The sequence below is a fragment of the Lytechinus pictus genome, chromosome 3 (assembly GCF_037042905.1).
Source record: "Lytechinus pictus isolate F3 Inbred chromosome 3, Lp3.0, whole genome shotgun sequence".
Classification (NCBI taxonomy): Eukaryota; Metazoa; Echinodermata; class Echinoidea; order Temnopleuroida; family Toxopneustidae; genus Lytechinus; species Lytechinus pictus.
In genome coordinates this window covers 35,340,500-35,412,588 of record NC_087247.1, presented here as the reverse complement: position 1 = coordinate 35,412,588, position 72,089 = coordinate 35,340,500, and the positions used below count along the sequence as shown (strand labels likewise).

Below are 72,089 nucleotides of genomic sequence, written 5' to 3'. Positions count from 1 at the left end.
AAACCTTATCGCAAAAGCTTCGCAGTCTTCCAAAAATTGGTAATTTCACTTATAATTAATAATTCTGATTGTTAGATTTATAAATGATAAATCTGTCGTATGAGCAAAGTTTCATTCCCATCAGTCCACTGATGATACTTGTATTATTTAATTGATTCAGATGGTAGTCAATCTTCTAAATGGGGGAAGCTATACAGAATGGGTATAAATCAAATATTGATATGAAATTCCATTTATATGGCTTATTTGTGCCTTAATAAACATTTGAAACATTGTTTGATAAATCCTAACCATGTGATTTATATCATTGGGAGAATAATTCAATTAAGCTTCATGGATATATGTATTTTCATTTGAATATTTCTTATTACTGAGGAGATTTGTGTTGGGACTTTTCAATGGCCCAATATTGTCCATTATTACCAGAAAGTAGGAAACCATGCAAACTGGCATGTTGTGGTCCACTTGTTATTGTAAATGAGTTTTATATATTGGAATTAAATTATATTTCTTTATTCAGACAGTTATTACAGCCATCTGGCTGAATTTACACATAACAAAGCCACTTTATTTTGAAAGAAAAAATAAAGTAATAGATTTTGACTCCGAATTAAAAACATGCATTTCAGGATTGTAGTATATGGTTGATATCATTATTATGATTATACTATCATTTTATTGATATTTTTATTGGGAGTAGTAGCCATAGTGACGGTGGTAGCAGTAGTAGATGTAGTAGTAGTAGTAGTAGTGGTAGTAGTAGCAGTAGTGGTAGTAGTAGTAGTGGTAGTAGTAGTAGTAGTAGTAGTAGTAGAAATAGTAGTAGTAGTAGTAGTAGTAGCAGCAGTAGTAGTAGTAGTAGTAGTAGTAGTAGTAGTAGTAGTAGTAATTTAGTGTCTAGTAGAAGCAGCAGCATTAGTAAAGTAGAAGTTTCAGTGGTAGTAGTAGTAGCAGAAATCCTAGTTAGGAGGAGAAAAATATCCAACTAGCATTCAATTAAAAAGAAACCGAAGAAACTAATTTTCCAAAATGTTTGTCTCCTCTCAGATACCCATTGAAAATATCAAATCAGTATTGCACATTGCTAGAGCTCTGTCTCCAAGTTGACCTATCTTGTCAGCATGGTTTGGGGTGGAAATCAGAGAAGGATCAAGGTTGATTCTTGGTAGACTTGAGCCATCAGTAATTCTTAATCTATTGACTTCAGCCATCATTCTATTCATAGAGCATTTAGTACTTACAATTCAAAATCATCTTTTCTTACTTATTGTAGTATCCGATGGGGTGACGTATTGAAAAAATATATGGGGGTCCTAGTCAAGTTGTTGCATTATGTTTCAAGGTTTGGTATCATGCTCCTAAACCCCCTTGATTTACATAATTTTCAATAATGGTAATTGCATTTCATTAAAATTCATCACTATGCAAATCAAAAGGAAAATCAGATGTTAGATATTCCTATTTTGAAGAATGTATTAATATTCAACATGCATTGTGATTAAAGCACTTGGAGAACAGCAATAATTTGGACATAGAGCCATCTCAAATTCCATCATTTTTTACAAAAGCTATCAAGTGACCTTTTTTAGTACCAATCCAATTTATTTACATTTTTTTTCTTCACAAAATGTATTGAGAAACTACGTAGCAGAAAAACTGTGAAATTGAAGCTCACATCTAACCTTGTATCAGTAAGTTTAAAATTAGATTATGCTGATACCTGCCCATGTTTACTTTTCACATTATGGAAAGTAATGCTGATGCCTTTTGAATATAAGCTTACATCCATAATATGAAAAAAAGTACACTATGTGGTATGCAATTTTGCAAAAAGTTACAATCACATAAATTGTATTTAATACTTTCTGCGACAAGAGGCCCTTTTGTTTTAATGAAGTACGTGGTATAGATTCTAGTAAGTCATATTTTCATTTGTTACCGTATTTTTAAACCTTGAAATGTGATTACATGATAATTTACTACTTTTTCTAATGGAGAAGGGGGTAAAAGTACTTAGACTATGTTCCCTGATATGAGGATAATATTTTTAGAAAGTTGAAATTGTGGATTGAAACCACAAAAAGTGATGTCATTAGTATAGCATTTGTGCTTTATTATATTAAGATAGAAGATTATGGTTTTATCTTCTATTAGTACAGTAAAGCAGTGCCTCATTAAAGGAATCTATAATGTTCACTACATCCAGCACCTAGAATTCCTTCATCAGCATCATGATATCAAAGGAGTGATTCAAAGGGTTTCAGGGTCCTATATGTCTTGAATTCTCTTGATCACTGCATACATGCATACCCCAGTGCTAGCTGCTGAGATTCAATCTACATTATTCTTTTATTCATAAATGCATTTCTTGAACAGAGGGAATTCTCCTTGCATTTGGGCTGGGTATTTGGTTGCAAGAGTTTCTTCCCTATGTAATATACGAGCATGTAGATTATCAGTGAACATGTATGTGCTGTGAATGCAGAGATGTATAAAACCAAATGGTCTGCCATAGCTGTGATTTCCTTTTTTTTTGCCGGACGGACAGAGCAAAGATTTTCCAGAGTATGGCAAGGTAACCTAGTAGTGATCGTGTAACAAAAACGCTTGAGGATATCTTGCATGCAGGGGAGCATTTCATGAAAAGTTTAGTCTGTGGTTTCAGTGACTAATTTGTTCCTGGCCAATCATAGACAATGATTTTCAGTAGCTCATAACGATATAACCAGTAAAAATAATTCATAAAATGCTCTCCAGGCGTTAAGGCTAATTCTCAACCATCGTTGGTGTCTATTAACATCTATTCAGTTTGAATGTTTTCTCTTTTTTTTTGGGGGGGGAGGTAGTTTCTTTCCTGAGACTCCAAGTATTCTGAATAAAGAAAAAAAATCTGATCTGACATAGCAACACACCTGATTCATTGATTAATCTTTTATATATAATTTTCTTATTTTGGAAGCCCCCAAGTTATGGCCTTCACACGTTACAGTATTTTGAAATAAAACATGTAGGCCTATACTTGATACTCTACAAGTATTATAAAGATTGCTTTTATCAAAAACATAGAAGAGAGAGAGTGTGTGTGTGAATGTACTGGGTTTTAGTCATGAGAGCACATTCTGAATGGTGGCAGACAAGTGTCATGTTTGCTGCATTTGGCAGGTTCATCAATATAATTATTCTCCCCTGATATTCAGTATTCCTCCTTGGCGCTACACTGCGCTTCCTTTCTGTCACTTCATATTTGTCACACATGCTGCATTTTATTACGAGATCCTCACTACTCTCCAAATTCATATTTCTGACATTCTTACTCCTTTCACATGATAGAAATAACAATCTCAAGCAAAACTATATATGCCTAGAAATAAAGCTATGACAGGATATATTTTCTCCATGTATAGTTACAATATATTCTCTTCAGCAAATTGAGTTTGCATACATCAGAAAATATCTAAAAGGAATGTGGTGGCTCATAGGAAAAAGTGTCGTTTTCACTTTATTCATATATTGCACAATTCAAAGGAGGAATCTTTCCTGACCTTCAGTTTGTTTTTATAAAATCTGAAAAAAATAAGAGAATCGTCAAAGGAGATTAGCCAAAAACCTATCAAAAATAATTAAAAAGTTTTATAATATCACAACAAAAATGCAAATTTATTAAATTGATATTGCATGTCATTGGAGGGAGAGCATGTTTGTGATGTAACAAAGTAAAAAAAAAAAAACCTTGAATCTATTATTCAGAGAATCAGATCAGAAAGTATCAAATCTTTATTAATTTTTCTTTATTTTCCATGTTTAAAAGTAATCATCAGGATGAACTTCCCTATTAACAGATAAAATGACATCTTAAAATAAAATGGTACGATTTGTTTCTTAATTTGTAATCCCACATACTTTGTATTTAAAATATATATTATTTATTACTACATCATGTTAATGTAGAATTTTGGTATACCCTTAGTATTTGATACAAATGTTATCATAAAAAAATGAAAGGAGTCAAGCACATTTTCATGCTCAGTAAGAGGTTAAATGGTTATTTAATCATAATGACATGTTCAAATGGGAAAATGATTTATGATATCTGAAATTGTATGTTATCTTTTTCAGTTTATGATGTAGATGAGGGCTTTTTTTTTGTCAAAGCATGATTATTATAGGATTTTCTTGTCATGATATTTTCTTTTTCAAATTCATATTGTCCAGTTTCAGCCTGCAAATTTATATCGTGCGAATGTCACTTTGTCATTCAGGTTAGCCAACGGTCGGTCAATTTCAGTATATATACTTCACGTTCACCAGATTACATTTGAATTCCTCTCACCTGGCCATCACCTGCAGAATGGCCTTTGTGCATTCAAATCGAGTGCAGCATTGGCAAGATAGTGAAAGTAATTGAACCGACAGGCAAGGCACTTTATTTTCATCCTTTTTGTATCTAGTAAGTATTTAAGTATTACTTCCCGTTTATGTAAAAAAAAAAAGTGTGAATCGATGGCATTGTGTATGCTTTTTTTTCATAAATCAAAGAAGTGAGAAGAAAAGCTATGTTCACACATATAGAAAGTTGTATTAAAAAATCAATCACAAAATTTAATTGCATATTTTCTTAATACTTTTTTCTTTTTGAAATAATAGTGTCAAAATGTCTATTTTCATTATCTTTTAAAGGTGGTTATACAAATATAAGGAAGAATACAAACAAAATGTAATCTGCAAGATATCTAAAGAAAGTGCAAATCAAGCTGCCTATTTCAGTAAATGATGGAAAGGAAATTTTAACAGAATGAGAAATCGATTTAAATATAAAGAGGATTTTGAAAAGGGGATGTTAAAAATACATTAACATCAGCTGTGCAACCTATACCACAAAATCTTGAAGATAAGAAGCAAATTTAAGCAAAAGACAAATCTGTTACAGATAAAAAGTGATTATAATGTGTGAAATATTCAGTGATGCAGCCTCGTGCTATCACCCTTCCCCTTCTCTTTCACTTTCTCTCTTGTTGGCATTTAAACGGGTAATGGGAATGGTTGAGTCCCCTGGCCTCTGTGGCTTGCCAATGAGGAATAACGAGGCTTCAATAAGATTCATTAGATGGATCAGGTGAAGCAAGGATACATAATGAACGGATTGACTAACAAGGAAGGTGGATGAGCGGGTATTATGGAAGTGCGGCTCGAGCTGTCACAGGGTATCAAGTTAGAAAGAGATTGTGCTGGGAATAGCGATAGATAGTTGGGGTGATTGTTTGTAGCTTAAAAAGGGATTTGAAAGCAAAAAGGACAAAAAAATCGGATGATAAAAGGGAAGAGATGAGTGAGGCTTTAAAAAGGAAAAAGGAAAGATCAGTTAGAGTGTTTATGAGTATATCGTATCAGGGAGAGTGAGATTGATAGAAACTTGATTGAGAGTGGGCAGCTATCAGGAGGACTGGTTAACTATAAAGAAAGGAGATAAGTACAGGGATGACATCATCAACTGTTATGACCTTGTCAGAGCCATGTCTTTCTGTGAGAATCTGGCTTAGGGTCTTCCTTCTCATGAGTTTCTCTTTTCAGTGTAAACAAAACAATTTGAGGATGCAGGAAAGGAGATGCTGAGTTGCTTAAAGGTGCAACACAGCTCTCAGCAGCACTCATCTGAACTGTCATATCAGTCAATATGGGGTCAGGATTTCAATTTTAGATATTCCTATTCTGTATGTGCCAAAAGTTCTATATTATAAAAATTTGTTTGTTGCTGAAATAAGGAAAAACTCTCAAAGCAAGAATACATTATAAATATGGTACAAAATTGTGTGTTTTTCAATTAAAAACTTTAGCAAAGGTATACAATGTTTCGGTGCACTTGATATACAAATATGCATTCAGCAAACTGTTGTATCTGCCTGCATTAACATGCCATGAAAAAGAATGATTACGATTGTTGAATCATCAGATAAATAGAATGTGCACTCAGCAACGTTGCTTCATCTATGGCACTTTTGTAAACGGGGAAGCTTCCTTGCTAAAACCAAAAGTGCCAGCAAAGTTCTTTTGCAGTTTTTCCTCCATTTTTTTTTTATGATGAAAAAATAAAGATAAAACATTTAAGGAGAGATCATTAATAGGCATTCCTGTCGTATACTTTTTTTTATAAAGGCTTACATTTCTCTGAAGGCTTTTTACCAACGTTGGCAAAATATGGTGAGACCTAGACTCAATGATCTTGTTTCACACTGTTGTATATTCCTATACCATGGTTGAGATGAATGCCGACAATACATGTTTTTTCTGATTAAAAGCGCGAGACAGGTGTCAACTTTTATTTAGGATACAGGTTGCAGTCCGAGCTTCTCAGATCATGTTTCTCATTTGAATGTGGGAGTTTTTTTAATCGCATGACTGAGTCATCAGAATTAAATGATGAGTCAACAAACGACATGACAAACTTCACCTTGGAAAGACATGCTAAAGCTTTTTAAATGAAAAATACATCCCCTTGCATCTTGCCACCCCCCCCAAAAAAAAAAATAGTGGCAGATTATGATTTTTCTTTTCATTCATATTCCTCAACTTCAACCTGTAGGCTTTATTGGGGGTCTTTGAATTAAGAAAACCAGATTGAAGCTTTCTGAATGTGCCTGTTGACTGAATGCATGCCATGAGTATAAACACTGTTCTGTCACTCAAACAACAACAAAAAAATCACAATGTATTTTGAAACATCATTAAGAATTTAGATTCTGAAGAATAAATAATTGAAGAAGGCCCCTTAACACAAAACTTAGCGAATGATCATAGGACAAATTTTGATGATAGTTTGACCACAATGTGCAGTCACTAAACATTGTGTTACATACAGGACCCTTATCGGCTTGAGAGTCTTGATATCCTTGGCCCTGAGTAAACTAATCAATTCTGTCTTACCTTATTATATTTCAGTTCAAGAGACTGAGATGAGTCGTACAGGGTATGGTCAGCTGAGGGCCAGTCTTTCATCATTTCATCATGTCAGGACAGTAGACTATCTCTGGTATATCCAGGCACCAACTGACTCACTCATTCATCTTAATATCTTAGGTAAGTGAAAGGTAGCACCGGTGACAGCTAACATTGGTGAGAGGTAGAAATAAAGAAAAGAAGATCATGGAACCAAAGAAAAATGGTAACGTTACATAATTATGAAAAAGGCAAATAAGACATCAAATCCAAATGTTTACAGATTATTATCACCCCAGTCATCAGATTTACTCTGTCCTGCCTGCAAACGATGTATGCCCAGCCATTTGTTTCATGTTTGTGTTCTAATGAGAACAACCAGAGAAACATAACAAAAATAAGAACAAAATATGCAGATTTATATATACATCAAATTTACATATTTGCTAGACAAATATTGTGATAGGTGACTCAGTATAATATCCAAGTACTGCTAAAAAAATACAATTAATAGGATACTTGTGATTTTATCCAGATGATTACTCTAAGTGTGCAAGGCATTCACTGAACAAAAAGTTAAATTTGATTGCATACTTGCCCCAAGATTTAGAAAATAGTGTAGCTAAGAGATCTTTTGCTGTTACCCTATAGAGATTTATACTATGTTGACTGTATATAAAGTTACATACTGGCACAGCTAAATAAAAAAAGTAGTGAATTTAAAATAAATGTATAAAGAAAAGATTTGTATTCATGGATATTAAATTTAGTAAGTAAACAACTTGGACGATGTAAAAGGGGAAAAAGTTAAATGAAATATTGATACAAATGCTCCTTTGATTCTCTACATTGCAATCAGATCTGCAAATTGGCAACTGGACCGCACTTGCAATACTTGATGGCATTTCTTCAGTGGCTGATCCTCTAGCTGTACTCAATGGTTACGTCAACTTGGGAGAGTCAAGGAGTATTACAAGCACACAGAATTTCTTGTACGTTCGATGGACTGGGTCAGTAGAAGGGTCAAGTAGACTTCATGCGGTATTCACAGAAGCAACTTTACCAGGTAAGGGCTATTTGCAGTATTTGCTGTATTTCATACATGGGAAGGAGGATATGTTGGAAAGAAAATTTATTCTATCAAGTTCATCTTTACCTTAATTGATGTTTCCGTATAAAGTATAACATATTAGCCCCTCTGAATCTTCTTCAAAAGTTCATTGATGTATTTACTGAGCAGAACATATTGCAAGTTCTTTCACATTGATCACATGATGGATAGAAGGAAAAAATTGCAAAAAGTCATGGGCAGGAATTATGGAGGTGTCTGAAGGCTCCCATGCAGGCATGCACACACAATACCTTCTATGAACATTAATGAACATTAATTCTATGAACATTAATGACATTAGTACATAACACTTATTACTTAATGTATGGTTCCTGGTGCATACATAAAACCTTCATCCACATGAGAGCTTCCAGACATTCATTCAACATACATTCTTATGATTACATAAAACATTGCTTGTCATCTTAGTAATCATAAAACCTCTTAGTTTAAGTATCCAGGCATTGTACCTTTTAATGTGTTTAGGGATACATACAATTCCTGACAGTTTCTCTATGCGTTCATACACTTTATACGCATATGTCTTCTATGTACAGTATGTCTTCATTGAATTAAATGCATATCTTATACATATTGTATACATTAAAATTTCCAATGTAGTAATGGAAGTTTTTAGGCATTATACTAAATAGGCTCTATAAGATACAAGCGAAGTCTTGTGCATACAAAATGATTAATATATTCATAATGCCTTATGCGTGTAAAATATGTCTTTATCCATTTATGATGTCTTATGCATTCATGGTACCTTATGCATACGGATACCCATAGATGGACATATTAACTTGTTTAGTGCATTGAGAGTTTCATGCATCTGGATGTTTTTAATGATTTATACAATTAAATATTTTAATAATGGTTATTTTAGTGTTGATTTGAAGGAAAAAGTAATGATTCCAGTGCAATTTTATTGGTCGAATTTACAAGGTGTCTATGCATCTACTATACTTTATAGGCAGAAATCAAGATTTGATCATCTGTGAAAAAAGGGGCCTAACTTTCATAACAATTCATTTCCCTGTATGAAGGGGTATTTTTTCGATAATCTGTCACCGCATATATTTCCAGATCATTGGAGCTCTAGCCCTGACAAATTTGCATTGATTTATTTAAAGGTCAAGTAAACTACAATGTCGAATTGATTTGATTAATCAGAGAAAATCAGACGAGCATTACACTGAAAATGTCATTGAAATTAGATGTAGGCCTAAATTTAAAAAAAAGGTTATAACATGTTTATATTTCACTTATTTAGCTTATCATTACAGATGTGGAGGGAGTGTATGGGGATGGGGTATATAGGTTTGTTCTGTATATAAAGGGTGCCAAATAAACTTAAAAGATGAGATGTATGCACAGGTTGTGATTAATTGGTTAATTTCCTGTGATTTATTCAGAATTAATTTATTGCATGAAAATCAAATGCCTCTTTCCTTTTAAAGATTCATCACTTTCTCATTATTATCAAAGCTTAATAATTTCTTAATTATAAACTGAATATTTGATTATAGAAAAAAATATTCATAGAAACTAGATGTGTTGTAAAGGTATATTATATTTAAAGTGGATAGAATCATTCTTCATGGAATAAGTAGTGCGAGTACTTGGGGTTGTACTCATTTTCTTCCTAACCTACACAAATCAGTTGCATAAATTGGTAAATGGACAGAAACAAAAGAAAAGAGGTAAAGGTTAAGTTCCAGTAAAGTTCGTAATTCAGGGTCCATTAGTGATTGATGAAGCAAGCATGAAATTCATACAGTACATCAGAGTGCTAATAGGTGCAGCACAAGATATTGAGATGAAGCAAACTTGAGGGGGAGGATTGACTTTTTAAAGGAAAGGAATGGAAAGACCATATCAAGGTATACCTGGGATTAAACACAAGACCAAGGGAGGGATGTTTCGCAAAGATTTAAGTATGACTTAGAGTCGCACTTAAATGTCTAGTTGCATGCTATATAAATGGCATTGCCGCATTGGTCAGATCATGCAAAGAGGACTTGCACTACTGCCTATTGATCAATAAGATTGCGCATTTAAGTGCGACTCATACTTAAATCTTTGTGAAAAAACCCTCAGAAGCAAAAGAGAAAATGTGTTTGAACCCCTAAGCTTAGTGTTACTTGAAATTAATTCAAATGGATCATGATACATATTTTTTTTAAATGTAGGGCATCCCAACTTCTTCCACATTATATTTATAATACTCCAATTATCTCATCATTTTTTTCAGTATCCATTTCATCTGTGTATAGTCTTTAACTACAACTTTAACCTAAGAGTGATAATTTGCTGAAGTGCCTCCCATGATAGATGAAAAGCATAAGAGAAATGTTAAATTAATGGGTATAGACACAGTGAGAGAATGATGCCATAGAATATGACTTAAAAGAAGATTATACAGTGCAAAAGAATTAGTAATGAAAGTGGAGAAGAAAAAAAAACACTTAATAGGCTAAAGAATGAGAGATTAAGAAAATAAGATACATATGTGCACCTTCTTCACTTGATATACATGATTGTATCCACACAAGATTTATATAGCCAGGAAATTCTAGAGGTGTTTTTCTTAAGTTTTATCTACTTGAGTGGGTGTGCATGTGCAGTGACCATGAGTAGAAAATCGAGAATCAACCAAATTAGGCTTGACGTGTGTGCCGTTACACAATGCTCTCAGGGCATGGAGAGTTTGGGGAATTCGGCTGGGGACGATTTGTAGTGATTTATTCCATGTTAAATGAAGCTAAAACTTTTTTGAGCAGAAATGCCATCATGTCAACTGAGATGTAGCGTGAAAAAATGTTCAGCATCAAAGAACATTATGTAAATTTATATTGACTTGTTTGTGAGTTTTGTTTTCCTGCTTGCATTGGTGTTCAGTAGGTGACATATGCTGTGTATGAATTTTATAATATCTTGACAATTCATTACCTCCAGTTTTATGATTGAAAATGAATACAATACTATTGTTATTAAGAACATTTTATAAAAACAAATATACTAATCTTGAGTTTGGAGTCTTTTTTATATATGAAATAAGCATTCCTAGGGGGAACCTTGTCTATGTCTGGTTGGTTTTATCTAGACATTTCTGAGCACATGTTTATTCGCAAACTGTTGCATCATTCTTGCATATGTGATGCAATTGGACAATATTCCGATTCGTCAAACAGGTACCCATGGAAATGTTTGCAGTTTACCTAGAGCTGTAAACCAAGCAATTTGCCATTTTCAAGCCAATATTTTTTTCTGCTCAGTATCTTGTCATCCATTTGTTAATTTCCCAGGAGACATATGGAGAATATCAGATTAATAACTCCCAAGATTAACCCATCTGCTGCTTGGATAGAGTGCTTCCTATAAACCTTTGGGATCAGAGAATTCAAACAGGTTTACCTTTTTTCTTTCATGCTTGATAAAAAACACTTCCATTCTTGCAGATTTAGTTGAAGATAAGTCATTACACTCTGAATGGAAACCAGGCTGTGAAATGTGGTTTGGTACTCAAATAAATAAAAACTCTCTTTGACTGTGTACATGTAGGGTATTCATAATCCTTATGTTGAGAATTAATAAAAAAAGAATTTCAATGTTGTTTTGCAAAGATTGATGAAGTTCATACAAAATGAGTACAGGAAATATCACTTCATTCTAGAGTTTAGAGCTCAGTTGAAATAAATGCAAGCATACCCAATTTTGTTGTGAAGTGATCAGTATGCTTGAAATAATTAAGTGAATGTGTAGCCTTTTAAATCAGATCTTAAGTTTTCACAAATGTCTCTGAAAAACTTACTTGGAATGATTTATGTTTATTTCCTTTTAGGAACATTTTGCATACTTTGTTTTCAATTTTGCAAAAGAGTAATTGCCGATTACATTCTGGTTGCAGGTCTTATCCCAGTTCATCTATCAATAACTTGATCTGATTCCCATTAATTCCATCCACCGATTTGTCTAATTTCTAGTAGGCTTTACCCATTTCGGTTATTATCAACTTGGTCTGACACTATTAAGTCATTAATGGTTAGATGAACTGTTTATTAATCAAAGTTCCATTGGACAAAGTAAAACAATTAGTAGACACAGTGGAAATTAAACCATCTGTGCATTAAAATAAATCAGAATTAGAATAAGTGGGTATTAATCTAAGTGTACTGGAGACCAAACCACAACAATTAGACCAAACTGATAGACCAAATGGGTTTAGCACATGTCCTCACAGTGCCAGTAGTAGGTCCAAGTGGATTTTTAAAAAGGTGTCTGATTTTTAAACAAAAAAAAAGAACTGTAAGGAACTTACACATGCCAGCAGACTGTTTGTCTACCCATGTTCATATAATTTTTTTTTCAGAGAAGTCATGAATTTTGCTTCCAATCTCACACAAATACCCCTACCCCATGAGTATTTGTTTCGTGATCCTGGTCTTAGTTGACTGCCTTTGCCAGTCTCTCGCCATGCGAGGCAGCTCTGTTCTGTCGTTGCCTCAAGCTACTACCAAAGAAAGAAACCTAAGAAGGGTATATTCCCCTGGGTGACACTGAGGATGAGGTTGGAAGCTAGTTACTTCATGTATATTTACAATTATTTCCAAGGCAGAAGAGTTTGACTCGTATCATTTTCAGGCTTGTTACCTTAAATGCTTCAACAAAATGCAAAGAATAAATTACACTCTACTTGAGTCTAAAGTGAACTTGTAATTCAGTAATTATATACCAGATGGCATCAGGATTGCTTTGTCAAACTCTTCATGGTATTGTGCATTTAGGAGGAACCATGAAAACAACAGTATAAAATTGTCTTTCAGTTTCATAGTCCTAATTTACTTAATCCCATCTAAAGCTTTGATAAGCAGTTTTATAATATGAATAATACTTATATGATTTGATATTTTCATCTTACAAAGATGAAGTGGCTGTTAATTTTTTTTTTCTTGAATTTGATTTTTTTTCTCAGTTTGTATTTAAAAAAAAGTAACTTCAGAGCACTGACATGTTTAGTGATTATATAAGCTTCAAACAAAGATTATATCTTCAATTCTTTTTTTCAATTCAATTTGTGAAAAGTGTTCTGATTTTCAAAGGATATGCAGATATTTTTATTTTGATTGAGCATTGTACCAGCAAATACATTTTCATGTATAAAACTGTAGTGAAAAATTCATCCAATGAAATAAATTTTTATTTTATATCATATTTATTTCAAGGATTACCCGTTCATATAATCTAGCAATGAATTCAAATAACAACAGGCACTTTTGGGGATTTACCAATAATTAAAATAGCTAGAACTTGCTAAATATAAGGTGCGTTTATGCACCACTTTGTTCCCTAGAATCATGATCTGAATCATGATTCTGCAGAATCACGATTGCATTTAGCCAATAGTGAAAAACGTCTTTCCAATCACAAACATGAAACACGTAAAAAGGGGCGTTTTGAAAGGCGTTCCTGTAGAATCACGAACAAAAAAAGTCGTATAAACGTAATTGTGATTTTAATCATGATTCTATGATGACACTGTGTCGGGCTACTTACGGCTTGACCCTTACCAAGCTCAAGGCGCACGCTATACTCACGGTGTATATACATAATTATGTGCTATGCATGCATTTCTTGTCACGTGCATTAATTTAAGTTCTGTGTTGATCATTGCTTTGTCCACTGCTTTGTTATTTTTTTGTCATGGCTTCAACTTCAAGTTCTAGTAAATGAACTAACTGGACAGACGATGAGCTCATTCGTTGCTGAGGGAACAGTGCCAATATTACATTGGATTGGGTCTATGCTGAAATTCACTTCCGAATACCATTTTTGATATAGGATGAATAGAAGTAAACAAAATGAGGTATCATATACTGAATTCTGAAAGCAAAAGATTGATTTTTCGAGATCCGAAACAAGAGCGAAAGGATACTTCCTGGGTCAAACTGTGCACTGGATCAGCCCGAATCTGAGGAGAAAAAGCATTGGAATGAAAGTCGTCTAAACCCTGAATCGATGGTATTATGATTCATGTTTTTATTTTGAATCATGATTTATATCATTATTCTGGCTTGAGGTTGCATAAGCACAGCCATATATATGATGATATGGTAAAAAAAGCTGTGGTCTTAAGACACACTATCATTAGGGGCCTATTGCTTGCTGCGACTACTCTAATACAGTTTGGCTTAAAATGAAACAATATTTGGGACTTCAAAATAGTCTTATTATCCCTAAGAATTAAGGAAGGTGGGTGCGGCTAGTTTAAGAATGTCCAAGGTCGGAGTATCCTGCACTTCAATTTACATTCTCTTGCATTGGAAGATGAAAGAGAGAGAAAACTTGGCATGTGCCTTTGTTATGATGAAACGGCAGATCATGGGGAAAAAACTCTTTAGCTCCTCAGTTATCTTCCCAGCACTGAAATTTATCGCCCAAGCTGACAGAATGGCAATGCTTAATTCATGACCGATTCATCAGGAGTTCCTTAGTGTCTTTTTGTAGCTGTGGTAGAAGAATTCATTATCCTGATAAACTAAATGCAAATTTAATGACTTGAGCCGACAAGGGGATAGTGTGGAAAGAGGTGATCTATCTTGTGGCCATGCCGGCAAATATTTTTGTCATGCCTGAACTTCTGAATAACATATTTGTGGTTCATCACAAGGAAGTGAGTGAATATTTTATGCATGCCTTTATACTTCAGGGCAAGTGATAGCTTTTCATGTTAGGAAATTGACAGTTTTAACTAAGGCAGTTAAATTCATATGAATTAGAAATTGGGAAATAATGAATTTTCACAATGTTCATCAGTCAACTGTTGATAGGCAGTGTTGCAACTTTACAAACCCCACCTATTCCTGATGAAATTATATTGTGTTTTTCCTTTACAGGCTAAAAAGTGATTTTTTTTTGACAGATCAGCTTCTTTTGAAGCAAATGCCCTGGCAATCTATTCTATGCCCATATACAATATAGAAAAATACATTTTTTTCACAAAAGATGGCTCATTATTATGGGTGATCTTCTGAAGGTCAGCTCATTCTAGGTGCCATCACTGTATGGGCTGTATGTAAGCAGATTAATGAAAAATATATTCCATTACCTTTGAAACATAATTCTTCATGATGTATTTCACTGTGACTGTATTATAACACATGCACACCCAGAAAAGTGTGCAATCAATCACAAAGACTTTCAGTTACTTCAGCACTATTGTAAGAAAAACAAAAATTGGAATGTTATCACATAGACTCGTGCCCAATTTCACTTATGGTAGAACATTCTCGTTAGATGTTAGAACATAGATGGATGTGTTGCGGCTGATTTCATTAGTCATTTGAAGCACTTCCTCATTTGAAATATGATCATGGCAGTGATGGAGTATTTAATGTCTTTGATACAGCTAAAGGTTGGTAGTGGATCTTTATTGTATACTGTTAACCCTTTGACAACTGAATCCTCCCATTCCCGTGGGCTTTGAGTAGGGATCATATGTGTGTAATTTACAATTCAACCATTTTACACTTTTTTTTTCTGCTCATACTAATTTTGGACTATGTGCCACCATATGCTTCAGAAACATTTAATCATTTTCAAATTATTTGAGAAAATATAATAAATACCCTGGACACTTCCAGTCTGCAACATTGCAGATGCTGGGCTTTGGACAATGGCTCACCCCCCTCTAAGAAAGTAAATAAGTAAACAAAATAAAAAATAAAGTTCCATTGACAAAAAATAAGGAAAAGAGAGAAATATTGTGTTGTTTTTAAATATATAAAAATCCTACCACCTCCAAAAAAAGGTTGATTTTCATTTTGAAAAGGGAAAACTAAGCTGAAAATGCAGTTTACTAGACATAAAAAGATATGCTGCAGATCAGAGTTTGGAAAAATTCAAAATTCCATGTTTATGTTCCTAATTACTTTTTCTATCATATAACCTCACACATAATTTGTATGAAGATGCACATGTGAACAATCTGATGGTCATTTTGTTAGAGTTTTTGAAAATTAATTTTGGGCTCAAAAGCCAAAAGGAAATGTGGGTTAACAGGATGGTGCAACCTGATCTGCTTGAGAACATCTCTTTTGTAGAGCTTTCTGACTCCTCTCAGGAGACAAGAGGTTTTCCAGACAAGTGTTTAGAGCATAGGTCTTGTACCAATTATATTATTTCACTGACTGTATGAAATGAAATTAGAATTTAACTGGGCTATAAACTTGAATCATCCTTTTTAATGACTATAGGCGGTGCTGCACCATCCCGAGTTTGCTCAATCTCGAGATTTTAGCCCGATTGGCCCTCTTCGCGATTAATCTCGAGATTCAAGAAACCCCGTCTCCACCATCGCAAGAAGAGCGATTCTTGCTCGAGCGAAGCATCGATGCATTATGGTCTGATGCCGTGAATAAATAATCCCGAGTGCGTCTGCACCTATGAATTAGCGCGATAGTTTGTAAAATAGCGCGCTATTTTGCAAATAATCCCAAGTTGACATGGGATTGCGATCTCGAGATTAATCCTACGAACTAGCGCGATAATTGCGTCTCCATTGCAAATAATCTCAAGATTGTTCAGATCGGGATAATTTGCCGGATCAGAAATAGCGCGCTTATTTGAATACTCGGGATGGTGGAGACGGCCCTTATGATGATCATCTTATGCAACCTTAAACTTATGCTAAAAGAACATGGCTGCACATTCTAATTCTGGGGCCAAATTGAATTACCTGCATGACCTTGTTATGAGTGTAAAGTTTGGCTAAATATCAAGTTTTTGGTCAGCTTACATGGTTTTGGATATCTGCATGTTTGATCATTAATAGGCTACTGTAACAGAAGAGTGATTTATCTCAATGACTGAAACAAAAAACACTTAAACTTTTTTAACATGTCAATGTTTTAACATGAACCCGATATTGGAAAATTTACATTTTTATTCATCTACCAATCATACTTGCAATCTTATCATTACAATGACGGCTTCCGCTTTTGTATGTAAAATAATTATGCTCTCAAGGATTTATAAAAAAATCCAGGTTGTTTGCTAGCATCCAACTTCTGGATGTGATTTGAATCCCAAATAGTTTTATTTTCAAATCTTATATTATTAATTCAAATCTTTTAAGGTTTTAGATTTAAACACAGTATCTGTTTGGTTACTAACCACAGCCTCAGGGGACTTGTTTTAAATCCAGGAGTGACATCTACAGTGTAGTTGGTGCAGGATTCAATAATAATTATAATTTCAGCTTCTGTTGTAGTCATAATTGCAAAATCTTTGATGAGCTTTACAGACAAAAGCATATGTCAAGATAATATTGAGAGAAATCTATGTGCAATAGCATACTTAAGAATTCTTCTGACAGGTATCTGCCTACCAGGTGCTGTCCAGCACAATAGATTCAGAACACTTACAAATTTTTCAAAGATAGTTATAGCTTCCATTTCATCTAAACTTTGATCATGTTGTGATTATACAAAAGGAAAAGATATACCTGTCATATCTTCCAAAGCATTTTTTTTTTTTACTCTCGTCAAAGTTTATCCAAAAAGCTCTCGGATGGTAAATAACAACTTCTACTGTACTGTCTATCTTCTCATAGACCGCTTCATGTCCAGATGATGTCTTCTATTCACTTTATTCAGTTATGACGTACCTCTTGCTGTCTGAGCCAGACAACCACATTAGCAGATCAATAAGCTACTTGTAGATCCGACCAGCTCTCTATCAGAGCATCATTTCCTATATGATTTCTAACGGCATGAACGTCGTCACGCAAAAGTCGATCAAGAGATCCTTATATTTAATCAAACTCGAACGTGCGGTTTAAGATGTCATGTACATGGCCTCGAATAAAGAAGTGTATTAAAGGGAACAGGGATCCAGTTTCATCTGTTTTGTCTCTATTACCCCTTATCATAGGATCCATAAAGAGAATGGTGTCCAGGAAATGCTCTCTTCTCTCTTACAAAATCCTGTATGATGTGGAATTACAATTAGAAGGAAGATGCCTCGTAAGGGCTTCTTGAATTTCATCAGTGATAACTTGCTCTCATTTTTGTCAATATTTACTGATTTTAAGTCATTTCTTGCTTAATTGAAATATAATCTTGCACATGAAATATGGATGTCTTCAAATTGTATTTAAGGGTATTTTTTTTTCATAGAAACTACATATTCCTGTTCAGATGTTATCCGGAATATGAAGTGCCAAAATGTAGGACTCAGTTTTTTCATGACATCTGATCAAATTGTGACTGTATATCAAATAAATCCATTTATAAGACATGAAGATGACAAAAAATATATATTTTTTTGCCATGAAAATTAATTTCAATTGATGGAGACACACCATTGGCTTGACATAGTTTAATTGTATGTAATGTTGTGCATAACTTTACAAACAGCTTTATGAAACAGTCCCCTGATATAGAATATAAAAAAGCAAAAAATATCTGTGGTCTTTGTCATCTGTTAACTTTCTAATAACATGAAATATTGGTTTGTTGATTTAGGAGTTTTATAGAGAAAAAGTTCTATGGTTTATTGAATTTGGTACATGCAGCCATGACAAATGAAGTAAAAAGTACATCCACATGATTCTGATAGAAAAAAAAATCATCAACCAGACAAATAAAAAAAATGAAGCTTGAACGATTGATTGGAATGAAATTAAATTGGACTTTGAGAGGGGGAGAAAAGTAGGATACATGCAGGAGTTTGGGGGATGGGGTCTGAATCTGCAAATTGCTCTCTATGACCTATCAGATGTGGCCGAGATGAAATTATAGAATAAGTGAAAACCAATATTTAGGACCCAACATACTCATGACAAGTGGAATCCTCCCACTCGTATTGATTTGCCCATGAGGATAGCTCTGTGTGAGAGCTCTCCTTCAGGTTAGCATCTTCCTCCACTGTTTTATATTCATCCCATTGCACTCCCTTCTCCCTCTTCACCCCTCCCTTCTTTTTTCTAACTCTTTTCTTTCTATTTCTCTTTCTCAACTGATTCTTACCCCCTCTCTATATGTGTCAGTACAATTCTTTTTATTTATCCATCTGTCAGTCTAGTCTCTCTGTCTCTCCATCCATCTATTTATCTCTGTTTTAATCTTTACTGGACGTATCCCAGCATGCCTCCTATCATTTTCTCCCCGCTCTGTAGATTTTTTTTTCTTTCTTTTTCTTCCACTATCCTTTATTCATCTTTTACTTCCTGTCATCTGATATTTTCTCCTTTTGTTGGAACTATGTTTCCATTCAGAGTTTAGTGTATGATAATGAAGATAAAACACACATTTGCTTGTCATGAAAGTAATATAGAGTTCTAGTTGGGTGGAACAAGTGGGCAGCTGGAGCTGAATACTCATCTTCAGCAATGAATTTCAAACCTGATCATATCTGTCATTCTCCATCAAGGGTTTAAAGATCTGTTTCAATCCATGACCCCATTAATACCACCAGAGTCCTCTTGCATAAAACTGTTCCTAGAGTTTATGCAACGGGACCCAGAACCTCTTTTTCTGAAGTGAATTAAATGCAGCAGGTGTATTCACACCTTCCTGAGTAGGAAACTACCAGTAAATCACAGGAATTTGTCATGCCCCAATTCTGTTCAAGGCGAAGTTCTGATAGTTATTAGCCTAACACGCAAGTCTTGTATTTCTACATGCAAATGGTGAGCATTCTTTCTGCCTCACATCAAAAGATGTAATTTTCTTTCACACTGAAAATATTCTTGCGGTCTTTTAGAAATCCCTACCAAGGTAAATTTCAAGGTACTTTGGAAAAGAACCTACCACTTCATCAATATTTTCTCCAGAAATATTACAAACTCCTTAATTTCACAATAATAAATGCTTGGTTTTTTTCTTGGGTAGATGTGAAAGGGTTCGTGACACTATTTAGGATTGCCAAGCAGGTTCCTTGATGTTCCTCCAGTTGTGAAAACTATTGGGTTGTGCTGGAGGAGATCTGGCTTGATCTAGCACACGCTCATGAAAATAACATTACCTTGAAATGTGCACATAACAATTGCAAGCACGCAAGGACAATGTGACCTTTAGAATATTCGGCATTTTGATCTTATGAGAGCAGAGGGGACTATCAAGTGCCAGCAGAGTTAAAGTAGGTAGTCATGACTAGATTCTATCTCCAAGAACACCTACGACTGGATCCAGTGTATCAAATGCTACTCTGAGATTAACATAAATAACCTTTTCCTGAAATTAATATTTATTACTTTTTCCTTAAATTTACTTAATTTGTGTATGTGACAACTCTACTCCAAAAGGTAATTACATCCATTTCACTGCTACTGTCATTACTAGTGGCTTTTTTAGCAATGCAGCAAGGATTGCTATATGAGACTTGCAATAATACAAATGGGACCATAACTTCTCTATCTGTCTCTCTCTATCTTCAATTGTCATTCATATTAATAACACCTAACTCTCTATGTATCCTCTTCCATGTCCGATAAAATTTTAAATTTAATCTCTGCTGATACCCCTTGAGACTAGATGTAGTGATGACAGACTTTTCCTGTCTGTCTCTATCATTTTACTATTACTCACCTCCTGTTTCCTGGATTTTTTTCTTTTCTCTGTATCATCGTAGCTCATACATGTACATAAAGAGGAGCAGAGCCTAAAATTCACACAAGTGGTATTGAACCAATAGTTTATGCTAATTACATACATTCAGAAATGGGCAAGTAACAAATGCACCCTTCGGTCACATCAATGAATTCACATTTGCGACTTCTATTTGAGACCACTGTTTATTCAAATTATTCTAAGTCATCGCCTCATTTAAGGAAGTGCCTGAGATCATAGCAACAATGAATTCAACTCCCAGCTGAGAAAAAAATTGTGAAATCCTCACCAATTATGGTTTTGAAACCGCTTTTGTAAATTCAGGCAAATATAATTGCTAATGATCAGCTTGTTTGAATTCTTGGATATTTTTTCTAATATTTAGTTAATTATTTTCATTTTGCATCAGATATTCTGGGTATTCCTCACTCCACTCCCAAACAAAAATCCTTATTTTTGTGTGTTTTTTATACTTTATTTTTTTATTTTTCTGCAATTAATATTATACACCACCGCATTTTTCTTGTGAACCCAGGTATTTTTGTCATCATTAGATTTGACCAGCTACATTCTTGCAATTTATCATAATATTCCATTTTAAAAATCGAGTCTATTTAGATAGCACATGGTCAGGTTGCTTCTGTTTATTGTGTTGTAAATGAGGATAATAGCATCCATTGCTAAGGCAAGGTACAACATGGATACATCTAAACAACATTTCTTTTTCCAACAACTTGTCAGATATCAAAATTTCTTGATTACAATTGGCTGGGAAGAACAGGCGTCTGACTTTTGCTGTGGTAACTGTTAGATAATGACAGCTCATCTGTGCTAGCAACTTCCATGAAATGGTGCCCCAGATTAAAATGCATCTTTTGAAAGTAGGATGTATTGAATTTCAAGCCCTGCCGCAGTGAACCATAATTTCCATTTCATTCAATATCTTAAGGTAATACATGGTTGTGATTCTGCTGTTTCTGAGAAATTAAATACAATTCCATTGTTGTGAAAAGTAAAATTCATGCAACTGACTTGCATCTTTTCTGCCAATGGAGACAGATTTGTTATTCACCATGACTCCATCAATGATTTGTTTCAATGTGTTATTTTGCTGTCACTGACCTCAACGAAAGAAATACTTCCCATAGAAAAGGAGCCAAGACTATCGCAAAATGGACTGATGATATTTCAGATGTCCTGGGGCTATTATTGTGGTCTGTCAGCAGGTTCGTGTGAATAGCACGCAGGAGTGTATTTTAGACAACGGTATTGGATTCATTGGCCACAGGGAGGAGAATAAATTTGCTATTACCTATTTCTTTATTTTCATAATGGCTTAGGTGACAGTCTTGAAATTGGAAGAAAAGAAATGGCGAAGCATATAAAGAGAAATTGCATTTTAGAGAAGGAGAAATGAGATCGGGTGTGTGTGTGTGTGGGTGTGTGTTGAGAAGTTGTGTGTGTGTGTGTGTGAAAGGGAGAGAAGGTTTCAAAATATTTATATATTTCATTTGTCCCTTTTTTTGCATTCAATCAAGATTTTCAAATACATTGGTTTTTTAGGGGAAAGAGATGCAAAGTATCTGTGAGATGCATTATGAGGGTGTCATATTATTCTTATTCAATTTTATTCAATTTCCAAGCAAAATTGTTGTAATGTGAAAAACAAACCCTGAGCATTTTTGCTTTCTTTTCAGGATTCCCTTATAAAGAATTCATTATTTAGAAATATCAACATCCATTATAGCACATTTATGAATAATAATTATGATCTAAATAAATTATTCAGAATTAAAATTCAAACACTTTATCATTTGCAAAGACCATGTTAAATAAATTTTTGTGGTTAATGTAGCTGACTATAGTGCAGAATTTATTTCACTTTACTAACAGCAATATGGAGCACCCACCAGACATCATTTGGTGAGGCTCAGAAGGGATGTTTAGCTCACATGTACTTCAAAATAGTCTTCTGTCTTTGGACGGTCAGATGTAATGATAAGAAATAAATGCTTTCCTGTCCAACTGCTGACAATAGATAATAATAAAATCAATAGGAAAACCTGTTAGCATGTTGATCATGTTCTCCATATCCATTTCAGATTACAAAGAGTGATTGGACCACTAGATTGGTTTTACTCATGCACTGGTGTGCTCATGATTCCTCATCTGTTATCTTATCATAACAACTAATGATCTACTTTATCTTTGTCAGACATCATCATATTATGTTTCCTCACTCCAACCAAGTTTAAGTACTCACTTCTGTAACATGGGCATAAAACAAAGTTACTTGTGTTTATCATGAATTCAGAAAATATTCAGTTTCTTTTACTGAAATTCAAGTCTGGTCTTTGTCCTGGCCACTGAAGAATATGTAATGAATGTTTAATGTGATGGAATGGAAAAAAATGATTTTTTTTTTATTCATTCTTTTTACATGAGTGGCCCTATATCCTTATATATATATATATATATATATATATATATATAAACCCCTCAAAAAAGTTTTGAAATCTGAGTTTGGCCATTAATTTCTCCCAAATCCCAATTGTATACAATGCATATTTGATATGTATAAACATTGTAAAGTTTGTTAGCTTTGACAGGGCATAATGGTGACTAAGGTGAGAAAAAAATACACTAATTTCAAGATTACTCTTAATCAAATAATTAAAGAACTCCGCTCCAAGTTGATAGAAGATACATTAAACCTCTTTTCTATTTGTGTGTTGTTGATGGTTGCTATAAGCAATTAGATTAACAGAATGTAACAATTTGTTTGAAGATTTGCAAATGCAGATACTTTATGTGGAAGTTTGAATACTGGTTACAGCTATTTTTGTGGTTCCAATATTGGGTCTTTATTCACATCAATTATGACCATGGTGAGAAAGACGTAATGAAGGCATTGCAATTTTCAATGTAATTCATCTCTCAGAATGTACTGATTGATTCAAAATACAAGAAATATTATGCAAAACAATATGAATTGGATTATAATTTATGTAAAAGAATGTCCAAGATCATAGTAGAGATAAAAAAATTATGTCAAGGAATTTACATTTTTACAGTTACGGTTTCTACTATTTTTGTGCGGTTTCAGTGGTTAAGATTGAGTGATTGATATGAACAGTCATTCAATTATGTATGATTAATGACGTCTGGCTCCAATACGAGATGTGCTCTCAGATGCAGTCTTGATAAAACCGTAAAGTTGGTTATTCACCTCAAATCATTCGCTTACAGCCCTGCTCATTGTATTCATTGAATTTAACACTAGATAGTTCATCCACATACATGTACTGTATTTTACTGCAGTGGTAATATAGGACTATGAAAGTATTAATTCTTTAAGATTCTTGGTACAATTGCAGGTTTCTGACTTGGTAGAACATGGAAGGAAAATTCAAAATCCTCAGAAGACTATATAATTATGCAAGTACATTTTTAACATTGCATTCATGAAGTCTTCTTTCCACATTAAAACAAATCTGATGGAGAATTGTATACAATACATTGTGGAAAAATGCATTCTTGCATGGATAATATAATTTTATCTTTTTGAAAGCCAGCTTAAGAGTCCCTTTCTGGATATATCAGTCAATTCACTGAGACTAAAGTTGAATATCCACCTTACATAACAATATTTGATCAAGAAACCTTTTCTATTTCCTTCTGCTTTGTCATTGTTCATTAAAATTAAGACTTCAATTCAATTAAATTTTTCCTTAATTGTGTTGATGTAAAGTGTTAGCTGCATTCTCCATTGATGCATTCATGAGTGCTTTGTATTTGAGATGTCTGAATTTTTAATAGCTCTAATTAGTGCCAGGTTGATGGGGTCAGAAAATGAATCCTACATTGTCAAGGGTTATAGTCTTATGTTACAGACCCATTTTTTTCAAATCACTGCATAGTTGAAGTGATATGACTCATAACTCTGTTGAAAGATACAATTTGGTTGGAAAGTTATGATTTCCAATGATCAGGACAAGTCTTTAGAAAATAAAAATTGCATGACAAATAAGTTCATATCTTTATTAGATAGCACAACTCCCGGAGCATTTAAAATCCATGTTAGGTCTGGAAGGCCGTATGTAGTGCAGCTGGTTATTTCAGAAAAAATGTTTTCAAATCAGAGAAGAAGAGAGACCTTCCCTCTTCATAGACCTACCATACCTCTGTCTCAACTATGATATTGGAAGATTCAATTCTTTCACATCTACAGTAGATTTGATGTGGTAAGATATAAAGAAAAGTTCACTTTGTGAGATTGAATTGTGAAAGATATTGTCTTAAGATTGTTGAAAATTCTAATGATAATTCTTTAAGAATGATGTACGACTAAGATGTAAGATTTTGAAATTGCAAGTATGATAAGAAATGAACTCTATTTTGCCAATAGTCACATGCACTGTACACAAATATGCATATGGGACGTGTTAAAAATCAGACTTTTCCTTTCTTTTTAAACATGTTTTGAATGTGAGGGCGTTTGGGGCGCAATTTTCTACTCTGTACTTTTATATTATTCTTAAATAAACTGAAAATAATTTGAAAAATTAAAGTGATTTTTGTGAGATTCCCTCAACTTCAGTTTCCCTTTAAAGATATTGATTTCGAATGCGTGAATTCTCAAATTTTCTTATGTTATTTTTCAATTGAATTACACTTAGGAGAAGTAAAATCAGCAGCTGAATTTGGGGGCTTAGTAGTGAAACCTACAATTGATGGCATCATTTCTATATTGATTTTAATCTGAAATACACCTGTCATGCTGAGCACGTTTATTGTATTAAAACTGATGGGTATCTTTGTATGCATATTTTTATTCCATTTGAGAGTACTCACACAATTGAATTACTTGTGAGAATGTATTTCAATCTCACCACACAACAGCAATTTGGTGCAGAGGCACAATTCATATATTTTCTTTGAGGATATTGGACAAAAATAATGGAAATGACACTTCGCCTTTACTTTGTATGATTTTAATATTATCAAAACTGCTTTCTTGTATATATTTTCTGTAATGTTATTATCATTTTTCTTTTTTTTCAAATTCAAATCAAAGTAGATCAAAGTGATATAGACTTGATACTGGTCTCTTTTCAATAAAATGGTAATAAGTAATAATAATACAATTATAAAGTCTTTGTATCAAGTGCTAAAAATGATATTAAATTGTTATCATGACACTGCCATCTTGGTGCCCAAAGGAATAAATAGGCCTAGTACCAGGTACTTACTTCACCTTGGCAAGATACTAAAGTACAATTGAGAATTTATTCTATGCATGAGGTTTGAACCCTCAACCCTGTGATTGAAAGGCAGGAGTCAGAACCACTAGGTCATAATTCTTCCACGCATGCAAATTCTGCCTGCAGAATGAGAACCATAGTCAGCATATCTGCTTGTGTTATTGCATTGATTTTGGATGATGGGTTATCTCTTAAAATGGTACTTAAACAAATATTGAGGCATAGAGCACATGTTTGGGATTTATCTTTACTCATAAAAAATTGTAATTATTTGATTATGATCTCTACTATTACCAAAATTATTAATTCAAATATCATTATCATACAGAAGTTTGGTTGATTTTTATCATTATTTTAATATTTTGTTTGGTGAGACAAGTATCCACCAACATCTGTGGTAATATCACCAATCATTTTGATGAATGTAGCATATCAATCAGAAAAATTGCTCAAAGATTATTGTTGAGGCTCTAAAGAGACTGAAGCACAAAAGGATGTGTTTAAAGATGGTTTAAGATGGTAAGGATAACCTTCTCTTGAATAAAATTTCATATTTCTGATTATCCTTTAGTTTTTAAAATTGCCTGTCTTATCATGAAGGGACATACTTTTATCTGTTATAAGATAAAAGTATGGTCAACACAGCCTCTAGACGTATGCCAGACACACCCCACCCTCTTCCCAGCTTCTTCCCTCCTCCCTCCTTTGTTAAGATAGAGATGTAGATATAGAGAGGAAGGCCTATGTCTTGCCTCGTGAAGATGTAATGATTCACGCCTGATTAACGACTGGTCTCTTGGCATTTCAGATTTGTTGATTCAGTCCTGTCCTGTTTGTCAGAGGGAGTCTCCTGGTTTTAACATAGAGAGCAATCACTCCAAAATCTGAAAGTTTGTCCCCTTTCCCTTCCATTAGTCTCCCCTGCTTACACTGGAATGCTGTTGCGTTGATTACATTGCTGTGGTGGGAAGATTTGAGTGTCTTTTTGGACACCTGTTTCCCTGACCAATATGTCTTGCTGGTTTTTGGTTATTCTCATTGCATCATTGTTATTACTACATGTATGTGGTTTTATCAATTTAAGGCCTTTTCAATCATCCAACTATCCAATAAAATCATTATGTGGTTTAGTCTGCAAATTATGGAGAAATAAGTAATACAAAGTATGGACGTCAATGACTGATCATTCCTGCTCTCAGATGAGAGAGTTATTACATGTATGTCAATATACAGCATAGAAATATGGGACATTCTTTCCTATCTGAATGTTATTACATCAATAACATCATTTTAGCATAGGGAATATGCATTATTTCAAAGATGGTTTGGGCATCGTTTTGTATTATTAACCAACATGTTATGTCCACACCATTTATATCCCAGTGAGAAAGTCTCATATATGTATGAGTACCTGCAACAGGTTCTATTTGTTCTTTCTTTGACAACTCACTATATAATAGTACAACACGAAATGCAAAATATGCACAAAGTTTGTATTGTAGTAGTATAGTAAATTCACTAATCTTCATATGTCATGTTAAGTCCATCTGTCAGTTCATCTGAAATTAGTACATGCTATGTATTATTAGCACTGCTCACCCAAAAGCACACCTTTCCAGTGTATCTGACCTACATGCTATATTTAAAGACAGAAGCTGTTTGATGGGCATGGTCAAATATAGGGATTTAGTGAAGGGTGTCACAGCCAATGCAAAGGCAGTAATATTAAGATATGTGGAGCTATCTGGAGCAAATTTAAGCTTAATTTGGAGGGGTAACTTTTTAAGGACAAAAGGGAGGAATTGGTAAATAAACTTAAACTCAAGTTGATAGGGCTTGAAAATACTTGTTTACATGAATGCTTTGTCATAAACCTGCATACCATATAGAAGATTGCCCATTGTTTTCATTTGCATCTAGTTCCGTGGCATTGACAAAAAAAAAGAAAATACTGCTAATGTTTTCTTATACATACTGCCCTCTTGTCATCATGATATATACAGTACTTTTTTCCATTAAACCTATTACTGACTGAAAATGGATGGTTATAAGAATTGAAGATTTCAAGAGTCAACAGAGTGTATATTTTCATGTGATTTCTTCCCCTTATTCATATGATGCTCTTTGTTTGTCGGGTAATGATATACTTTGGCCAGTTAGAGGAAATGTAATCAAACACAACTGAATGAATTCAAACTTAAGTCCCTATTGTGTGATTCTGATTGGTTAAAAATCACTTTCATTTGATTTAGCTGTAGTGTGTTTGATTGCAACTATCTATGTAACACTTGGTATTTCACAAGATACCTCATTCAAGATGTCTTAAAAATGGAAAATTGAAATAATCATTATTGCTCAAAGTTTAGTTAAGCCAGCTGCATAGTTGAAATTTACCTTTGAATTAGTTTATTGATCGGTTGTTATCTACCAAAGATTATTGAAAACATAACTTAATTGTGAATGATATAATAGTAACAATGGTGATAAAGGATAGTTAGTATGTGATGGTAGTAATGATAATGACAGCATATAGTAGTAATGGTGATGATAAAGAAAAGAAATTGAAATAATAGTATTGACAATATCATCATAAACAACAGTGATAATCATACTAGTTATATTAATAAGAGTAACAATAATGATAATACACTATTAAAACTGAAATTTTAAATTTAATATTGCTAAGGAGTATGCTTCTTCAACATGAAACTGGTTGTATTTAGTGTTTTAGCATTGGTTCTACAACACAAAAAAGTAATATAACACTTTGAAATCATCCCCATTCTTCACCCTCTTAAATGGTGATTTAAATTACCATTTTAGAGTGTTGATAATGATGATCATGATGATAATGATGATGGTGATGATGGTGATGATGATGATGATGATGATGATGATGATGATAATGATGATGATTATGATGGTGACCATTATCATCATCATCATTGTATTAATAAGAAAATGTATTATACTTTTAAAAATGATAATAATGACATCAATGTTGATATACTGATGCATGATACTCCTTGGAATATCCACTCCCAGTATACATGTCAGCTGATAATGATATATTGCTCCATTAGGTATCTGGGACTTTTCTAAATTTCTTCTCTTAAAGTATTTTCCCTCTCCTTGAAATTGACTAATGGATGTTTCTAAGTCCAGCAAAGGAAAACAATTAGGAGTGATGGAGAGTTACAAAGACCTCTAGTGATGTAGGCCAAGCACACACTATATAAATTACAGGGGCTTAAATCTTAAACATTTGTTTATTTTTCAAGTCTAAATTGATTAAAAACTCATTCTAAACCTGAATGTAAATTCACAACCTATTTATTTTAAATCCTTGATATTTAGAGCGTGTATGCTTCACCCATATTCATGAGGCAAGACTATGCTGGGCGTTGTGCACAATCAAATCTAGAATTAGTGAGAATCACCAGTGGCAGAATATTTTTTAAATGATCAATATTTTGGAACAGAAGCAATGTGCCAAAGAAAAGGGGAAGCTTTTTGTGAATCATGTACGTGGATTCAGCCTCAAACTATGGTTTAAACCATATGAACTCCACAAAAAAGATAGTCAAATTGACTTGCTTTATGAAATAGTGGATACAATCTAGCATTCATAGTCATAATCACATCCAGCTCTTAAACCCTTTCATTACTGTTTTTTTTTCTTCAAAACTAGATCAAAAAGTATATAGATCTGTATGTTCTGACTATGTAATTGGCATTAGAATGGGTCTGTAATTATATCTCCTAATAAATTCTATATTATAGAAGGTTCCTGGGTATGCAGTATCTCAATACCCTGGGGAATCCTACCTTCTGAAGCATATTTTCAACACCCTTGCATGCATCTAGATCCTCTTCTTTTTTTATCACACCTTCTCTATCAAGATTGCATGATTATGTCACAGTTTCATGAGCTTGGCCACTCTTCTTTTTCACTCAGCTGAACAAATTTCAAATCACGCCAGAGCCGTCACAGTATACTCACTTGTGAAATAAAAACAAAAACTGTCAGCAGAGGAGTTCACCAATCAGGGGGACCCAATTCCCGAGTTGTCATCGGCGTGCCATTTCAGAGAGAGCAAGAGAGATGCATGCAAAATTATGTTTCTGGGTAGAGATATTGTGGCATGCAAGTAATTTGGCCCATCGCTATACAAGATCAGGCAGTGGCATGTTAAGAAATTCCAAATATAGATTTCAGAACATCAGCGAGATTGAAAAAAAAGAACATCTTGCAAAGGAATCATTTTGCTTAATCCATATAGAATTACATTGTTTCTTGATCCTTTGTGCTAGAATTTATACAATGGGATATGAACATAAAGACAAGTTTGTATATTCCTAAAGTTACTATGTCAATTGTATCATAATTGTAAATATGAAATCGAAATTGAAAGTGGAAAATAAAACAATTGAATTGAATTGAAAACAAGTGTGCAAAAATAAACATATAGCTTTGTCTGAATACAGGCTTCTTTGATACTTTTATCCACACTCTCTACATTGACAAAACAATAATATTTACAGTCACTGTTAAATGTTTCAATATTAAAATGAGCAATTTTATGATTGAATTCTGACATTTTTCTTTCATTTACTTCTATGGTTTTTTATTTTCTCTCTTTAAGTGTGTAATGGAAATGACGCCTACAATGTTGTTTGCGATGTCATACAGGAATGAAAGGTTTTGTTCCTGGGAAAGTTCTATGTCTGTGTGGATTTAATCAAGGTAGAATGTGTTTAACCCAATTCTCAGAAATTCATGGAAACTTACAAATTTGTACTTATGATGAAGGAAGTTTATTAGTATCTTGATAAGTAACATGGCGTCTTATGTCTGAGAATAAGCTTCCGGCGATACATCAACATGTATGTTCTAATGTACCTGGATTTTTTTCATCAGTGGTTTTGGTTGTCTCGCAGGAAAGGAAAACCTAAAAAGTACATTTATGTCATCTTGGGCTGTAAGAAGCAATTGCTATTCATAGAAGCTGTAAATATGGATTAGTACGTGAACATTTCATCTTTAGAAGAGGTATAATGTCAGTATTAAAATTGATGAAGGTACAGTGCCATCATTAGTAGAAAGTGATGAAAGGGTACATTGAATGTCAAGGAGATTGAGTGGGAGCCTTAAAGTCCTGTTAACATTCTGAAAAATGAATGCTGTCATGGAATGTTTTGATAAAATGAGTAAGTGTACCTGTAGGGATCATTGGGTCTATACTCTGCAGTTGCTACATATGTTGCTCAGTTATCCAATAAACTTCTTGATTTCAACCCCTAATATTTTATTAGATTTGCCAAGCAGATTTGCCAAGCATTTACGTTTCATGTGTAAAAAAAGTCATTCTAATTGTTTCACTCTGGAGGGTTTCAGGCATTGAATTTAATTGTTAGTGTGAATGCCACCAAGAACATCACTAGGAAATATCTATCCTTTATGTTCTCCCCATCACTGATAATGCATACAACTGCATGCCAAATATAGAGTCAGAGAAATAGAGAGTGCGTTGCCACCTTTTAAGATCGTGTGATCCGTCATTACACGCTGTCACGCCGGATTAAGTTTCGCCTCAGTCATCTCCGAGGCAAGAAGCATTGCCTCGCATCGTACCAACCCCAGGCCCTCCCGGGCTATTTTCCATTTCTCTTTTTTATGCACTTATTCCTTAAAAGATCTTCTATAATGGAATTTTAATCATTGGAAAGCTAATGATGTGAATAACACATGCAATTTGCACACCTGTCCTGTTTTGGAAGTGTTCTTGAGGTTTGAGCATTTCTGCAAGGACAGGTTGCTAGGAAGGTTGCATTATAGATGATGAGATGTGTTGTCATGTGGATAATTTCTGTCGATGAAAATGCATGAAGATAGAAGAGAGGTGCCTCTGCATATAACAAGAGTGAAGGAACTCTCACTTTGTTTCTATATACATATGTAAATCATAATGCTATTTCATGATGAGTTGCTAGGTACAATGTACAACAACCCATGGCATGATAGGAGTTGTTGTTCCAGATACTATAGAAAAATTGAAATCTCCTCTTTTGCCTATTGATTTCACAAAATATGTGCATCAAATATCAGATAATCATGAGCAATTTTGTTCTTTGTAATCTTGCCCAATGGTTCTTTCAAACAATTCATCGAATATTGCTTGCTAAATTCTCAAAATTGCTGTCTTAATCAGAAATACTCGTCAATAGACACAGCAATTGGATACACATGGTATTTATAAGCTTTGGTTTATTCAAGGAATTATTACAAGTTTTATTCAATCCACTTGATATAGAGATTGAAGACGTTTAAGGCTTGAAATAATTTTTTTTACAGATGAAAAAGAAAATCAGGAAATTCAATTTTTGATTTTTAACTGGTGAACATTATACCAAAAATTATTATTCACAATGGATATGGTCAATATCTGTATTCGAATGAAGTTTACCATAATATATATGTAGAAATTGTCAACAGCTGTTGTTTGCAGATTGATTCAAATATCATTTTCAGTGGCTTTCGCTTGTCAGGCTCACATGATGGAAGTGAAGGAAGAAGTCAATCTTGGTTTAGGCCAAAGGATACCCAGCCTCCACTTTCATTATTGGAGCTTGAAGGTCTACCACCTCTAATTTCAATAAAGAAAAAACAGTGTATTTAAGTTATCACTTTGTTACAGGTGGTATTTAAATACAGGTTATCTAGATGTATTCCAGCTGAAAATAATGCATATCCATATTCTGATTCAAACTCTTATTCTCAGAAAGCCTATGTTGACCATCAACAGTGTAAGATGCTGTAGGGTGTCTGGGTAGCCATGATGTGACCTGGATAATTTTTATTAAATAAATCTCTGCATGATTACCCATCCAACAGCTGTTCAATCAACTGCCTTGTTAAGCTGGTTATGCTCTGATGAATAACAAATTACCCAAGCTTGAGCATAGAAGCCATCTTGATTTAATGAAATAAAACATAAACAAGGTCCATCTCTTACTAAGACGCACTTGGAGCATTCAGTTGGCTTCGATTATCTTTCAAATTTGTGATTGAATTTCCTTTAGCCTATTACTCTACCAGGTTGGTATGCCGGTGTGTTTATCTTTTATTCCATTTGTGTGATATACACTCGGCAAAAAAAGTTCTTGGACACTTAGAAAATTTAAAATATTCCATATAGATATTTGATTAAAGGCAAATTATTGTATGTCAACATGACCAGACAATATTCCTCTTCCAGTATGACATGACATTTTCATGATAACAGTCATGCATGGGCTGTTAAACGCTTTAAACAATAGCAATGTCAGTAAAAGAAAATTGCAAGAAATGGATCAGTCAGTGCATGGCTGGTTACAGGCATTAAACAATAGCAATGTCAGCAAAAGGAAATTGCAATAAAACGATCAGTCATTCTTTCAGTTGTGAAAGTTTATGAGGCATAAATATCCATTAAATGATAAAAGCAAACTTAAAGTCAAATACCATTCTAAAAGAGAAAAGTTATCCACCTTGGATGCATCACTATTCCACTGGAATTTTATATCAAAGTAAATCGATGAAAAAAATGTCAAATTTCAGTATCTTGGCATAAGCAAAAGAAAATTCAATATCTCGTTTGTCCAACCTGGCTCTGAATGATTGCAGCACATCGACGTCGCATGCTTGTCACAAGTCGGCGAATTTGCTCTGGGGTGATTTTGTCCCATTCTTCCAGGAGATAACGCCGGACATCTTGAAGAGTGTCTCCTGGTTGAATTCTTTGATTGACCAATTTTCCTAGCTGATCCCACAAGTGTTCAATCGGGTTCATGTCTGGTGAACAAGCGGGCCATGGATCCAAGCGCTGAACATTGTGGTCATCCAGAAATCTTTGGACAATGTTCGCTCGATGGGGTCAACCCCCTGTTGAAATTGTTGAATGTATGCCTACAGGATGGCCATGATCATTAGCTTTTGAATGGTCCATTTCTTGCAATTTTCTTTTACTGACATTTCTATTGTTTAAAGCATTTAACCGCCCATGCATGACTGTTAACATGAAAATGTCATGTCATACTGGAAGAGGAATATTGTCTGGTCATGTTGACATACAATAATTTGCCTTTAATCAAATATCTATATGAAATATTTTAAGTTTTCTAAGTGTCCAAGAACTTTTTTTGCCGAGTGTATTTTTTATTATTCAAACTTGATAGAGGCAGGACATTAAAAATATTGTAGTAGTAATTACTAATAGTAGTAATAGTTGTAATAACCCAAAAGATGAAAAGACCAGTCTACATAAATACAGTCATTATAAAGTGTAAACAAAATATAACATTGAATCAAATAATCTATTAAGCATCATAAATTTTCCAGGAAATACTTTCATTATTATCTATCTGGAATTTTACTTTGTGAAAATACTTATGTAATCCAATGCAGAATTTAGTTGACAAACTATGATGCATGGAGATAATTATGTACACTTTTGTTTATATGTTTTTATTTATCTATCCATCCGTCATTTAGACCTGCATCACTGAATCATGCAGTCTTTCTATCTACAGTAGATGTTAACATTTTTCTTCTGCCCCAGCTAATGATGATGATAATGATGATGATAATGATACTGCTGCTACTAGTACTAGTACTACTACTACTACTACTACTCATACTTTTTACTACTTCTACTACTACTACTATACTACTACTACTACTACTACTACTACTACTACTACTACTACTACTACTACTACTACTACTACTACTACTACTTCTTCTTCTACTACTTCTACTACTACTACTGCTACTACTACTACTACTACTACTACTACTACTACTACTACTACTACTACTACTTCTACTACTACTTCTTCTACTACTACTACTACTACTACTACTACTACTATTACTACTACTACTACTACTACTACTACTACTAATACTGCTACTACTACTACTACTTCTTCTACTAATACTACTACTACTACTACTACTACTACTACTACTACTACTAATAATAATAATTATACTACTATTACTGCTACTGCTACTACTACTATTGCTATTAATACTTCTACTAATTCTACCATTACAATGACTCCTGCTGTTGTTACTTCTAATATAGTAATACTAGACTTATGGCTGTAAGAATTCTGTTTGGTGAGAGAGACAGAGAAGATTGGAGAGAGTTCTAGTGTCTTGGATAAGAGAAAGAGAGAGAGGGGAGATGCAGAGTGTACAACAGTCACATGTAGAGGTCAATCTTGCCTGGATCTATTTTTTCCCAAATGAAATATGATAAGATTCAGTCGCGTGTTCTTCTCAGGCTCAGCACTTGCAGAGGATTTCAAGGTGTAATGATGAATAACAATTTACATCTTTCCGATTGAAGCATGAAGAGGAATAGCGATGCCTGGGGTTTTAAAACAAAACAAAATAGTCTACAAATTTTTATTACTAACTCTTTTGTTTTGTTCTGTGTATATACATTGTATCTACATGTGTGTAAACCAGTGAAAAAAATGTCTTTTATGGACGATAAATTGTTAAAAGTTATCTCATAATAATTCCATATTGACTAAAGCCAAGCCTGTATCCACTTTGCTAGTAAAAGTTGAAGTATGATACCAGCTAATTCAATGTAGTCTTTAATGCAGGTATATCAGACCCAACTCTATACATAAGTTTTGCCTGCATACTGAACTTGATGCAGTACACCTCAGAATTCAGACATTTACATCACGTTTAAAGGATTTACTTTCATAGATGAGTGAAATTGAATCAGACGATGAAAGCCTCTTCTCCCCATCGACGCCGATAGAAGCAGGCATCTTGTCCCCTCTATTCTGCCGTCATCTCAGAGCAATAGTATAGAGGGGTGATATGAACACAATACTCATATTACATGGGCTTGAGTTGAGAGTTGGGGAGACACAGTCCTGCTGAATAGTCTTGATGACAGACCTAGTGTTCATGGTGACTCTCCTACCCAGAATGTGATAGATTATGTTGCACTTGTGGAATTGCAATATGAAGTTTGATTCAGAAGAATAGAAAATGATGTCTTCAAACTTTTTCTTTAAACCTCACTAAATACAGGTATGGTAGAGCACCCAAATTTGTATCCTATCAACCTGTCATAAAAGCATGGTTGGTTAATTGTCTCGTTCATATTTTCCACTCTTTTTTTTGCCTTTGGGAATATTTTCTTTAATATTTATACTTATTCACTTATTTTTTATGTAAGCATCGTCTTTGTTTCTAGTTTCAAGATATTGATTTTATATTTACATTAAATCTACATAAACATGTATCACAATATTCTAAATCAGGTGGCCATTTTGAAAAAGCTCTTTGCTTATTTGTAATTTTCCTTCTATATCTGTTGCATGTATTTGTATTTAAAATCATTAATGCAAAATTAGATTTGAGATGTGAATTTCCTACAGTTTGAATATTTCAGCCATATTAGAGAGAAATAGGAAGGAGAGAGGGATCGACTTAAAGGTGTGAGGAAAAGAAGGCATATTGACATCATATGAATCACTGAGTGTTTGCCAAGAGAATCGTTAATGGATTGAAATGGGCAGTACTCTTTCATCAATACATGTTTATGACTTGTGTCAAGGAAGACACCTAGATGAAGACATTAGGAGATCATTTCAACTTGTTTCCATTGGTCCGGAGGTTATGATGGTTGTGATCCTACTTACTTGATTATTGTGATCCTACTTACTTGATTATTGTTTTCTGTTTTCTACTTTGTGAGGAGCAAAGAAATTGCAGAAATTAAATTCATATATTTTATAGTGTAATATTCTTAAGCCTTCCTTTTGAAAAACTCTTATCGAAGTAAACATAATTGTAAGTAGATGAAAATTAAGATCTCCAAAGATACACAATTTTTGTTTTCTTTTGCTCATTATGGAATTACCCCCTTCTTTCATTAGATGGTCCTCCAAAGCTTGTATTTTTTACATTGTGTAGCCATATCAGTTTTGCTGCTGTTGTTTTAGGCCTTTGCCATCTGTAGGTAGTTGCTGAAGGCATTTTGTTTCAGGTCGTCCATCTGCCTGGTTTTTTATCTCGTGATAACAGAACCATTTGATGGATCAAATTTAAAGTTGGTCAAGGTATGCAGATTTATAGAAATGATTTAGTTGTGAAACAAATATGGTTGGTAGCTTGTCTGCACATCTACGTTATTTTGAAATGATATATTATTTTTCTTTAGTATCATTTTCCCCTACTACATTATCTTATTTTACTCCTTTTTTTCAGATTATGATTTTTTTAATCTAATAAAAACTTAAAGCATAAATAACATCATGTGTAAGATAGTCTGCAATATCATTTGATCATTCGAAATATATGCTAAGTTTTCTATCTCTTCATTCCCATATGCTGTGATAATCCTTTGAGTGGTGAAAGATGGCATTTTACTAACATGAATAATAAACAGATCAGATTTTTTTTTGTAATTGTTGAGATCACACAACCATGCATTATGATCAGACAAGGGTAGTTGGAAGAGATGCAACACCAATCCATGTCATCAAGTTTATCATCTTTTATGAAAATGAATATTTTCTTGGTTTTGTATACATGTGGAAACATGTATTAAAACTTGCAAAATTTACACAACACGCATCAAGGTAAATACATCCTGTAATCTTAGATGATATTGCAATGCCTTGCAGTAGCCAGCTTACATTACTATATGAATTGGAAATCTAAACTCACAATGCAATTAAAAAAGAAAAACTACCAGACATTGAAAAAGAAATCTCTCTTGCTTGCTGTTTTGCATGAATTTGATTTTGCAAGCTCCAAGGTGTAATCGGACATGAAAATTTATCCTCCGTACTTCCCTGTTTTGCAATTCAGCCCCTCTTGCTTGCTCGAGAAAAGGTGGAATGATATTCTGCTACGTGTCTGCAGCAGTAAAGTGTGGAATTTCGATGTGGAATGGTTGTGTCACGTAATGTATAATAACTTGTCATGACGCATACACTCTTCGTTGCATTTGTAAGAACAAAGAACTTAGAGAGAGAGATGACGAACTGAGATGGCCGGGAATTAGTGATTACCATTGATCTTTTCTCTCCCTTGATCATCATGTACTTGATAGAAAGTGATTATAACGGGGGAAGGGATCTTAAGATTAATCTTTGTCTCAATTTGCTTTGGGTGAGAGTGCGTGGGTGTCTAACCACTCTTTCATTGGCAAGATGTAGGGCACCCTTCCCATTCACTCCTCCCTCTTTCCTCTCTCATACTACCAAATTCTCTTTTTTATATTCAATTTCCATGCCAAACCAAAATCTTAGATCAGTAGATGAAAACCAAAATCTGATTAACATATTCTCACATGATTGTATTCCTGCTTTTAAGTCTAGTTTCTCTGTTAAGGGGTTTTCACAATTGGATGCTCAATTTTTCTGACCGCTAATTGCATACATGTGCAAAATATGTTGTTACAAACGGTTGCACGACCAATCTTCAAAACCCCTGAGGGACCATCCTGCTTATCATTGTTCTTAACTTCTTATTGTCTCCCTTTAGATGCAGAAGGACTTTGCCGACCTGGTTATTTCAGCTGCCCTTCCTCTGGGATTTGTCTCTCAAATCGTGCCCTATGTGATGGGCTCCCTCACTGTCTATTTGCGGATGATGAGGATGAAATGCATTGTCTTCAAGCCAATCAAGAGGGGAGAAGAATGCTAAGTAGGCGCCAGAGTGCAGGTTAGTTGCCACAAGTTCAATCTTTATTTGTAGTCTAGTACCCACATAGCAGTGTTGTATGGAAGAGTTTGGACCATGGTCCCCAAAAGTTCTACAACCAAACAAAAAGAAAGGAGAAAAGAATGAAAAGCAAAGGAAAAATGTATTATATTTCTCTGAATATCATGTCAAAATCTATCTTAAATTAAGATTCTGATGAAAAGGTGATTTTTTTATCTAGCTCGCTTTGCTCGCTCAGGACTTATATTAAGCCATACTGGCCGCCCCCCACAAACATAGAGCTTCACCCTGATGCTCGCGCATGATCTTAACAAAAATCATTTTCACTGTGGCGTACAAACCAAGAAAAAAGAGAGAAAGGGAGAAAGAGAAGGGTGAAATGTGATATTATTTTTTAAACATTATGTCAAAATCTATCACAAAATTTGATTTTTGTAATAAAAATGTCAACATACATGCTCGCTCGCATTTTTTTTTGCCCGCTACACCATATTACCCCCCTCAAATTTTTTGCCTTGTGACGCCATTGCCTATTTATGCCATGATATGACCAGGAAATTTTTTGCTCTTGCCCCCCCCTGGCCACCGACCCCTTTTACGCCCCTGTCCATTAGAAAGATCTTATTCTGTTTTCATTTGGCTCTGATAATAGATTTGAGAAAACAAGTCTGTACCAATGAAAAATTTTCTGGCATTCATAATCACATTTGTAACCCTTTCCAGCCATTTTGTATCACAAACACTTCTCACATTTTGTCATGGCATAAAAATTGCAGCTCTATTGGATATTATTAGGCATCAATCATTTTTGCAGAGACAAAGTGTAATGGTTTTGTCACATTAGTTATACTTCCACTCATAATAAAATATCAGTTATATGGCAAATGATATAGCCAACCTTTCATATTGCTGGGGTCTTGGGAGAAAGAATTGCAAGAAAGTAGATAAAGTTTTAATGTTTGTCTTTGTTTTCAGAACCTATTGATCTATCAGACTGCCATTGTGAGAATGGAGGTACATGTATGGAAGATAGTGATACAGGATACTACTGCATCTGTACTGAAGAATACTCAGGGGATAGATGTGAAGTTATGGGGAAGGCTAAACGTAAGAAAACATTCTTCATGGGACTAATATTATTGTAGCAGTTGCTTGTCAATTAATGTTATCACTTGTTATTTGAATCAAGAACATCACTTTCTCTTTTCCTACCCCCTTTCCTTTGCATTTGTATAGAATTTCCGTATTGTAATTATGTAGTGCGGGAGTAGTGTGTGAGGGGGCTAATGTCTCCAGGCAACAGTGTTGAATTTCATTTTTGTGTCCCCTGACCTACTTGTTGCTCCCACTTTTCTTGTAATGTTTTGTTTGGGTTTTTTTCATTTATATTATAGGTCTGCTTGCATCCTTTTGTTGTATACATGTACATATGCTTTTTGTATATGATGATTGAATAAATGATAATGGTAATTATATTTATGAATTCTGAAAGCTATTGTTAATTGTTTTGTTTTCAAAAAATCATTCATCTTGTGAGATGCCCTCCTTACTTTATTGCTTTTCTGTATTTTTTTTTCATTCCCATTTTACTTTCTCTTTATTAATTAGTTAAACAAATACACGTCAGTCAGCAACCCCCAAAAAATGGGCTATCTGTTACGATATCAGTGATAGCAATAGTAGTATTAATGAGAGTGATGATCACAATAATAATATTCAATAGTAGAATAATTATAACCCCAATGATCATGTTAATGATATTTAATATAATTGTGATAATAATGATGATTACACTGATTATGATCTTGATGATGAAAATCATGCTAGTTATGATATTGAGAATTGAATTTAAAAGTATGAGCGTGTGACTGCAGAACTCGAAAAGGTATATTATCGAAAGTTCAGAAGTGTTAGCAAAGCATTGTAACAATTGACCTTCCTTGGTACATGTTTTCTTAATCATTATCAGGGCACCACTTAGCAGCAGTCATTGCCCGTTGTACATGTAAGAATGGGGGTACGTGTACTCCAACCAGCTCAGGATTTGGCTTTGTGTGTTCTTGTTCACCGGGCTTCCGTGGTTATGATTGCAGCCACAACGACAGTATTCCTAATGGTGAGCCAAAAAATGTGTTTTTTTCAACGAAATGTAATGAATATGATGCACTGGTTCAGCCAAAAAAAAAAGCAACTTCTCAAATTGATTGAATTTGAATTCAGGAGAATTCAGGAGAGTTTAGAAACATGTCTATCATAACACTGTATCCAAAGGAGTATTCTTCCTTTTTTACAAGTTGTGGTGGCTCAATGGGGTGGGGGGGGGGGGGTATACATCCGGAATCTGGAAAGAGATCAATGATGAACAACTGATGGTTAAAGTTGATTTTCACAAAGATATGCATTACAAAGATTTGTTCCCTCCAGTGACTGCATTGCAGTAATGTTGTGTTACAAATGATAGCATACAATTGATTGCCTCAATGTGTTTGAAGTACAATATCAAATGCATAACATTTTCAAAGTCTTCAAATATCCATAGTTTCCTGAATAAGAGAATTTAGTAAACAACAAATTGCATTTTTCAAATTAGGCATGTCTTGAATGTTTTTTTTTTTCATGGTCAAAGATAATATCAACTATAATAGGCATTATATTTCTTACTCTTATTATTATCATTATTTATTTTCATCTTTCATTTATCTATTAATTTACATTTTTTATTGGAGGGGGCTATATTTGAGTTACTGTCTCCCTATTTGTTAAGATAGATAAATCCATTTTTTCTGTTTTAGCATAGTGGGACTGAATTTCTTATGCCCATAAAATAAAATTTTGATAAATAGTATCTATCCATTCTGAGGCTTCTCTAAACACTTTCTATATGAAATAGTCAGATTGCAAGTCTTTAAAGTAATGGGAATTGAAATGATTGAGCATCTTATTTGACCCAAGAATAGGTCAACGGTCATGCTTAAAGTCATGTATAACATACAATCTCCTTTATTCCAGAATTGATATTCCTAGCATGCAAGCTAGGGGAGATTGCACCACCAGGCATTCACCTTTTTGTGTGTGTAATTGAAAACATTATATGCAAATTTAGCAGATCGAATCTAGGAGCTTTTGCCTATCCATAATACCTTAACAAAAGTATTATTCTGTATTCACATCTGAATCTCAATTCACTTGAAGCATACTCGGTCAGAATTTTTATTGCATTATAGATACATCCAGTGCCAATTTAAGGTTTATCATGATTAAGGGCACTCTATGAATAATGCAAGTGGAATTGTAATTTCAATTAGGGCCACATCTTATACACCTAGTTTCAATTTCTAAAATGAAAATCAGGATGATTTTGCTAATAGATTTTTTTCAAATTGACTGGGTGTTATCAATAGTCTTCCCCGGGAGTAGACGTGAGGTACAATCTTGATTCATCCGTTCATGTCTGAACGGTATTGGCTTTCTCCTTGGTGAAATGGCAAGGAGCTCTACTCAACTCTTGGGATTTCCTTGCAAAGATGCTTCACCCATCCGACGGGATCAATAGGGACTAAAGCGAGGAGCGAACCAGGGTAGCAACATCTAAATGGAAATACTACACTTCTGAGTGTTTGTGGGGATCCTAAAATAACCCTTTGAACGATGTAACTGTGTTTATTGACCTTTCGTTGATAGGCATGTGAGAGGCAAGATGTTGTCATTATGGTTATGGATATCTTGATGAATGTTGTTTTCATGCAAATATATTGGAGGTCATGAGGGCTGCTGCAAGAAAGGTCCATACATTTGATTTTAATATCAATTACAAAGTTACAATTGATTTATCAATTTTAGCTCTTTAGCAAACAAATTAATACTTTCTGTTTCAAGAAGACAACCAGGAGTCTATTACAAACTGGAACTCTAAGTGATTGATTATTGTACTTGAAGTCCACCAAAAAGAAAAGTTGACTTGAGTAAAAAGAGAAAAATCCAACAAGCAAAACACTGAAAATTTCATCAAAATCGGATGTAAAATAACAAAGTTATGACAATTTAGTTTTACTTATTTTTACAAAACAGTTTATGGGAAGGCGGGGTAAGTTGAGCATAGGGGCAAGTTGAGCCACCACCCCCAGGCCAATAATGAACCAGTCAGACATTGTGATGGTGTCATGTATTGATGACCCATTACATAACCCTTAACCCCACCACATTGTTTTCAACTTTGAAACAAAAAGTATTTTTTTTAGAGGGAAAAATACAAATTTAGGCCAAAAAAGTAAAAAAGGGTGTGAAATAGATAAGTGCTTTTTACCCGCACACGTCTTTAAATGTAATCAAGAAATAAGAACAATATTGTTAGTCCAGGTATGGATTTTCATTCTTGTCATAGTCTTTTACATGACGGATGCATAAGAAATGTGTGGACGTGAAAATATCGCATTAAGTTCGGACTGGGGTAATTTGAGCCAGCGAACATGGGGAAAGTTGAGCCATAGTAATTCTTATGGTAATGTATAATAAAAAAACAAACAAACCTTAAAAAGCCATTGATATGCAGGCAGAAAGGAGACAATTCACATGACAGTTCTTTTACTATTAGAGGATGTTAGTATTCATAGAGAATTAGCAAGTAAAAAGACTCTAAATAAAAAATTGACATGCTGGTTCTTCCGGCATACATTTTGTACATAGTTTTTGTGGCTCAACTTACCCCAGAATGTGGCACAATTTACCCCACAGATGGGGCAAGTTGAGCCATTTGACATTGTTTTTTTCAAAGGTCACAATGACTTTCAGTGTGGGGGTAGAAAGTTATATATAGGTGAAAAATATTTCCCAAGAATCAAATCTAAAGGCTATTTACTTATTTCTACAATATTATTAGTCATATCAATTCTAACATGTAAAATGCAAAAAGTGTCACAACTTACCCCGCCTTCCCCTATGTACATCCTAGATAGTGGATATGCAAATGAGGAGACTGATAACATCATCCACTCACTACTTCTTTTGTGTTTCATTATATGAAAAATGAAATATTTCAATTTTTTCTTCATTGTCATGTGAAACAAAGGTTTATTCTTCCCTGAACATGTGGAATTACCATTGTTTTAACATTTTGCAATTTAGGCAAGTTGGTCATTGTCAAATCTGTAAAAATTGTAATATCGTATAATTCAAACAATAAAAAACAAAAGAAATAGTGAGTGAGGAACATCATTGACTCTCTCATTTTTATATCTCTGAGTTGTGCATGTAACTGAAAAATAGGCAAAAATTTAATATGTCATAACTTTCTTATTTTTCAACCAATTTTGATGAGATTTTCAGTGTTATTGATTCATATAAAAAATTCTCTGGGGTAGACTTGACCTTTGAAATTGTCTTCAATTAATTCTAAGTCTCTTGCCACCCCCCCCCCCCCCTTCTTCCATAGTAATAAATCAGTTTCCAACCAACCAAAATGAAATTTATGCATGAGAGAAGATGAAGAGAAGAATTTTCTGCATGCTTGTTATCTAATGAAAAATATATATTTGTTTTTACATGTTGAAATTTAGAGGATTATAGTACTGTAAATGTAGTTTGAGAGGAGACCCCATATTACAAACCTGTAGTCGACCTCAAACTGATCATTAATAATAATGGACCAGGCACTTTAGAAAATTGGTGTTTTGATTATTTATAATTCTCCAAAATGTGTCACACTTACATATTTGATATATCCTCATTTCTTCTTCATAAAACTTTGATTTTTCTGATGCATCCACTTGCCCAAGATGAATTATACATCACTTTGAGCATGTCAAAGGGAGAGCATTCTTCTGAATATGAATAAAACATTCTCTGAAAATTTGTCATGTTTGTCACTGCTTGATATATAGCGTCCCATCAATGTACCAGATCGTTGTATTCCAACTTCGATTCATGTCCAACATCTATGCCAATTCTTTAGGTATATGGCCATTGGCACATTGCAGAGCCATCTCATTTTTAGACATAAAGTCAACTTTACTGTACCTGTCTTCAAGATTTTTGCTTCAGAGTAGGTGCTGCAGGGTTTTTGGATGTGCAACAGTCACAATCTCAGTTGAAACACTGATGTTTTGTTCTGTGCATTGTATAGGATCGTCTTCCCCTGCGGAGTACGGCATTGCAATGGGAGCTGCTGTTGTCGCTGTTCTACTTGTCATGTTTGGTGTGGCTCTTTGCATCTGTGTAATCTTACAGTACTTGAGGCAACAGAGGGATGGCCCAGAGAGTCCATACAGTCGGACCCTGAGTCGAGATGTGTACAGCGTAGAGGGTGTCGATATAGCAGGCTTGCAGAGTGAGTTCTAGCTTCATTTGATACTATTTATAAGTTTATATCTCTAATTTTTGGCTCGGTCATATTATTTACTGATGTTTCAACATTGCCAAACTTTTTTTGTGTAAAGAATTTTCAGTCTCAATCCCCCAAAAGAGGGCATACACCCAAGGGAAAGTAGAAGTATAAAGGGTATTTTGAGTGTCCATATGGCTAGAGTACCTTCCATCAATGATGTATGGCTCGAGTCAGTTGAAATTGTTATGATTTATACATATGCAATTTAGCAACATGTATACATAGAAAACTTTGGAGGTGGTAGCTCCCAGAAGTGACCCTATGGAGGAATATGGACATACTTTATTTCTCTCCAAAAAAAATCATCATCTTCTTCATGGGAAGTCTTGCTCCTTCAGAAGATGTGATTACTTGTCGAAGAGTAGTGGCAATGGTCAGTGTCCTTTTTCCTGACACATTTTACTTGATAATTTTTTGCTTTTAACCAAAATTTATCTTATCATCCTTTAGCAGGAGTAGTTTATAGCTACATTATATCAACCCATAATTGTTCCCCAGTAAATAATGATGCATCAATTCATGGACTTCTTTGATATAAGATGAGACTTTTGTATTATCAAACAAATATACTTTGATATCCTGAATTAGAAACTGAAAAAGACATTACATTATCATTTCTCCTCTTCTATTCCATTATTTTATTGAACTTAATTTGAATGTTTTTTTTACCAATTTCACATCTTATTAAGATATCATTATTTTTCATGTAATTTCTTTATGAGGTGTTCTCTTCATCTTTTTTTTTTTGGGGGGGAGGGATGATTCTTTTTTCATGAGAAAAATACCTGAATGCTTTTTTAAATTATGAGTCATTCTATGTTTCATTTTGTTTGTCTATGTGACTACAGTGGAGACAGTTGAGCCTAATGATTACATCCCTCCCAGTTACAACCAGTGTATGCACCCCTCCCCCAGTAGTCCTGATGGGGACGTCTTCCTCACCCCATCCCAGTCCAGCCAATTCAGCGTGGGGTCGCGATGGAGACTACGCACCCCTGAAAGCCCTCCCCCTACCTACGATGCCATCTTAGGGTTCTGCAAGGAGTGTAGCGAGTTGGCTCTGCGTAACATGGCCAAACAGCAGCAGCATCGAGGACCATCTCAGCTGCAGACGCCAAGTAGCGATCAATATGACACCATGAGTGGGATTAGTAGTAACTACACCACAGGGCCTAGCAGTGCATTTAACACCGGTAACAATACACCCATTGGACCCATGCCATTCTCCCCTCGTGCCTTGTTCAGGGGTAGTGGCACAGGGCAAGGTGGCCCATCCTCCCAATCACAGACAGACAGTCCGTTAGAAGAGTTTGAACTGAGGAGAGTCCAGTCAACGTGACCCCAACCAAATCTCGCTTTGAAGGAGCCTTTTCCTCCCCTTCAAATTTTGCAGCACCACAGATTTTTCTACATCAGATACATTTGTATTTTGAAGAGAAGTATTATATAGGAATCCATGTTTGTGTAGATCAAGTATGCTGAATAGTCTTCCTCATTCAGTTGATTTGCTTATCATAATATTATAGATATCGTCTATCCTCAATCAGTAAAATAGACAAAATAATGCATTTACCAAATGATAGTCTTATGTAATTCTTTCCCATATGAGTCCGATACTTGCCTATATCCTTCACGTGATGAAGTGGTTCCTATTTATGAGACATTTCGAAGAACATGTTCAATCAATCAAATTTGTGTAGGAAAAATGCTGAGCTTTGTTGCTCAGCATGTTACAAGGTTACTTGACAAAAAGAAGCAAGTGACATTTTTCATGAGCTAAGATTTTTACGAATTGATTATAGGCCAAGTTTCATACTAAAACACTAATCATGCTTTGAGATATGGCAGGGTAATCACCTGCCAATGCATTGGCATCAAAGTGCGGACATATTTTGTTTTTTACTTCATATCTCCATTCATTATCACAAAGCAATGCTATGTCAGACATGTTTGGCCCTCCTAAAGTTGATTGTTAGGAGACTATATATATGCACCAATTTCACCAATTGACAATCTGCTAATCTTCATATCATTTCTCCTATATTTTCAGTGTTTGATAATGGGGTAATTAATCTTTATAAAATTTCCAGGAAGTGCAGTCTTTGTTTTACTTGGACACTACATGTATATTCATGGGTCAATTAGAAAAAAAAACTAATAAGTATGTCTTTTTTTAGGATAGATGATGAAGTATTAAACCAAAATAGTAACACCTGCTTCCAACATGTTTGCCAAACACATGTTTTGTGTAAGCTCAAATGACTGTTATTTTCTTGTTTGTGATGCAAATCTAGAGTATTTGTCAACAGTAGAAACATTCCATTTTGTTTAATCATACATGTATGTATATTGGATAAACTTGTTATATATTTGAAGAAAAATAAAGCTCATTATTTAATACAAATATTGTACAGAACAGCACATGATCTCTTTATATTTTTGTACTTGATTGGAACACTGAATGAAAATTAGAGAAAAAAATGTGAATGATAAAAAAATTAATTCATATTTGAATCATTTATCTGTTTGTTTTGTAGTGTATGTTATCATTGTTCATTTTTATATCCTTTTTGTTGTTAGAATGTAAGTGGCTCTTAATGTGTACAAAATGAATCATTATAATAGTAAAGATCCTTAATTTCCATGAAAATTATGATTTTTTTTTCTAATTTCTTTGGTCTGGAAGCATGACTATTCTCATGATTATGTGTGCCAAAAGTTTTCTATTTTATTCTGACATAAAATTTTCTTGCAATTCTTGAATTCTTTACTATTATTCTATTTTGGGGTTCGTAATATAGAAAACCATTCAGGATAAAGAATGCATTGTGCTGTTTTGTTTAAAAGTTTGTTGTAGAGATAAAGAAAAACTCATATGATATACATTAAAAGGATGTTTTTACACATACTGCGCTAATTATTATTGAATCTCCTATCTTCCATGTAATTTCAAAAAGAACATCTTTAATGGAAAAATCATATTCACTTTTATTTCTTAAATTGGCAACAAAATCCCCCTGCAAATTGGTAAACTTGAAAGTGCAGAAGGACTCTTTAGCAATCTTTATTAATTTTGAATACAAACTCTGTAAATGCAGCAATGACAGTAACAATTTTTATCTTGCTGATTTGAAGAATAATAGCTGGTCAAATAGACTGCAAAGAAATCCTTCCCTGAATGGGATGAAATTGGTATATAAATCATGGCTTTGAATAATAGTGACCAATCTACAAGTACATTAAGTACAAGTGTATTTTCTTCCAGTACTGCAATATGATCTGTGCAATTTTTAACTCCATTCCAATCAGAGAACAAGGATCGCATATTTGATATAATAAATTCTTTGATGGCAATAATATGGTTGTCAAGAGAATTTGAAATTAATTTCATATTGATTTTAAAGCACCATACACAGGCAACGACTACACATTTATATTATTCCTACCTTGTAGTTTATTATAATCTTACCTTTATTTCTAAAGAACACTGTAAATTCAATTGCTGTATCAATGTAATTGTATGTAGATCTTAGTGTCATATCTAGGTGCCTTTATTGTGTTACAGGGTTGTATTGTTATATGTTGTTGTTTTTATCTCTTAGCTTGAGTGTTCATTGTTTATTTGCATCTCAGGCCTATGAGTTTAATTAGTTGGGATTGTTGATGAACAGATCAGAGTGTGGCCAAGATTTAAAGCATGTTACATACTATACATGGAACAGTCACAAATGTCTGAATTTTAAGCATAATTTTTAGCTTAATATGGGTGTATCATTGGTTTACTTTGGTTCCTTTCACCGTACTCACTGCCATAATATTAGCCAGATGAACCACAACGAGAAATACAATTCAGTACTAGGCATGCCAGAAATTATTTTTCAATTTATTCACTTTAGCAAGGTATGGCACTTCATGACTGCACATATTCAATTCCATTTTGTATGTTGTAAAAGTCAAGAGTACATGGTATGGTATAATCATTATATGGTATTTAATTTGCTGTCTGTTTGTTGTGGTTTTTATATTATTTTTATTTAATTCATTTATTTATCATATATATTTTGTTGTTGGGGGGGGGTCAACTTCTAAATTAGCTCACAGGTGACATCACTAAATCAAATTTGGATGCTCCATTATTCTCTTATTTTTTGATGGATCTTATCAAACATTCATCAGCATGTTTCTATCATTGATTTGCTTTAATTTAAACCTAGGGCCTTTTCACACGTAAATTTTGTATCATCATTGTAATGATGGTTGCAATTAATCTTTAGAATCATCGGACTTTTCACACGCTCACTCAAAAACTGTGATTTGAATTTGAATTCCTGAGCATAGGCGGTAGTGTCCTTGGTGACTTGTCAATCAAAGCACAATGGTTTGAAATCTGTTAGTATTATTTAACAGTCCATCTGTATCACGTGTATGTATATTGAAGATATGTAATACAACTGAAATTATTTTGTAGATTTTTGCAATAAAATCATTATGACAAAGAAGTTTGTGACTCTGTACCAGCTTTTTGTTTTAATTTGAATTCTTATTCATTACCTGATGTTTATAGTTTTTACCAATACTCGCACTTAAATCAAAATATGTGAATCAAATCTTCATGGAATATGTTTCATTTAAAAGCTTTTATCAAATTTAAAAGATGCATATATATTGGCTTACTTTCAAATCTATTCCTAAGTATTATTTCTCATTTTTCATAGATTTAGAATTCTCTCTCATAATTTGAGAGTAAACATTTTGAGAGAATGTTTTGCCCATAAAGTAAAATTAAAGCCAAAGGAATACCCATCATGAGATGTATTTAAAAAATAATAATTAATTTGTTGAGCATTTCTCTCTCTCTGCATCTTGCCCTTTTCTCTTTATCTCTTTTGGTTTCTCTTGATCTTTTTGTCTTCTGTCCATACTAATCTAAGCCTCGTTGCAGCAAAGCTCAGTAACAATTTCGGAGTATTCAGAAAGACGTTATTGTCTACAAAGTCTTTAAAAATTGTTCTCATGGCCATTTCCAAGTTCAATGTTGACGTTTTGGTGTTGGGCCAATCTTTGCATCAACGCAGCACCAAACTTAAAATGTAGCTGGTCCTTTTAATGAAATTTTGGTTACATGTATTTTGATTTTGAAGCTAGGGAACTCAATCTGATTGTGCTTCCAACACCTAGCTAGCACCAACACTGAACTTAAAACTTATATGAAATGTTGCTGAGCTTTTTTGTACCTTGTGTGAACTCTCCCTCAACTCATCCTCAATGTGACTGGATAAAAAAATAAAAATATTGGATTTTGCTTTTCATTTTGATACACATGATTTGTACTTTATTACAAAATAAATTACAATTCAAACTTCAGCGTAAAATTGTTACACAATTACAATACATTGCACAGTACAGTCACAAGTAATAAAAAGAACGTTTACTAAAATTTTGAATGTTTAAAACATTAACTGTCTTAACAATTCCCAAGAAGATATTAAGATATTCTTTATGTGCTAAATTCAAAAGCTTCTCACTTGTCTTGATACCAGTAAAAAAGTTTGATACGTTTTTGTTCTAAGACCATCATGATTGTAAAATTACATTAATCATTAACTGAAAATGTACATTTATAATAAACATGTTAGTGAGAAATTGAAATAGAGAGATTTTAGTGACCATATTACACATTGATGATAACATAATTTTTTGGACTGGAATTTCACTCCTTTGCTGTCACTCTTTCCATAAAGTTTAACTTAACCTAATCCAGCTCCACTATCAACTAGGAGATTATTACTAACTGAATGACAATGAAATGCTTGAAACAAGTTAGTTAAAGTGTGAAAGCATAAAAATAAAAGAAAATAAGATGAACAAAAGTTTGAATAATAATTTGACATATAATAAGAAAGTAATAAGCATTTGAATTTCAAGACCAAGAATTTACCCCAAATCATCTCTTTTTCCTTTTCGTATTGATAGGACATACAATTCATGATTATGAGGTGAAATCTGTATTAAATTTCCTCTATAATAATAGATAGACATGATTAAAGAGAACATATAAATGAATATGCAAAAGTACTATAACTGTACATGTATGACATCACAGATCTTGGTCACATTGCCAATAAGAGGATCTATATATATCATTAGTGATCTCAATATTCAAATAATATGCTTATAACTTTCTTATTATTAATTAAATAGTTCTCAAATTTTCATTGATCTGTTTCTTTGATTTTTCTTTTTTATAGTGAATTCAAGTGGTTCAAAGGGTTTCATTTTCCTTTTTAGATACAATTTGTAAAATGTTACACAGTAAGGAATTGAAAAGCTTAAAGACCCTGACCGGTGTAAAAACAATCATATATCAAAATAAAGGTTATGATTCATACAATTCGAATATACCAAACATATTACATATATCTCCTTCCAATAGTTAAAAATATTAAATAAAAATCAAAGAAACTGCTCCTCCAAAGTACGCTTCGATTGAGCACCCCCACGTCGCCTGGAAATGATGACGTCACGTTGTGTCAGGAGGGTTGTGATTCCATAGGTTTGTGTACAAAAGCATTGGGTATTTTCTTCCATTTCCATGTTATGAATCCATTTTTTTTTCGTTTTTAGATGAAAATGGCACTCAAAATTATTCACTGTTCAAATTGTTGTAAACCTACAACTATTCACTACCTTTTTTGTGATTTCTTTGTTTGGCTCTTATTGGGCCTAAATTGCTATGTCAGGAAAAGTTGTTATACATAATCTAAATGCAGATAGAATTGAAATCTGCGCCAAATAAGCAGGAAATAAAATATGGCAAAAACTAGTTCAAAACTGCAGATTTCATAAATTCAAGCTTGTGGGTAAAAATATATGTGATATCCCTCTGTGATAGAAGTGAAGAGAATGAAATGCGTTATCTGGAAAGCAAAAAAATCACCCAGTTTTTCTGTGTACAAACCTATGGAATCACGACGCTTCTTACACAACGTGACGTCACGGTCTTGAGGCAGGTGAAAAGCACAATAAAGCCTATTTTCTAAGCGGGGTTCGAAACCCGATAATTGGAATATTCTTAAGCAAAATACTCAGCTGGGAAGCGGTGAAAATGCATAAAGCATACCTTGGTGTATTAAGTAGCTTATAAGCTTTCGATTGGTATATAATTTATCAATTTCATTTTCGGGTCCGGTCTGGATCTTTAACTATGTTAATTATTATTCACTAACGTGATGAAAATTGTATTTTCTTTCTTATAACCCTATAACATAAACATACAAATGTGCAAAGATAATAAGGAAAAAAAATTCATTAAATATGCGTAGTGTGCAGAAAGTAGTCATATAAAAGATTGGTTTCAATAACATTGTGAACACACAACATCAAGTTTCATTACTGCTTGTACATTCAATAGGTTGAAGAAAGACTGATATTGCCCGCATACCGCAACTGCAATTCCTATAAATACTCAGAAAACATGAAGCTGATCAACAGCTTAAAACATACAGTGTATACCATTTGTTCCAAGGGGAAAAAGATTGTTCAAGCCTACATTGTATACAGAAACATACATTTTACCAAACTTCTACCTACCGTAACTAACAACCCCCCCCCTTCATGTCACAAGATTGCCTATACTTCTTTACAATTATAAATTCCGGATAAATTATTTTCAGTACAATAATGTGCAATCGGAAGATATCAAAAATAACATCTGAATAAAACATAACTTGAAAATTTTATCTTTATTTACATAATTGATTGCATATTCAAATAACATTCAACAAAGTTAAATCAAATGTATTCATGATTGATTTGGAAGCATTTCTCTGGATTTAAAATGAGGCAACATTGGTATATTTCTGACAAATATTTCAGCAAAAGGTTTACACTTAAAGCAGAAAGTTTATAGACAACCAATCGGGTGCTACCTCCTAGCATTTGTAAGTACAGCTGGCATTGGTCCTGGAGATCGCAGGTCTCCGTTAGCTTTCATGAAGGCCAGGTTCTCTCTCCTCTGCCTGGTAACATTAGGTCTAGTCCTGCCCTGAGAGAAACCTAGTCTACCTGGTCTTGGTGCACCTGACAGATCAGCAGATTCATTCAACGTTACTAACTGCCCCATTGAGTTACTGATGAAATTGATTGCTTTGGGGATTGGGTCATCCTGACTGATAGTTGGTTCAGAGACCTTGGTTTCACAATAGGATGACACGCCCAAGTTGGGATGGGAAGGAGGGCGTGGTGTCTTGGACCTCGGGGGGCTGGGTGTGGTTGCGGTGGTGAGCCGAAGCATGGCCGTGGACGGACGCGAGGAGGGCACGGGTTCGTCGAGGTCCGGGTCGGGGACTACCAGACTGCCCCGCTGGCAGTCGCATACCTGTGATTGGTGGGAGGTGTCAAGAATGTAGCCACGCCCGTTACCACATTGAGTGCATTCATTGCTCCAAACACCATCTAATGAACTTCCTGCAGTGTTTAGTGATGCGGTGAACATGTGCCACAAATACAGATAGTGGAAGAATGAAAGATGGAAAAACAAACATGTAAGTGTTTACATGGTTAAGAATAAAGAAAGGTACAATAATTTGAAAATACCACAGAATAGAGACACATAAAATAAAGATTTTTTGTTCAATAGTGGAAAAGAATTGTTTAATAGAAAGGCACATTTAAGACACATGAAGAAACAAATGATTAGTATGGGAACAAAAATGAAAAACTACCGGTGAGTGCATATTCCGGTCTTTATATACGTGTATAATATATGTGTGCATGCATTCAAATTTTATATATGCAGTGTACCATTTTACTATAAAGTGAATGAGTGCTGCTTAATTTAATTGGTCTTATATGACTGTTTTGTCTTGAGGTAGAAAATAGAAACAAAATCAATTACTAACAAGTAAAATTACAAGAATGAAATGCTGATGGTGGTACATGTAGTGTATATGTATGTGTGCAAATCCAATATCTTCTATACTAAAATTTGCCTGCATGCACAAGCAAGGTTCAAGCTTGTAATTTGATGAAATCACATGGAAAATTCATTTCATAATTTCATCACAAAAGAAGTCACCAAACAATTAAATTGGAAGATGGTTGATACAATGGCCATAACATGGCTCTACTTTGCCAGTCAACTCTGTTGATATATACATATTTCATTTTATCAAAAAAAAAGAAGATCGGCAGGGTGTTGCAAAGAAAGTATGGCAGATTGGATCAGATTGTGTCTTGATAGTTCATGAAGTCTTTGAAGAAAGGAAAGAAAAGAAAAGAAACCCAAATTCCCAGAGTTGCATGAAAATGATAAAACAGCATAAAAACTTGAATCTCCATTTTGTGTATTTGGTGGGTGAAAATGGGAATCTATTTGTTGTGAATCACAGCAAGATATATTTAAAATGACTGTCAATTCATTCTTGACAAGGAATAGGGCAAGAAAATACTCGAAACTATATTGCATCATTAGAGCAATTTTCCACTGCAGGCTCTAGATCTACTTTGATTTTGTGAATAATGTATTGGAACAACAAATAGATCTACATTCGTAAACATAGTAATAAGATGCAAATTAGATACTTTTCATAATTTTCTGTGGTACAAGTACCTTCAAATAATCGTTAAAGAGTTTGCTAGTGTTTGACAATTTGAAGACAAATATCACATGTATCAACCAGGCGATTTCTGTTGTCATATTTCACGAGAAATGATGAGACAGCATCTATTCTGGAAACAAGGAATGGCGCTCTATGAAAAACCAGAGCAATGCGCAATGTATACTATTGGCTTGCGCTGTGACAGTAGAGTTTGCTAACATGGATCGTAAATTTTCTCCCAGTTCCATCTTCAATGCTTCTATCTGGATAGGAAGCGCTTCATTTGTGCATGGGGTCATAATTCATTTAGTCTTGTGATTGAATTGATGTGCATAGAAAATAAATACTGTGACTGCAGGGAGTATATTAACAGCACTATCTTATAATATGACACAAAAATGTGTGGTGAAACCTGAACCATTTCATTTTCAATCATATGTTTCAAATTATGTGTATTGAGATAAACTTTACACATAGTTCAATCATCTATGTTATGACATTCATAAAGCAATATAAAAACAAGTCATATAATTCAATGTAGAACAAAAATTATCTCATTCAATATTGAGATATTATAAATGAGTCATGTACAATATCTTGAATAGGAGTCTATAATAAGATGCGACTAACCAGATCACAACTTCTCAGAAATTGACAGGATTTATTTCAACCACAGCCAAAGAATTCCGGCCCCGTTATCAGAATGGCTCTTTAATCAAATATTTTCTGCATGCAATACACTTGAGGTTTAACAATATTGCTTAAGGGGGTTTCCTTTTGAATAGATGCGACTGTGCTTTCAATAAATCTATTATTTCTTGTCGATTGTCTCTGGTGGGGTCGTGAGAAAGAGACTGAACGGTACGTACTACTCTGGCCAGACAAGCTATTTCTTGCTTCATGTTGTCCAGCTGCTGGGACAGCTTGCGGCTTTGGAGGCGATACTGTTACCACGGCAACCATGGGCGGTGCAGGAATGGTCCACATCAGAAGAGGGCGGGGCAGATGAGAACATCATTTAGGAGGGAGAGGAGCATAGCGATAGGATGGTTTGAGCAAGATGGATAAATGAGGATGAGGAATGGATGTAAGGGTGAGATGACAGAACAGAGGAGACAGAGAGCAACAAAAACACAAAGCACAAAATTAGTAATGGCAGCAAATAAGCACAAATTAAATAAACAGAATTAAGATGACTTCCTTGACCCCAATAATGAATTGTGATTTCACAATTTACTGGTGAAAATGAAAGTGACAATGAAATTATCACAATACATTATGTCGTTGCTTTTGGGGATTAATTTTGCTTTTTTCATGCTTAGCAGTTTTGAAGGGATTTTAATAAACCATCAAATTTGTTATATTTTTAAAAAGATGGATGGATATACATTTACTGTTTATTAAAAAGAAAATTATCCTGCACTTTCCCAATTTTTATTTAGTGCAAAAAAGTGAAAGATTGTGAAAGGTTACATGCATTAAGGTGCTAGGTTTGCAATTTGGGTAATAGACATTGTTTACTGGCGGTGTTTTGTGGAGAAGCATTCCATGGTATTAATTCAAGTTTATGAATTCCAGTTGATTATTTAATCTCAATTAAAAATTTATTTCATAGTCTGAATTTTGTGTTACTGCATTTTGTTCTATGTTATAGACATTAATTCATAATCTGGCACTAATACAGAATCAATTTTCTATTACTGAACAAAGAAATGAGAATTGAATTGAAGAAATTTTGTGCAGTCATTCACTAAATAAAATACTTAATTTATCTACATTTAAATTGCATCCAAAAATGGAAAGTGATTGATATCATTAAGAAAATGTAATCTAGAAATGTAAGACTTAGAATACAAAGTAATTTTACTAACGTTGATTACTGGGTGGGTTTATATGTAAGGCTTCTGTAGAAACTGTTATTTTCATTCGTAATCAAAAAGCAATATGCACTGATGCATTAAATCTTTATACCGCATAATGTTGTAAGACATAGTGTATGTATAAAACTATAAGCAAAATGTAAATAAATCAATTGCCCAAACTTCCCATCACCAAAAAACAAATACAGGCATGCATGCAACAAAAATGAAAAGTGCATTAAAATAAAATGAGACAATAAAATCACGAGAAACATAAATGGTGGTGAAAAGAGGGACGGGTGCTTCAGTTACATTCACAAGCAAGCAAAATGGAAAAAAAAATCTGTATATTTATTAATTAATGATCATTTAATGTCGGTTGAAAATAAATGATTCATTTTGGGTCTTTTTTTTTCAGTCATGGCATGTCACCGAAGCCTTTGATTCAAGTGAAGATAAAAGCAATAGTGATACGGAATGACTGTAGTTCCATGTTTTCTCTGCAAACACACACAAAATAATAGCTTCTTTGAATAACAAATCATTTCAAAGATATATTTTCCTTCTTTAATCACAGCTCAATTGTCACCTTTAAACATGATATACAAGATAAAATCCTGATTATAAAATATGGAATGTATAATAATCTTGGGTAACTGGCAGGACTGATGTGAATTCATTTCATGCGTAGGATATTTTGAAGAATTTGAAAAAAAATTATGACATGCACATCCTTCATACTCATCTTGATTCAGATTTCTTTACCATTTTGATAAAGATATAAGAAAAAATCAGTATAAATCTTTATCTTAATAGGTTCTTTCAGACAGAAAATATTTTCTGCTCTTAATGTATCTTCATTGTCATTGTTGTTGTTGTAAGATCATCATTACGAATATGACAGTACAGTTAGGATTTCACAATGCCTCCTATAGGCATATATGTAAATGGTGCATAGTGTTACAAATCCCATTCTATTTTGACTAGCAAATTACCCATAAATACCACACCATTTACAAAAAAAATTATTAGCCTTTCTGTGATAAAGTCTATTAGAGAAAATGTACTCTAATAGAATTTATTTCCATATATTTCCAAATTACGCACAAATCCCACATGAAATTATAGGTGCACTGAAAATTTAATACACTGTAAGAAATTGATCAAATGCATTATTTACACTTAATTTCAATTAAATATTTTTTTGTAGATAGAAATTGATGAGACAAAATAAAAGTATGAAATATAGTGAAATACATTCCATCATAACTGACATGCATAGAGCTGCAATATAGTGCAGTTTACAGTACTGTAATATACATTGGTAGAACGTGCTCTACTTTATTAAGTAGAGCATGCATGTATGTATACAAATTAATTATGGGTCTACAGTGTGTACATAAATTTATGCTCTTGTTTTGTGTGATGGCTACAAAAATAGCATAACAGGTGCTGTATAAATATAACTTTTACGTATCATAAACATATAAAACACACACAAAAATCATGGAAGGAAAATGTGACCAATAATCTTAACCTCAAAATAAGCCAATAGGCAAGAAACCAACATAGTACTTTGAACTTTAATTTTTTACAACCAGGAACTGAAAGAGTACACATATCTTTTTCTCTATCTACTCACAAAATATGAAGATTGGAAATTCAATGAAAATCAAGATTATTGAAAATCAATAATACTACGAGTTTTCAACAGATCCTGCACATTATCCAAATCTCATACTACAGTTAACCTTAAACTATCAATTTTCTCCTAGTTCTTTGGAATTCTTGTAGGCCTACATTCAGTCAACTATTATGGGATTGTAGATGATCATGCAAATTATAAACCATTTCAAAGCTTATGAACAGAACAATATGGCGGACATATTGTTGTGGGATGCACAAATGATGACTTTGACTGTTTGACATTCCCCTTAAATGAGAATCACATAGTATAATAAATAGGACAATGAGTGCAGGTAACCAATGAGTGCAGGTGAAGTGTTTCATGGACAATAATAATGAAAATTGAAAAGTGGTGGACCAATCCTCTCTTGTGTGTGCTATGAGTAGGAGTATAATCTGCGATATTCAAATATGTGGTTATATAGTACAGTGCACATGATGCTGTATACCCAATGAAAATAAAAGTGTAAGTGATGTGACGACAAAAAACAGTTCCGGATCTGAAGTCCAAACTAAAAATATCATATTTTTCAAAGCAACATGCAGTGACAGTATGAAATACTACTCGAATAATTGATTTCCTTACTTATTCTGTCAGCAATGTTTTACTCTTGAATAAATAAAAAAAAATTGTGAGGAAAATATCAACTTCCAATCCGTTTTGTGCATGAAACCAAGTGATAAAATAATGTTCTGCTTGACATGGTGAATAAGCATGAGGTTTCCTGGCTGTGAACAGCTTAAACACTGTTTGTGTAATACATACATACATACTGAACAATGTGAATCCCAAAAGAGCAACAGAACAGAGTGAAACCAATATGCACACAACCGATAAAACCCAAAAGAAACTTAAGAATTAAAATCATGGGTTACCTGCACAGTACTCATAGATCCTACGTTAGTCACATGATCACGTAAATATCACCCAGCCAAATCATGGCCGGAGCAAGTCAAAAATAAAGAAGGAAAAATGATTAGTTTGTTATGGGAAGGAAATAAACTCTGATTTTCACATAAATACATAGAATTAATATATTTAAAACAAGGAATAGAAAGAATAGATGTAGAGGCAAATGTGATGTACTCATTAAGAGGGAGATGTAATATTGTACTTGTATGAAATAAATCTATGAAATTAAATTTTTATATTTACTGCTGCAAAAAATCTGCAAGATGGTATACATAAAAATTTCAATTTTTTTATTTTTACGGTGTATCTAACAAGCTGTTCATAAATTTACTTACTAGTATATTTAACTTAGTCAACCAAACATACATGTGTGTAAAAGTATTTCTGTATTACGAACCAACGACGGAAGTTATAAACAACTTATAATCTACCTCTACACCTACACATTACATAAATATTACATGGCAGGGATAAACATATTTGATTCTACACATAAAATGACAACAAATTCTATGGTTACAAAAATAGACAATGAAAATATTGCACTTTTAATCATTTCCTCGATTTACAATATATTGCTTTCTTTGATGTCTTGCGCAGGTTTTGTAGTATTACAAATGTGCTTTAACAACAATGAACATATAAGTGGACTTATTCAAATTACATCCCTCACCTGGAAAAACATAAAAACTCGTCTTTACTTAGATTTGTTGTGCACCTTACAAAATAAATTCCAATGTTATTCTTTCTGCACACACTGTCTTCTTCACACACTTAATTCCTTTACAAAAATTTGTTGCTAATTCATTTTCTTACAAAAATTTTCATATTTGTAAAATAGATTTTTCTATCTAGCTAAAATTAAATCTATGAAAGGCATATTATACCTTGATGCTACTTTGTTCTAATACTTTAGCTTCAGGGAAAAAAATTATCATCTACATGTACATGTAGGTGTTCAGTAATTTGTTTGTGCTCATTTACACATTCATTGATCAATAGATTTACATAAGTTTCAATATTGTTGTACAATTAATTTGTTTCATATCATTTGTCTATTATTCATTATCTCTGTTGGGGTGGTTATCATCCTATTATTCTTTTCTTCCTTGTTTTTACCAACAACATTTAATTCATCTTTTGTTGAGTATGAGGCATATTGATATTTTGGTGTACATACACACCTCCAATCTATACATTACTATGCTCACACAGAGTAATTTTCAACAAAAGTTTAAAACATTTCATGAAAATAAACATGCAGCATTATCAGTACTTACATGTAGTACTACAACCAACACCATGTGGGGGCTTCCTTCTGTGATGTTTCAAAATGGAAGAGTTCCCTTCAAACATTTCTATTCTTTAAAATTTTATTACTTTTTTTCAATGCACAATACACATATTTATAGGTATGTTGCATTTTGTTGTATAGCAGTGTCCTAATGGAGAGTACATAGCTATTTGGCAAGGATCAAGGGTTGACTATTGATTGTTCAAAGAGACAAGCTACACCAGGACTCCATTGATTCTGTCATGGTACCACCTAGACCCGATGACAGCTCAGATCTTCTCCCATTATGCTGCAGCTTTAATTTGACCTTGCGAGCTCCTGATCTGACCTGCTTGACAAGGGCACCCTCATCCGAACACTTTGGTTTGGGGAGATTGATCTCGTAGTCCCCGACCGTGGGAGCTCGCACTCGGGATGGTAGCTCCCTTATCGGGAAGCTTCCGTGAATCTGGGCGGTACTCTTCACTACTTTGAAATGACTTAATGAATCACAGTTATTCTCACAATCAGTAGACACCTCAGGTGCAGCATCCACTTTGGCATCCCCTCCCCCACCTGCAGATCTGATCATCACCTGAGTTGGTTTCAACTCTTCCCTTCCTTCACCAGACGGCTTGTACTGCAAGCTAGGTAAATGGATAGTCTTGGTGACCTTGTTGGATTTTGTTTTCTTGCTTTTCAGTCGCTTCATCTTCTTCCCATAGAAAGAGTTAGTGCTACTACTAATGCAACCGTTAACACTACTACTATCAATAACATGCACTTTGTCAATACCTGCTAATTTCTTCTTCATGTCCTCCATGGTCGTAGCCTTTGGTGTTACACCAGTCTTCAGCCCCAACTTCTGGAATGCACTCACTTTGTCAGTCCTTCCCGGTGTCTTGCTTCGTTGGTTGTCAGATCTTCTGTCTACCTCCTGGCGAGGACTGATCACGTTGTTGATGCTCTTCTGCCGGTTCAGCGTAACCGGTCGCCGCACGCCAATGCCGTCCACACAGATTGACGCCCCGATATAGGGAGGAACACTTACACTGGGCTGTACAAAGAATCAAAACAAGAAAATTACCAACAAGAACTGGTGTATGATAAACATTATATTTGTTTTCCTTCTATATCAATAAAACATTATTTTGATATCAACTCATGAGTTTGATAATTTTGATAGATTGCATTAAGTAAATACAAAAACTTTTATCCTGACAATAAATTCAACTTTTAAAAACCATGGTAACATAGAAAACCTAACCACAAATTTGGCCAAAAATTATACACAGAAATTAAAGCCAAATAAAACAATTCATATGACCAAAATTACCCTGAAAATCAGCAATGAATACAGTACAATTTGAAATAAACAAGAGAAACAACCCCCAAAAAGAACATGTTTTCCCCTGACCATGTGATACTCACCCCTTTGTAAAGGATCTCAAACTTGCCAGTGTCACAGTTCTTATCATGCTTACGGTCTAGGACTACCTTCATTGTATCCTCAATGACAGAGGCACACATTTCCTCTGTGACCGGTGTGGAGGCGCCCATGGCAGGGCTAGCATTGATCTCTAACATCCAAGGCAGAAAGTCATCTGTCAACATGAAGTCAGCTCCATACAGCTCAAAGGAATTCTGATGGCATTATTCAAGAATAGAAAATGAAAAGCTTATTCATGGGAAGTTGTATGAAACCATGAGAGAAGTATAAACATGTATTTGCAACTAAAAATATATCATGTAGAACACTCTTTGATTTAGCTTACATCAACAGGTAATGTATTGTGACATTTTTGGTTCAACAAATAACAGATCTTATTTTTAGAAAATACGTCCTCTCACATATGTATGCAAACGAATAATTATGATATATGGTGTACAACAACTACTTAATTTTCACTTACATTATACATAAAGCTTAAACCCATAATCATGTTTTAGTAGTTGACAGGGTAAAAACTTCAATTTACTTTTTTATCCAGTGGTTTTCAACAGCTGATGTGAACATGTTAACACGAGTTACAGAAACCGCTTCCTCTATCTGACATCAGATTCATAAAAGATATTTTTTTCATTTCAAATCATGCATTTTCAATATTCTAACTCACTTACTATCACACTATATACAGGATACTGATAATAATTTGATTAAAAAATGAAAAAATTACTGATCAACACTAAAAATGTCTGCCTATTTCCACAACTAACCTTTCTGGCCTCCATGGCATCCTGTGCACAGAGCATACTATCAATAATAGCCTTCTTCATGCCTGGTACAATCACACTCTCCCATAGACCCTCATACCCACGATCATCAAGATACTTGCGGAAGGTATCACTGTCCCACATGTTATCTTCAGGTAGGTTGGGATCACGTGCTGAGGCATTGTCATAGTTTTTCTGAATGGATTGGTTGGAGAGATGGATAGATCTATAGGGGGAACATACAGAAGAACAATTTAAATGTAATGTACAACTATGTAATAAATCTACATGCTCATGGCATTTTAGTACATGTAAAATACAAGAAGAAAAAACATTCTTGAAGGTGCAAAACTTGGCTTCAATTGCAGAACCAAATAGGTTTTAGATATTAGATGTTAAAGAACAACTAATTTCAATACTCACATATCAATCTTTCATAAATTAGTGATAATCGTGATAGTTCTCTCATCATAACTTATATGGAATCACGAAGGGTTTAATAAATGAAATTTACGAATACTAAGCCAAACACTAACATTCATGACTACTCAAATCCCTCATAAATGTTTTCTTATATTAGTAATATTAGCCCCAATGACCAGCCAAATTAAGTAGATTATGTATTTTATAATTCTGGACATGTCAAACTTGTTTTTGCAACTTCAAAACAACCATACAGCGATACAACAACTGTGCTACAATAATTGCGACTGGTGAAAATATCAATGTTATATCAAGTAATCTTCTTCAGACTTACTGGCCCAAGTCATCAAGAGAGAAAGGCTGGGTGCAGAACCTGAGATAGCATGCATCGTACCACCAGATGGTCAAAGGGTTCCAGTCCGTCACCAAGAACCACTGACGGATATCAAACTTGGTTTGGTAGATCAACAGGGGTCGCTCTATGTACTTTTGGACGACCCATTTCCCTTCTTTCTTCACCATGGGGTTGCCGACCAGCTTCAGGATTTCATCCAGTTTGTTCATACACATGATACCTGGTGAGATTGAAAATTGATGTTAGTCATTGTCATGTTGTTGAATTGAATAGGATCTATCATTAAGTTCCTTTACAAATTTCAAATCTTAAACATAGATTTAAACAACGGGCACATAATCCAACAAAACCTTAAAAACAATTAAATTTAAGACGTAAATCTACTTCAAATATACATGTAACAGTTTCAATAAATTTTAGAGGCTTTGTACAATACTTACTGTTTTTTTACTTTGTTCTTATTTTAATCTATCTCTGATTTTGTTTTTCAGGATTATAAAGTACATTGAGTGAACAGTACAGAGAAAACTCACCTCTGCCCCTAGACTTGGCACCCGGCTTTACAATCCATATGTTCCTGAATCCCTGCATGTCAAGCTGAGGTAGTATTGATCGTAGCCTGTTGAGGAGGCTATCACAGTATGCATAATGCATGGTAGTATCATCAATACTCCCTCCTTCACTGTTGTAGAAAAAAATAAAATTAGGATTAAAATGCATAAAATAAGAAAGTGATCACCAAGATTTAATGACAATCAAATCCATCATGGAGAAGAAGCAGTGGTACATTTGTGAGGTAGAACACAGCTTCATGAACAAAAAGTAATCTATGTTGTAAAAGAGCCTTATCAAATTGCAGAATAAGATATATAATGTGGAAGTGTTATAGTATATTGATTATGACTCTTGATTGATTGATTGATTGATTGATTGATTTTATTCGTCAAGAATATCACAGGAGATTACAATGAAATTGAGTCTATAAGATTAGAGCAATGATATACCTAGTTAGTTGATAGTACTCTGTGATGAATTTGTCCCACTGCTCATCTGATAATAGAGAGCTCTCTTCATCAATATCATCGTGTTCATGAGATGTCAGAAAATCTTCTACAATTTTGATGGCGATGTTCACAAATGGAGTTCCTAGCATGACTGGTGTCTTCTTGGCTTTCAGAGCTTTACCTGCAACAATGGAAATTACACAGTACAATATCATCAGAGTAATCAGATTTTTTTAATGAGAAATCTCTAAAATACTGTAAGGCATGTGTAAGGAAACAAACAGTCCATATCAGTATCATTTAGCTTAACATGTGAACTACGTGAATAGCAAGATAACATTGTCTAATAATCTTGCTAAGTGATTTACACTTGAATGAACCCAGTATCATTATCAATTTAGGATTTGCTTCTTACCATTCCTTGGACTAGTAAAATTTTTGTTCTCATCAGTTTTGTCAGTTTCTTTGTTCTCTATATCTTCTTCTTTGTCTTTGGTCATAACAATATCCAAGTCTCCATCTTGTTTCATGACAATCCATTTCATCACACCGATAGCAGCCGATATCCTGTAGTCACCTGTTGATTTCAATCAAATGAATTATATCAATGTTTATCAATTTCAATGATTCATTCAGAGAAAGACTTTATTCACAAGGAAAATTACAGACATGATTCAAGTATTACTCTGTGGAAAAAATTCAAGAAGAATCACTGTGATTAGTATTTCCCAAAACTCTTTTCAGAAGGTAAAAATAATATAGAAATAGAAAGATAGAATGTACCTGGAGTATGATTTCAGTGTATCCCGATATCCATCTTATCAAAAGTTTAAACTACATTACATTAACTCAATCCTCATATGAGTTGGCTATCCAATACAAGGTACACATTTTTAATTGTTCATATCAATAACAATTTGGTTTTTTTATAGAGGAAGGCCACTACAGCGCTTTTCTTTTTTTTTTTCATTTGGTAAACCCTGATGATTATTTGAAATTGAAACAAATTCTTACCAACAAATGCATCTTTCTCTTCATCTGCACATATTCTATAGCATCTGGGAAAGAATGTATCGGCATCCCTCTCCTCAAACCATGGAAGACTCTTTAGACTAAGGCATAGACCAACCTGAAAATTAATGGTGAAGGCAAAGTCAATATAAATAAGTAATTTGACATTAGTATAAGGATTGAAATCATTTTCTATTAACAGTGCAGCATCTTTTGTCATAAATCTTGAAAAAGTTGCAAAAATACCTTCATTAAGAATTACAAACATTCTTAGTCTATCTCTAAAAATTTCCCTTTTCATTGAAATACATCAAAGATTTTTATAATGTCATTTATTTGTCTCACTTATATATCCTTCAAGTTTACACCATTATCTTTAAAACAAAACAGACTATGAAAATTCAATGCCTAGTTTTCATAAGATCTTGTAACATTTTCATCAGAGTACAATAGACTTCCAACTCAATCAAATATGCTGGTCATCATATTTCATTAAAAGAGAATGCTCTGTTTGATGTTTACCTTCGTAGTAAATGTTCCATTCTTGCAGAAGTGGTTGACAATGGTATCCTTTCTCAACAGTCTATAATCGATGGCTCCCTTACGTACTGTCCACAGGAATGATGGGGTGGCATTCCTGACCATCCGAGACTGCAAGGAAAACATTCATTCAAAATAATTTATAAGCTACAGACAAATCAGATAAGTTCAAGGAGTTTGAAGCTAGACAGCAAAGGCTAATCCATATTGTGTCAATACATCCTAAAAGGAGTGTGAATTTGGAGACTACGTAGTGTACTTCTCTGAACCTGAATTAACACAGCGTTTGAGATTTGTCATGTATTTGAATGTCAGGAATTATTTCACAAAAAATTTGAATAGGATGGCAGATTGTTTGTATATCGGAGCAATTCTTATATAATAATTACATTCCCTGTATGGCAAACTTGAAAGCACCATACATAATTATAGATACATAGATTATAAATAAATATTCAGTTAGAACTTACCATGATACCACAAACTCCATCAGGATCATGAACAACAGCAGCATCGGTGTCATCATCACAAGCATTGTCATCTAAAGAAATAAAAAATTTGGTTAATGATTTAAATTACATTGCATGGAAGATAAACACGCATGTTTGTTACATAGATTTTGAAGAATGCCCCCAAAATATAGCTAAAATTCACTTACAAAGGAAAAGCTACAGATAAGAGGATAAGTGGATTATCACGGATGTACAATTCTATTATATAAAGGTGTTTAATGCCACCCCCCCCCCCACCTGGGGTGTGCCGTATTAGACGACCCTTTAAAAAATACAAAATATAGAATTAGAATGAACCTAAATAAACCCTGCAGAATACAGAGTTAACTTACCGTCAATGTCGTCATCATCGTCAGAATCAGAGTCATCATCGCCTGCGTTCTTCTTCTTATACTTGTGAGGGTTCATGAGCCGATACTCTTTCTCCACCCATGACCTGCGCATCAGGCTCGCCCTCACCACTGGGTAGGGACCTTGGATGGTGAAGATCTTTCTTGTCTACAAGAAGAAGAAATTTGCAAAGGACATTAATGAATGAAAAGAAATGAAATATGATCCTAAGCTTGTGTGAAGGAATGTCAAAAACTTGTGCATAATCAAAACAAAGGGTAATATCACTACCCCCCCCCAAAAAAAAAATATATATATAAACAATACCTGCTTCATCTCTATTTTCAAGAATGGTTGACTGAGCATGGCCTGTATTCATTGACGGTACAAAATAATATATATAATGGAACACTTTATGCCCTAAGGTCCAGTTGTACAGAATCTCAACATCCAATTTGATTTGGCTGTCACAACAGCTGCCATCAATGACAATATTACAATGCACAGAAGGATGTGTTTTCATACAAGGTAGGTGAGGGTATTTCACATCAATTTCAAAACTCATTCTCTTGTTATATTTACCTTCATTGCTTTTTCAGCCATAATCTTAGCATTTCTTAGTCGATCTATGTTCGGGCCTTTTGATACAGAGTACCTAGCCTTGCTCCTGGGAGAGAGTTCTGGAGAGGCATTGGTCTTACTACGGGTGTGATTATTTGGGCCAACAGGACTGGTTGGTTCATTTTCTTCTTCTAGCTCACTTGAGCGACCTGAAAATAGGACGAAAGACAACAATAATCCCTAAATTATTTGACAAACATTATTTCTATTTATTTTTTAACCTTCATATCATTTGCCAGTTTCTTAAATCAAAACATTTATGCATTGTGTTAATTTGAATATTTTTTTTCATGGGTTGTATTCTGGATAGATTTTAATATATGAATTCTATCCAGAATACAACCCATGAAAAAATATAATAATTAACACAATACAGACAACTACATACTGTTGTATTCATGCATGTATATACATTGTATTTGTCACAATGAGGTAACTCGGTAACTCGAGCCTTGCAATGCAAGATAATGCAATTGATCACAAGTTTCAAAGGATACTGATTGATTAATTACAAATATTTTACTTGAACAATATGCATGTGCTAGAATGAAATCAATTGCTATTATTCAATTGCAGATCTTGTTTTATGGACCTCAAATATTACTTTTTCTAGATTGAACAGATTTTAGACCTAAAGTTTTACATACCTTCGGTAGGATAGGTAGTTCCACGTTTGTGGTTGAGATGTTTAGGTTTTGTGCTTCCTTTCAGCCTCTTAAGGGACATACTTGTATTTGGACAATATGCGCCTGTAAAAGACAGATAGAGATAAGAGACATTGACATAATGTAATCATATTGATAAAGAACTCTTATCCAGACAGTGATCTATCAAGGATACTTCTCCTTGTACCTGATGCCCCTGACATTGTTTAGTCTCTTTCTTGACTGTCTACTTCCAGACCAATGAAAACATGTACTCTCTAGCAATTAATAATCTGTCATGGCTAAAAGGCTTTAGGTAATTAATATAAAACTACACCTAATTCACAAAAGTAAGTAATAATACATCAAACTAGCAGATTTGTAATCAAGCGATTTTCAAAAATGTTGGAAATCGGTATATGTACAATACCTTTTTCATTATCATACTATAAAAGCACAGATTCTCTGATAATTTTAAAAACTTTATATGTGTTCTTTCCAGCAGTGATCAATACATTTTCTACAATACTAACATTGCAAATGAATAATGTACCAGTATGACTTACTATCTTGCAGCTTGTTGAAACTAACTGATGTCTGCATCAATGTTCCACCCCGTCCTGGTTTGACTGGAGCCAATAAAGATGGTGTAGATCCACCAACCGATCTTTTAGATGCAGCTTCCCCATGTGAGCTCTCTTTACCATCTATTAGATTGGGAGTTGAGGTAGGTGTTCTCCATGCTTCTTGCGAGGTTTCGTCATTCTTGGATAAAAAAAAAAAGATTGATGAAATTGAATTATGTATACATACCAACATGTGATTCTTGTGAAGTGAATTATGTGTAAGGCCAAATATGCAAATGCTTGTTATAGTACATGTATTTTGTTAAATAATCCAAATGAATTATCTGGACGTTAACAGTAAAATTTGAAGGAAAAATTCACTATTGTAGATGATAACAATGGAAAGATTGATAAGGATTAAGGACCCGACAACATCAATGCTCTTTCTACCCAGAAGTATAAAGGTGTGTAATACTATCCCAGAAAATGTTGAGGCAGCAACATCAACCAAAGCCTTTGGTCAGCAACTGACAAAAGACAACAGCTAGACACACTGTACCAGTTTTTAGTTTGCACTTGGCAAATGTAAAACCTGAAAGAATCAGCAGGATTAAAGAAAAGCAGACTTCACATACATGTAAGAAGAATCTTTAGAACATTTTTTAAAATACAAGTTGCAGTCTAATGATTTAAGTTTACATCTTCTATAGATGATAGCATCTAAGAAACAGTTAACATCACAATTTTGAATTGCTGCACTTCTCACCTCCTTTTCTTTGAGGCTTAATCTTCTTGCTTTGGCGATATTTGGTACAGGAGAGAGACGTCCCCGTAATGGCAGCTTTGTGCTTTGTTCCAACTATGGAAAGAAAAAAGAATGAAAATGAAAATAAATCATGAGTACATCAATCAATAAATCACATTTTGAAGTAGTGATAATGATAGTTTGTTTCCATTTAGAAACTCATGACTAAGTACATGTATAATATTTTCAAAATCCTACACAGGAAACCTTTCTTTTTGTTTCTCAATAAATGCAGTCTGTATCTGACAAACCTAAAACAAAATGATAGAAATCTTATGAATGTACAGAAGTACAGTTGATACATTCGGTAACAATGTACATGTATCAGTGGCGTACCTAGGATTTTCCACAGGGGGGGGCAAAATCGGCCACCAAAAAAATTGACAAGCCAAAAAAAAAAAAAAAAAAAAAAAGTCTTCAATAATGAAGGTTATTGTACCAGAAAAAAAATTTGACAAGCAAAAAAAAAAAAAAAAAAAAAAAAAAAAAAAAAAAAAAGGTCTTCAAGCTCGTCAGGGGGCAATACGGTATTAAAGGTCTTCAAGCTCTTCAGGGGGGGCATAAAAGGTCTTTCAAGCTCGTCAGCGGGGGCAGTGATATGTATTTTGTATGGGTTGTGGCTCGTCAGGGGGGGGCAGAGTGCCCCCCCTGCCCCCCCCCCCCCGTAGGTACGCTAGTGACATGTATGTATATTTGCAAATATAACCAGCAATCCTAACTCATCATATCTCATCTCAAAATTCACTATTGCTCTGCTTGACATTACAATATCAGTTAGAATCCCAATCCTCTCAGCCTACTGTAACCATGCGTGAATGCTGTCGCTCCGCATAGTCTGTGTGCAGATACATGTACATGTAAGAGTAAGACCATTACGTCTTCAGAACTTTGCATCCAATATTTCATAAATTATTTGAAAGTGATACTGATAGGATTAAGAGACAATGATACTATTTCACAATTACTTCTTTTATTTTACAAATGTACATGAAAACAAAAAACAGATTGCAACTAAAAATTATGATTTTTTTTATACAACTGACACCTGTAAATTGTCTGTCATGTCTGGACTTTAACGTTAAATTGGACCCCGATCCTACATAAACGTAGGTCATTGCATTGTTGTCACAGGTCTGGCCAATGCAATTAATGAAACTTACTTTTTGACGTTGCTTTTGCAAGTGCTGCTCTTGGCGAGCCATAAATGTTGTTCCAAGTCCTTCAGCTATCTTGGCACTGGCAGTGCTCATCTGAGGTTTGAAGGTAAATTCGGATCCCGGAAGTTTGGGGATTGGAGACATGCTGCTGGCATGGTGAATGTTATTGTCAGGAATTCTTGTAACTCGTGTTGAAGCCTGAGCTCTCTGAAAACTCCCACTTTTTAATTGTCCCCGTCGCTCATGCGCCAACTTTAAACTTGTCGCATTGAGCTTCGGAGTAAACGTTAGTTCCTGTTCATATTTGTCAAAGCTGAATCGCTGATGGGGAATCCGTGTACCTCCAACAACAACGCTGCTTCCATTACCATCGACGCCGGACCTGGAGCCGGGATCATGACTCGAAGTGGAAGATTGTGAATGATCAATTCTCGAACTCACCGATTCAATTTGTAACATTATATTCCATTTCCAGGGTACACCTGTAGTTACAGCTTATTTACAAACCAATACTGTTCCGTTGCATACTTGTGTTTTCTTTGTCTTGGTCCTACGTCCTTAAATTTACATCATTATTTCAGTTCGATGATTTTCTTCGTGATATTTACGTGTTAAAAGTAAATTGGTGCACCTGTTCGCTGTGGTCTGCTCCGTATACACATCGCTAGGCGACGCCACACACACCCTATATTTACAATGCACGCTCTGCACACGTACCCGATGGCCGTGCCTTATTTGGTCACCATGGACGCCTAAGCTGGTTGTATTGATTGTCGATAAAGGTGATTGCTCAGTACGCGCACGCTGAATGGTGCAACCCATCCAAGCGCAGTATTGTTAGCCAATCATGTCTTCCGACTCATAAAGGTAAATGAAAAACCAATCCGTTCGATTGATTGGGATTGTTTTACCCCTATGATGATTGATTACCCGTAAACTACTACTTTCTGATCACTGTCGAGGATTCTGGAAGAAGAGGAGGTGAAGAAGAAGAAGAAAAAAAAGAAGAAGAGAAAGAAGGATGAGGAAGAGGGGGATGAGGAGAAGAAGAAGAAGAGTAATTTGTGCATGTTGCGGGGCATGTTGACTTGAAAATGGGATATATCCTCTTGAGAAAATTATATCATCTGACTAAATTGAATGTAATTATAAGCGCGAAGCGTGAGCGAATTCATTTGTTTTAAATAATGACCATGAAAGTTTTTATTTTTTCCAGTTATTCCCCTCCCTTAATTCATTCTTCGTTCTTCCTCTCTCTTCTCCTTACCTTTTTTCGAACGTCGGAAGTGGCGTAAAAGGCAGGGGCCGGCTGCCCCTCCCCCCTTGTTAGGGGCCGCGGAAGTGGCGGGGGGCTGGGGCCTTCAGCCCCCCCCCCCACTTTTTTCCAAAACCGTGTACAAAAACGTAAAAATGACCATATGATTGTGATTTTTTGCATGCCGGGTCAGCCCCCTCCCCACTTTTGGCTCAGCCCCCCCCCCCCCAACTTTAAAAACCGTTCCGTGGCCCCTGCTTGCGGATGTCAAGC

At 34.2% G+C, this 72,089-nt stretch overlaps 2 protein-coding genes across 8 annotated transcripts; one reads left to right on the top strand and one right to left on the bottom strand.

Annotated features, from left to right (window-relative positions):
• The first annotated feature begins 38,494 nt into the window (after positions 1-38,494).
• Positions 38,495-49,548, top strand: LOC129257367 (low-density lipoprotein receptor-related protein 1B-like). The gene is made up of 5 exons (XM_054895672.2): positions 38,495-38,670; positions 39,646-39,777; positions 40,640-40,786; positions 44,789-44,992; positions 45,898-49,548. The coding sequence occupies exons 1-5, from the start codon at positions 38,610-38,612 to the stop codon at positions 46,386-46,388; spliced, it is 1,035 nt and encodes a 344-aa protein (XP_054751647.2). The 5' UTR covers positions 38,495-38,609; the 3' UTR covers positions 46,389-49,548.
• An 868-nt stretch (positions 49,549-50,416) lies between these two features.
• LOC129257369 (tubulin tyrosine ligase 3-like) lies at positions 50,417-71,320 on the bottom strand. Of its 7 annotated transcripts, none has more exons than XM_064096915.1 (19): positions 70,565-71,320; positions 69,366-69,458; positions 68,600-68,798; positions 68,037-68,138; positions 67,351-67,538; positions 66,771-66,936; positions 66,397-66,467; positions 65,909-66,037; positions 65,390-65,504; positions 64,791-64,952; positions 64,376-64,556; positions 63,905-64,053; positions 63,351-63,591; positions 62,597-62,819; positions 61,811-62,023; positions 61,175-61,436; positions 59,070-59,089; positions 55,518-55,592; positions 50,417-53,515 (listed from the first exon to the last, which is right to left on the bottom strand). In XM_064096915.1, exons 1-19 carry the CDS (start codon positions 71,018-71,020, stop codon positions 53,504-53,506), a joined length of 3,057 nt encoding a protein of 1,018 aa, XP_063952985.1. In that variant the 5' UTR covers positions 71,021-71,320; the 3' UTR covers positions 50,417-53,503. The 7 variants fall into 7 exon arrangements, with proteins under 7 accessions (XP_063952985.1, XP_063952981.1, XP_063952986.1 ...); XM_064096911.1 differs by having other exon boundaries at positions 50,417-53,426; XM_064096916.1 differs by lacking the exon at positions 59,070-59,089 and having other exon boundaries at positions 61,158-61,436.
• Between the last annotated feature and the right edge of the window lie 769 nt (positions 71,321-72,089).

Bases quoted from the DNA above. Each gene is read 5' to 3' on its own strand.
- LOC129257367 (XM_054895672.2), top strand. From the start codon at position 38,610: ATGCATTGTCTTCAAGCCAATCAAGAGGGGAGAAGAATGCTAAGTAGG. The intron at 38,671-39,645 runs GTTAGTTGCCAC...CTTTGTTTTCAG, and splicing joins AAGTAGGCGCCAGAGTGCAG to AACCTATTGATCTATCAGAC. The intron at 40,787-44,788 runs GTGAGCCAAAAA...TGCATTGTATAG, and splicing joins CAACGACAGTATTCCTAATG to GATCGTCTTCCCCTGCGGAG.
- LOC129257369 (XM_064096910.1), bottom strand. From the start codon at position 71,020: ATGTTACAAATTGAATCGGTGAGTTCGAGAATTGATCATTCACAATCT. The intron at 68,799-69,365 runs GTGAGAAGTGCA...TTTTTATCCAAG, and splicing joins TAAGCCTCAAAGAAAAGGAG to AATGACGAAACCTCGCAAGA. The intron at 63,592-63,904 runs GTGAGTTTTCTC...CAATCTCACCAG, and splicing joins TGCCAAGTCTAGGGGCAGAG to GTATCATGTGTATGAACAAA.